This window comes from Juglans microcarpa x Juglans regia, chromosome 2S, assembly GCF_004785595.1.
Source record: "Juglans microcarpa x Juglans regia isolate MS1-56 chromosome 2S, Jm3101_v1.0, whole genome shotgun sequence".
NCBI lineage: Eukaryota > Viridiplantae > Streptophyta > Magnoliopsida > Fagales > Juglandaceae > Juglans > Juglans microcarpa x Juglans regia.
The window spans coordinates 17407748-17479836 of record NC_054597.1 but is presented as its reverse complement, the minus strand read 5'-3'; the positions used below and the strand labels follow the sequence as shown (position 1 = coordinate 17479836).

General features: G+C 38.5%; 3 protein-coding genes across 3 annotated transcripts; 2 read left to right on the top strand and 1 right to left on the bottom strand.

Moving 5' to 3' along the window:
- The first annotated feature begins 22023 nt into the window (after positions 1-22023).
- Positions 22024-23539, top strand: LOC121253440 (uncharacterized mitochondrial protein AtMg00860-like). Its single transcript, XM_041153452.1, has 2 exons — positions 22024-22243; positions 23136-23539. Exons 1-2 carry the CDS (start codon positions 22024-22026, stop codon positions 23537-23539), a joined length of 624 nt encoding a protein of 207 aa, XP_041009386.1.
- Positions 23540-35230: 11691 nt separating this feature from the next.
- On the bottom strand, positions 35231-36235 carry LOC121253439. Its single transcript, XM_041153451.1, has one exon. The coding sequence runs from the start codon at positions 36233-36235 to the stop codon at positions 35231-35233; it is 1005 nt and encodes a 334-aa protein (XP_041009385.1).
- Positions 36236-50846: 14611 nt separating this feature from the next.
- On the top strand, positions 50847-53901 carry LOC121253438. The gene is made up of 5 exons (XM_041153450.1): positions 50847-50948; positions 51738-51867; positions 52201-52611; positions 52969-53219; positions 53734-53901. The coding sequence occupies exons 1-5, from the start codon at positions 50847-50849 to the stop codon at positions 53899-53901; spliced, it is 1062 nt and encodes a 353-aa protein (XP_041009384.1).
- The last annotated feature ends 18188 nt before the right edge of the window (positions 53902-72089 follow it).

Below are 72089 nucleotides of genomic sequence, written 5' to 3'. Positions count from 1 at the left end.
ATCTTATTCAATAGACTTAATTAATAAAACCAACCATACAGGTGCTACAGATGTCCCCTTGAGTCGCATGTCACTACTGATTACCGCATCACAACACACATGTTTATACCAGTTGTGAGTGCGTTAATACGGACTCCACAATTGTTGTGGCCCCACCTATTCTACGTGTCACAATCATTGTGTCTCATGTAGTGCATGCTTCACAGTCGTTGTGGCCCCATACTTCATGCTCCACAATTGTTATGGCCCCAAGAATTGTTTCTGCAACACTCGCTGTGGGCACACGTAAAATAAAGTGTGACTCCATCGACATTGGTGTCTGGCGCACTCTGGTGACTAGCTAGTTAGGCCCCATTCACAACCTGTTGATTGTATTTCGTCAACCCAGAGAATTCACACCTATTTAGACATTACAGAGTAAATAAAGGAGTTCCACAAGGATATTGCCCTATCGTAGCGCTTAGGGTAATGATTGACATGAATAACTTAACAAGATTATTCTTGAGACACACAAACTATATTCGAGACGGGATGACATGAATATGAAATGACAAAAGTCCTGACATAGCGTAATGTGACGTGAACGTAAGACGACAGTCATGACATACTTTGGGACATAAATGGAACAGACAATATTTTGTAATATGGCATACATGTAACAGATAATATTTTATAACATGACATAATATGTAACAGACAATATTTTGTAACATGGCATACATATAACAGACAATATTTCATAACATGACATAAATATAACAGATGGCATACGTAATGTGACATACTTGAAACGTGTAGTAACATGAGACAGAATATATTGTATAACAAATAAGTATTTCGTGACAGAATAATTTGTGTAATAGATAAACATGTTATGACATGGCCTATATAACAACATACGAACATAAACTGTAGTTCCGTTACTCATTACACATACACGGTAAGCTGCTAATAAGTTAAGAGCTAACTTACCTCGATAGTCACGTTCTACGAGAATAAAGTGTGAAACACGAGGAACTGTAAGAGGGTATTCTAAAAGATAAAAATTTAATTACTAACAATTAGAAATGTGAAAAGGGACAACATAGAGTAAAATTACCATTTTACCCTTTACATATGGAAAAATGATCATTTTACCCCTAACTTAAGGATTCACATCCTAACTTCAAAAATTTCTCATGTAAATTTTTTTCTAGACTCAAATATTAATTCAGAAAAATTTAAAAGCATTCATAACTATGGAAAACTCACAATGGCTGAAACATTCATAGGCCATTTCTCTTGATTTTAATTACAATTTCTTCCATCATCAAAACCCATGATTAAACCAAAATTTTGTAATAAGGATCTTCCTATCCTAAGTTTAAAAACATAGTTAAAATATCCATTAAGAAAAGCTAATCATGAACACCAAACGTTTTGTAAAAAGACCCAAACTTTTTAACAAAAAAGTAAACTCTTAAATCACAAGTTTTAACCCTAAAAAAAATCTCCAAGAATTCCAAAAAAATCAAATCTTACTTTTAACATATTCATAACATCATCCTAAGATCAACCATGCTTTAAATCATCAAACAAAAGTTTCCAAGAATCACAAAACAACACTTGGAGTTTGTGGTTTTACACTTAGTCCAAAGCAAAAACTTTTCTCTCAACTAATTTTGATCAATCTCTTAATCCATGCCTTAAAGACATGTGATCTTCAAACTAAAACATCACATGGTTTAAAAATGTGTTCTAAAAAATATTCAACCATCAAACTTAAAATCACATGGATAAAATTCAATAAAACATGGATCTAACCCAAAAACATCAAATCTTAGGCCTAACCGAAATCCTCTTCCATAGAAAAATCATATCTTTAAAACTAATACTAAATATCTTAAAATAACATCATAACATGTATGTAAGAGGCTTGGGATCATCAAATAAAAATATTAAAGCCTTTAGAATAACATTAAACCATGAAATATTCAAACTTTCTCAAAACAAAAACTATTTTTCCACTTCCAGTTTTCAAGTTTCTAGATCTAAGGAAATCTATTATCAAAAGCATTAGTCATGCAATAAACATCAATGCACATTCATAAACACATGCTAACAACACTCTATAAAAGTTTTCGGACCAAGATATGTCCATTAGCTTGATAAAAAATTCCAAAACATAACATACTCTCTAGCTTCACGCCCAGAATGACCTTTCCATTGTTAAAAATACTTTTGACCTACCAAATGAGCATGGAATGAGACTCATAAGATATCCACAGAAACTAAACTGAAAGATGAATAACTTTTATGCAGGAGTTATCATGTAAAAATACATACAAAGGGTAGAAACGCTCCACGAAAAAGGACCCAAAAATCTGGCCGAGAGAGCTATTCTGAGTTTCTCTCTAAGAATGGGGTAAAGAACTTATAAAAGGGAGTGAAATGTGTATTACACTTTTGAAGACTTCTGGAGGAGGGCGTTATGGGCTTGAATGAACCTTGATTGATGGTGGCTAGGTGACATAAAGTGGAGAATAGTGAGGGGCAAGGATTGCCTGCAGTAGTTGTGAGATATGGAGGTTGATGGGATGAATTTCTTCTTCACATTAAGGCACTATTGGGTGCAGCCAATGACAGTGGATGGTTTGCCATGTGGGGGAGGAAACTTCTTCAAGAAGCTTTGCCAAGGTGGCCAAATTCATGGGCCTCAACCAAGGATTTGATTAAGTAATAGCAAGTGGAACTGATTTAATCAATTAATTAAACACAATGTTAGAAATCGAATTAGAAAGGGTTTACGAAACCGTTTAGGATTTCGGTTTCAATTGAATTCCAACCATTTAGGGTTTCGCTAGGATTGAAACCCCTTTTGGTCTAGCAAAATTTGGTTGATCAGATGAAACAAAGTTTTGCTTAGGTGCCATGATCTAACACCTTGATTTCCTTCACAAATCTATCTAATGGTTCCTCATGGTGCCATGTGTCTAATACTTTTCAATATGTGTAGCTAAGATCTTGCCAAGTGTCCAAATAAAACTTCTCCAACCTGATTTGGATATTCGACACTATGATTTTGAAAATATTGCACTGGGTGCACTTATCAAGGTTAATATTTACTCCAAAAAAATACATAATAAACTTAGTACTAAAAAATTCTAAATATTCACATTAACTTATAGTGAAAATCATTTACCGAAATTCAACCCAGAAGTGCCCCTAAAAATAATTTCACAATTTCGAACAGGCGTTACGTCCAAAATTATGAAATGGGTTCCTGCGCCATAAATTCCTAAATAATCAATTAAGTCTAATGACGTTGACCATAATGCATTCTGACACTTCTTACTATCTCAAATAATTAAAATCGTATTTTTGGCGCTATAGTGAGTGATAACATTGACTATGTTGATAGACTAAAACCAATACGATTGGTCGATTCATAAAAACTTATTGGGCTTTCACGAGGTTCCTAAAATCAATAGAAATTCCAACAATGAATTTCTAGCGGGCTGTTATAGGTGCGCACAGTTCTACATTCATTGTAGCTGCGTCCTAGTTAGCACTACTCACAACAGACCTCGCCGTGGTTGTTCTGTGGCTCTACGCACACGTTGTGCCGCTGCTTTCAACAACCAACACTGCCCCTTATGGTAGCAGGCAGCTTTGCCCCGTCAACATAGAACTGTGTCCCTACACCTATGGTGGTCGCCGCACTGAGGTTGTAAACACGGTACCCGTATGGCAACACCCAAGCTTGCAGTGCGCACTGCTGCCTCTTGTGATGATCATTGCACCCTCAAGCACATCTTGTTGCCTCATATGGCGCTGCGTCGAGATCTGGAGAGTCTCCACGTGTAGGGGTTTGCACTGCTTTACGAGAAAAGAATTGCATTGGGCCTCATTGAGGTGCTCCCAGCAACCCAGGTGTGCAGTGCATTGAGGTGAACGCAGCCACCTTCAAGTGTGTTGATCTGCTGCCTCGTGCGGCCCAACACTAAGGTCCAAACCCACCTCATTTAAGAGTCGTGCTGCCTCATGCACTTGGGAAAAAGAAATCAAACATATAATGCAAAGCATTTTAATCAGATTTGCTCACCAACAAAATTGCGGCCATTGGAAATAATCGATTTGCATCTAATACAATGTTAGAAATACTAGATCAGAATACGCTACGGAAGCGATATTACCTCGTTGGTAAATCGTAGATCTAGCACGGTTGTTCCACGAATTCTTCAGCATCATTGTTAGGTCCACAATCTTCACATGATTGTGTAGTGTGCTACATAGTAATACCAGAACAACACTCATATGTTCCACAACCTAGATATCGTGACTAGAGAGAACCATTTTAGAGAGAGATTGTTCTTGATGCAAGTAAATCATCCAAAGGGGAGAGGGGCTATGTAAATAGCCCCTCTAAGCATAACCTCCAGCTGGCCATTAAGGGCCAGCCATCAAGTCTCATGAAGTGGCTCTTAAGCCACTTCATAACCCCAAAGAGAAGGGGAAAGGGTGACCACTATGCGTGTCTATTTCTTACATCATCGTAAATAACTCGTCACAAATACTATTATTCTGTAGTAAATAGTAACTCATTACGGCATAGATATGCTCATTGTATCTTGAGCTTCATTTTAAATGCCAATAGGAATTTGCACAATTTCAACAATTACAATACCTTTAGAGCTAGCCTTCTCAACAAACAACATGCATCCCAAATTTGAAATCAACCGACGTGTATTAAAATCACCATATTCAAATTTGCTAAAGGAATTAAACTGTGAAGGTAAACGGAAATACATGAAGGAAGTTCTTCTCAGGTTCTTGCTCGAGTGTCTAACCCTCCTCAATGATTGATCCCATTTTTGTATGGAACATTAGGGGAGTTGGGACGTCTAAAGGTAGATTAAAAAAGTTGCTTGGTAAGTTGAAACTGAAAATCGTTGCCCTTTTGAAGCCTTTCCAGAATCTGGATGTTACTAGGAGGTTGGCACATACTCTTGTAACCCCCGCTCCTTTCTTCTTACGTAAGCTTCTCTATCTCTTACGTAAGGCTCCTCCTTTTTCACGTAAGCAAATTCCGATGACGGAATTATGCAACAATCTGCCATTCTTTCTGGCGACTGCGAGCATCGTCATGTGTGCCGAACCATGACGACGTGCCTCTCGAGATATTAGGTGACTTCTAAGGTACGCCCAGTGTTTAAAATGTACTGAAAATATTTATATGAGGTATTTCCAGTATCGTTGAGTTAAACTTGTTTTTAAATGAGACAATTATAATATTTTGAAGAGCTCCAAAATATTATAATTGCCAGAGATCATTTTAAAATTAATTATTAAAATGATTCCAGTTATTTAAAATATGAAGGGATTAAAATTATGTTGAAAGCTTTAATTAAATTAAATGGTTCATTCTTTTAAATATATTAAATAAGACTTCATCATTTTATTTATGATGAAGAAATATTATTTTATAAACTAAAGTTAGTTTAAAATAATATTTACCTTAATTCTTCTAAGTGCTTTTAATTAAGTTAACATTTACGCATTTTCAAATCAGTATTTTAATATCCCAATGTTAGATCGTTTTGAGGACCCGCATGATGAAGGGACTGGATTATATACCCAGACCCCTCTCTCTTTCTCCCCCACTTTTCCCCAGCTATCTCTCTCACCGTGCGTTGGCAGCTCTCACCGCCGGCACCGTTGGCTCCCCCTTCCTCCGGCGTGAACCGCCACCCACGGTGGGTAACCACCGTCATCAACCTCCTCAAGCCACCACCAAGCCAACTCAACCACCCACAGCCCCGATCTGTCACCCATGCACGCACACTCTCTCTCACTCTCCCACGGTCTTTCCTCCATCGTACGACCAGATCTACCACCGTGAGCCACCATGGCGCCACCTGGATGCCACCACGAGATCCACCTCATTTCCCTTAGCCAAGCCCTAGGTCCAAACCACCACTTTATGTGGTGGGTAATCACTGCATGTGATGGACAGTCACTGCGCGTGGCTGACCGCCACTGTACACGGCTAGAGCTGCCATGTTATGCCCCTCACCACCATCATGAGCCCTTCAATAGCCCTTCCAAGACCACACTTAGCTATACAAATGCCCAAATAGTCAACTTACGTGGGTTAGCCGCCACGTACAACCTCTCCGATGTCAATGGCTGTGACGATTGGTGAGCAACGCACGGGTTATCCCGTCGATGGTTTAACTCTCTATCCCTTTTAATTATGTTAGATATTGATTAGTTGATTAGGTTGTGGACTGTGCTGTTAGTATTAGGGGAATGACTGGGTTGTATTGAGATGCGCTGTGTAGTGCGCTGTGAAGTGTTGGGCATATCTATGTAGTGTGGTGATGTGATGTGCCGTGTATGTGAAGTGTTGGGCTTATTATGAAGTGCGCTCCGAAGTGTTGGGCTTTCTGTGTTGTGAAGTGTGCGGTGAAGTATGATTGTGGAGTTTGTATTGTAATGATGGCGTGGTTGTGCTGTGCAATGTAGTTGTGGGGCATGTGCTGTATGGATGGCTCCCGTTGTGCGGAGTGGGAACAGTACACGCTGAGTGTACTTTGTGTGTGGCGTAGTGTGAGATAAGGAGAATATATGTGAGATATACTCTCCTGGCGTATTGTGGATTGGGAAGAGTACACGTAGAGTGTATTCTGTATGGTGTGGTGTGTGAATGGAATACACGTGGAGTGTACTTTATGTGGTGGAGTGATGCATCGTATGGCGGGTGTGCCATATTGATGATAGGTTGTAGCGGGTATGAAGGGAGTACATGTGAAATGTACTCCATGTAATGGAATGACGCACCATATAGCGGGTATGCCATAATGGTGATGTGGCGTAAGGTGTGTAAATGGAGTACATGTGGAGTGTACTATATGTGGTAGAGTGATGTACCATATGGCGTGTACGCCATAATAGTGATGTGGCGTGGTGTGTATGAAGGGAGTACATGTGGAATGTACTCCATATGGTGGAATAATGAACCATGTGGCAGATATGCCATAATGGTGATGTGACCTGATGGGCATGAAGGGAGTACTTGTGGAATGTACCCAATATGGTAGATTGATGCACCATATGGCGAGTATGTCATAAGGGTGATGTGGCGTAGTGCATGTAAATAGAGTATGTGAAGGGAGTTGTACTCCATGTGGTAGAGTGATGCATCGTAAGGCGGGTATGCCATAGTGGTGATGTGGCATATGTGAAGTGATTACACGCGGAGTGTACTCTGTAGGGTAGAGTGATGCATCGTATGACGGGTATGCCATATTGATGATAGGTTGTAGCGTGTGAAAAGGGAATATACGTAGAGTGTACTCCACGAGGCAGCGACACTCCGTGTGACGTGTCGCAGAGATAAGGATGATTGTGCAGTTGATGGATGTAAAATGTGGTGAATGGTGTCAGGAAATGTGGAACAATGTCCCGAAGTAGTTATGGCGCAGCTTGTAGTATAAAGTGACAAGTGTCACTGTAATTGACTTATGGCTAAGAGTATGGGTGTAGTAGTAGAATAAATGTAAGAGTACGCAGCGGAAGCATGACTGGGCATTGTCACGAAGTGACGTGGTAACTGACAGTCGTGCTTACGATGGATAAGGAGTTAGCTTTGAAATGGCGTAACAGAAACGTGACGAGATGTCACGATGTGACGGGAGTACGTGAGGAACCGTACTCGTGATGAGTTAGAAGTTGGCATAGAAGTGACGTAACAGGATGTCGGATGACGTGACAAGGTCACGTTGTAGATTGAGAGTAGTCTCGAGCTATGTGATGTGACCTAAGGCGTAATGGTGAATGGAGCCTTTTCATGTTAAGTGTTGGGATGAACTGTCGAAGGGACAGCTAGCATGAAGTGTCGTGATAGCCGGGTTAAGAGAATGTTGGTATCAGAATATGGCCCTCATCCCTACAAGCAGGTGATCGACGTATTATATGTTGATCTTAGGTGATAAAGGGGTAAGGTACATGTGTAGTCTGGTGAGACACGTGTACCAGACGGATTCACTATATGTAATGGGTAATTTGTCCTGAGCACAGTTACACAGTGCTTAAGGCTCAGAGTTGGCTTAGAGCCGTGTAGCTTGTATGGATGGGAATGATAATTAGTCTGGGCTAAGATGCATGAAAATAGTGACAAGTGTACTATCTAAGGAAGGGATGCGTGACTTAGTTGGTTTGAGTCATGCGTCGGAATAAGACGACTGTCTTAGTGTCTTAATCCTAAGGTGAATTATGGGTTCACTTTAGTGAATGAGCACTCGAGGCAAGACCTGTGTTGGAAGATGCGGTGACCGCAATGGGTCCTCGAAGGTTTTAGTATAGTAAAGGGCACGTAAGTGCACGGGATAGAAGGAGAGTGTTTCAAGTATAGTGTAGTTCTATTTCTAGTTCAGTTGCTTATGCATTACATAGAGAATGACGTTAAGGTTATGTATGCATGTAGGTTGCCAGCTGACACGCGCATGAATGGACTGCACGGTATGAAAGTAGCATGGAGTCCATGTAAGTATTATGTTCATGCCCTTCTCGAGTTTTCTAGATATTACGAAATGAAAAGGAAAAGCTTTTATCTTTAAGAAAATGCTTACGAAGGAAGATGTTAAGCTTTCAAATGTATATGTACGTATGGCCCTTCCATGAAAGCCCATTTTTACCACCCAAAGTTATTAATTGTATGCATGCGAATGGATGGCTATAAGATGTATCTATTGTATGTATTTTCAAATAAACGTACTAATGAAAATGCACGAAAGATGAGCTTGAACCGACTCCTTCGTGGATCCTACGGACTGAAGCTGTCGCGAGCGCCGAGAGGTGATGCTCGCAGACGCCGCGAAGGCCGATGTTCAAGGTGATGCTTATGGATGCCGCGAAAGGCGAAGTTTGAGCCCGTGCTTTATGTTTTATGGACGGTATGAACTGATACTTTTGTGAATGTCGTCAGGTGATGCTCATGGACGTCATGAAAGAGGACGTTCAAGCCCATGCTCACGAAATGATATTTTCTCATGAAAAGAAATGTTTTCTCATGTTAAATGAAAGAAAGAACTGAATGAAAGCTCTAGCTCTTCAGAGCTGGCATGAATGAATGAATGAAAGAATGAATGAAAGCATGAAATGTATGAAGATACGTACAATGTCTACCGACCTATGAAAGTGAAAAGAAAGAATGTATATATGTACGTATGTACGCATGCACGAACGCACTTTAAGAAATGAAGGCACTGACGGGTGAAATGTTTTACGAAAAGAAAGGAAAAACCCATCCAGTGACGTTTTCAAATGAACGCACGCATGCACGCATGCATGTATGTATAGTATGTACGAATAATGAATGCATGAATGAAAACCTACGTTGTTATATTTTAACTGCATGAAGTAATGCTTACGAGTCTTCTACTCATTTTAGTTTTTATGCATGTCCCTCCCCCCACAGGGAAGGAAATGAAGAATGCGTCGGGACGGACTCAGCCCATGGGGAAGAGCACGGAAGTCTTGGCATAAGCATTTAAATGTAAGAGAGGCCTTTTTATTATTAAGAATGATGTTTTCCGCTGCAAACCTCTTTTATTGTAAAAAAACATTTTTATTTTATAAACGTAGAGTGTTGCACCCTGGGAAGAAGCAAAAAATTTTAAATCGGACAGTAATTCCTGTCATCCTTTCTCAAAATATTTTATAAAAAGACACACCACAAGGACAGGCGTTACATAGTGGTATCAGAGCAGAGCCCAGGTTATGCTAGACTCTATAGCTTCTTTTCAAAATAGAAGAGAGAAAATCATTTTTCTTAAGAGAAAACTTTTTCGAAAGAGAAAACTTTTTCTATGTAAAGAAAACTTTTGAAAAGAGAAACGGCAAATGATGGAAGAACCTAGACTGACGTCTTCCCAAGGCATGTCTCGTCCTGCAGTAAGTACAAGAAAGTATTTTTATTATTAATGCTATGATGTTTTCAATGTATGACTTAATGAATGCATGCATGTCAGACTGGGAACTAGAAAGCGGTAGTCATGCTAAGTGCATAGAATGTAAAGGGTATCAGAGACTGAGCATAGTTAGAGGGTAAGGAATGAATGGTGAAATGTTAGGGCATGCGACAATAGTTGCTTGCCAATTAAGAAACGGACTAGAAACGTTAGGAAGACTATAATAGTTAAAGAAAATACATGAACGACTATGAGCTAAGCTAGGACCGAAATGTAAAACGAGATGATGACTTCAAGTTTCGCCATCGAAAATGTTAGAGTGGAAGGTACGAACGCTACGTGATGAAGGAACTCAAGTACTTCAGACTGACGTTAAGCATGTCAATGGAGAAATGACAAGATGTGAGGACAAGTCTTGTACGAGGCGTGACAAAGATACCGAACGTACCCGGAGACGCATCCAAACAACGCGAGGACATGTACGAATGGATCCCTAATAAAGATGAACAAATCCTTCAAATGCTGCGCGGAATTTTTGGAATGCTAAGCGAAATCTTAGAGCGTTAAGCAAACTCCCTAGAACCTTAAGCAAATTTTGAGGACGAAATTTATATAAGGTGGGGAGAATGTAACCCCCGCTCCTTTCTTCTTACGTAAGCTTCTCTCTTTCTTACGTAAGGCTCCTCCTTTGTGACGTAAGCAAATTCCGATGACGGAATTATGCAACAGTTTGCCATTCTTTCTAGCGATTGCGAGCATCGTCATGTGTGCCGAACCATGACAACGTGCCTCTCGAGATATTAGGTAACTTCTAAGGTACGCCCTGTGTTTAAAATATACTGAAAATATTTATATGAGGTATTTCCAGTATTATTGAGTTAAACTTGTTTTTAAATGAGACAATTATAATATTTTGAAGAGCTCCAAAATATTATAATTGTCGGAGATCATTTTAATATTAATTATTAAAATGATTCCAGTTATTTAAAATATTAAGGGATTTAAATTATGTTGAAAGCTTTAATTAAATTAAATGGTTCATCCTTTCAAATATATGAAATAAGATTTCATCATTTTATTAATGATGAATAAATATTATTTTATAAACTAAAGTTAGTTTAAAATAATATTTACCTTAATTGCTCTAAGTGATTTTAATTAAGTTAACGTTTACGCATTTTCAAATCAGTATTTTAATATCTCAACGTTAGATCGTTTTGAAGACCCCCAAGACGAAGGGACTGGATTATATACCCAGACCCCTCTCTCTTTGTCCCTCCCTTTTCCCCAGCTATCTCTCTCTTCTCCCTCTCCTCTCAAGCGTACGCTGTACGCAATCCATCTCCACGCCGGACTGCTCCATGCCTCAGCCCGGCGCCACCCTGCGTCGACAGCTCTCACCGACGACACCATTGGCTCCCCCTTCCTCCGGTGAGCTCACCCCCTCCGATCTCCTCCTCTCACGCTCTCTCTTCCTCTCCCTTGGAAGTGTAATGCCGAAATGGGCATGATGCCCATTTCACCGCCGTACGCCGCCCAACGGTGCCACCACTCCCACGGCAGCTTCTCATCCTGCCAGCCATCATCCTCCACCGAAGCTAGCCCCTGTTGCACACCCTCCCTCTCCTTCCATAGCAAGAACCCGAAATGGGTCTCTAACCCATTTCCTCACCGTGCGCGGCACCCACGGCCACCAGTCACCACCATGGACCTCTCCTCCCCTTCCCCTTCCTCCTCCCTTGGACCCGAGGCCCATAACCTCTCCTCCATGCATGGCTTTCCCCCTCACGCACGCATGGCCTCCCTCACGCACGCATGGGGTTGCACGCCTTGCACCGCCACCCACGGTGGGTAACCACTGTCATCAGCCTCCTCAGGCCACCACCAAGCCAACTCAACCACCCACGGCCTCGATCTCTCACCCATGCACGCACACTCTCTCTCACTCTCCCACGGCCTTTCCTCCATCGTGCGGCCAGATCCGGCACCGTGAGCCACCGTGGCGCCACCTCGACGCCACCACGAGATCCACTGCATTTCCCTTAGCCAAGCCCTAGGTCCAAACCAGCACTTTATGTGGTGGGTAATCACTGCACGTGATGGATAGTCACTGCGCGTGGCTGACCACCAATGTACACAGCTAGAGCCGCCATGTTATGCCCCTCACCACCATCACGAGCCCTTCCAAGACCACACTTAGCTATCCAAATGTCCAAACAGTCAACGTACGTGGGTTAGCCGCCACGTACGAACTCTCCGATGTCATTGGTTGTGACGATCAGTGAGCAATGCACGGGTTATCCCATTGATGGTATAACTGTCTATCCGTTTTAATTATGTTAGATATTGATTAGTTGATTAAGTTGTGGACTGTGCTGTTAGTATTAGGGGAATGACTGGGTTGTATTGAGATGCGCTGTGTAGTGCGCTGTGAAGTGCTGGGCATATTTGTGTAGTGTGGCGATGTGATGTGCCGTGTATGTGAAGTGTTGGGCTTATTGTGTAGTGCGCTACGAAGTGTTGGGCTTTTTGTGTTGTGAAGTGTGCGGTGAAGTATGATTGTGGAGTTTGTGTTGTAATGATGGCGTGGTTTTGTTGTGCAGTGTAGTTGTAGGGCATGTGCTGCATGGATGGCGTGGCGTTGTGTGGAGTGGGAACAGTACACGTTGAGTGTACTTTGTGTGTGGCGTAGTGTGAGATAAGGAGAATATATGTGAGATATACTCTCCTAGCGTATTGTGGATTGGGAAGAGTACACGTAGAGTGTACTCTGTATGGTGTGGTGTGTGAATGGAATACACGTGGAGTGTACTCTATGTAGTGGAGTGATGCATCGTATGGCGGGTATGCCATATTGATGATAGGTTGTAGCGGGTATGAAGGGAGTACATGTGAAATGTACTCCATGTAATGGAATGACGCACCATATGGCGGGTATGCCGTAATGGTGATGTGGCGTAAAGTGTGTAAATAGAGTACATGTGGAGTGTACTCTATGTGATGGAGTGACGTACCATACGACGTGTACGCCATAATAGTGATGTGGCGTGGTGTGTATGAAGGGAGTATATGTGGAATGTACTCCATATGGTGGAGTAATGCACCATGTGGCGGATATGCCATAATGGTGATGTGGCGTGATGGGTATGAAGGGAGTACTTGTGGAATGTACTCAATATGGTGGATTGATGCACCATAAGGCGAGTATGTCATAAGGGTGATGTGGCATAGTGCATGTAAATGGAGTGTGTGAAGGGAGTTGTACTCCATGTGGTAGAGTGATGCATCGAAAGGCGGGTATGCCATAGTGGTGATGTGACCTATGTGAAGGGAGTACACGCGGAGTATACTCTATATGGTGGAGTGATGCATCGTATGGCGGGTATGCCATATTGATGATAGGTTGTAGCGTGTGAAAAGGGAGTATACGTAGAGTGTACTCCACGAGGTAGCGACACTCCGTGTGACGTATCGCAGAGATAAGGATGATTGTGTAGTTGATGGATGTAGAACATGGTGAATAGTATCGGGAATTGTGGAACAATATCCCGAAGTAGTTATGGCGCAGCTTGTAGTCTGAAGTGACAAGTGTCACTGTAATTTACTTACGGCTAGAAGTATGGCTGTAGTAGTAGAATATGTGTAAGAGTATGCAGCGGAAGCATGACTGGGCAACGTCACAAAGTGACGTGGTTACTGACAGTCGTGCTTACGATGGATAAGGAGTTAGCTTTAAAATGGCGTAACTGGAACGTGTGGAGATGTCACAATGTGACGGGAGTACGTGAGAAACCGTACTCGTGATGAGTTAGAAGTTGGCATAGAAGTGACGTAACAGGATGTCGGATGACGTGACAAGGTCACGGTGTAGCTTGAGGGTAGTCTCGAGCTATGTGACGTGACATAAGGCGTAATGGTGAATGGAGCCTTGTCATGTTAAGTGTTGGGATGAACTGTCGAAGGGACGGCTAGCATGAAGAGTCGTGCTGGCCGGGTTAAGAGAATGTTGGTATCAGAATATGGCCCTCATCCCTACGAGCAGGTGATCGACATGTTATATGTTGATCTTAAGTGATAAAGGGGTAAGGTACATGTGTAGTCTGGTGAGACACGTGTACCAGACGGATTCACTATATGTAATAGATAATTTGTCCTGAACACAGTTACACAGTGCTTAAACCTCAGAGTTGGCTTAGAGTCGTGTGGCTTGTATGGATGGGAATAAGGATTAGTATGGGCTAAGATGCATGAAGATAGTGACGAGTGTACTGTCTAAGAAAGGGATGCGTGACTTAGTTGGTCTGAGTCATGCGTCGGAACGTGGTTAATAAGGAGAATAAGACGACTGTCTTAGTGTCTTAATCCTAATGTGAATCATGGGTTCACTTTAGTGAATGAGCACTTGAGGCAAGACCTAAGTTGGAAGATGCTGTGACCGCAATGGGTCCCCGATGGTTTTAGCATAGTAAAAGGCACGTAAGTGCACGGGATAGAAGGAGAGTGTTTCAAGTATAGTGTAGTTCTATTTCTAGTTCAGTTGCTTATGCATTAGATAGAGAATGATGTTAAGGTTATGTATGCATGTAAGTTGCCAGCTGACACATGCATGAATGGACTGCATGGTATGAAAGTAGCATGGAGTCCAGGTAAGTATAACGTTCATGCCCTTCTCGAGTTTTCTGGAAATTACGGAACGAAAAGAAAAAGCTTTTATCATTAAGAAAATGCTTATGAAAGAAGATGTTAAGCTTTCAAATGTATATGTACGTACGACGCTTCCATGAAAGCCCACTTTTATGCACCCAAAGTTATTAATTGTACGCATGCAAATGGATGACTATAAGATGTATCTATTGTATGTATTTTCAAATAAACAAACTGATGAAAATGCATGAAAGACGAGCTTGAGCCAACGCCTTTGTGGATCTTACGGACCAACGTTGTCGCGAGCACCGCGAGGTGATTCTCCCGGACGCCGCGAAGGCCGTCGTTCAAGGTGATGCTTATGGATGCCGTGAAAGGCGATGTTTGAGCCCGTGCTTTATGTTTTATGGACGACGAACTGATACTTTTGTAAATGCCGCAAGGTCATGCTCGTGGATGTCATGAAAGAGGACGTTCGAGCCCATGCTCACGAAATGATGTTTTCTCATGAAAATAAATGTTCTCATGTTAAATGAAAGAAAGAACTGAATGAAAGCTCTAGCTCTTCAGAGCTGGCATGAAAGAATGAATGAAAGCATGAAATGTATGAAGATACGTAACAGCCACATGAATGAATGAAAGGGTACCAATAAATGGGCAGATTGCAATGCCGGGTAAGTAGTACTGGTAGTGCACCCAGTGCTGCCCCCTATGAAAAGGGATTCCCAACCTGTGGCCACGGGCGGAATCCAGGTCAAAGGGCCGCTAACCCTAACACACGGAGTGTAACAGTGTGTACCGGCCTATGAAAGTGAAAAGAAAGAATGTATGTATGTACGTATGTATGCATGCACGAACGCACTTTAAGAAATGAAGGCACTGACGGGTGAAACGTTTTACGAAAAGAAAGGAAAACCCCGTCCAGTGACGTTTTCAAATGAACGCACGTATGCACCCATGCATGTATGTATAGTACGTATGAATGATGAATGCATGAATGAAAACCTATGTTGTTATATTTTAACTGCATGAAGTAATGCTTACGAGTCTTCGACTCGTTTTAGTTTTAATGCATGTCCCTCCCCCCACAGGGAAGGAAATGAAGCACGCGTCGGGACGGACACGACCCATGGGGAAGAGCACCGAAGTCCAGGCAAGAGCATTTAAATGTAAGAGAGGCCTTTTTATTATTAAAAATGATGTTTTCCGCTGTAAACCTCTTTTATTGTAAAAGCACATTTTTATTTTGTAAACGTAGAGTCTTGCACCCTGGGAAGAAGCAAAAAATTTTAAATCGGACAGTAATTCCCGTCGTCCTTTCTCAAAATATTTTATAAAAAGACGCCCCACAAGGACGGGCATTACAACTCTGTATTTTGCTAACTTCATCTCAAATGAGATTAAGGGCGGGGGGGGGGGGGGGATTTGGATATTCTAGGATTGCTTAGTGGAGGTGAGTTTGGATCGTATGGGAGAGCAATATGTTTCGCTCAGAGTGGGTGAAGGTGTTGAGAATTTCTTATTAACAGTGATTTACGCTAAATGCACAAGGGTTGATCGGTGCATATTGTGGGATGAACTTAGTGCCCAAAACGTGGGCTTAGACCCTTGTATATTTGTTGGTGACTTTAACATAATTTGAGAGAGATGCAGGGGTAGGCCTCGTCCACTTGAAGCTATGGAGGATTTTAATAACTGGATTCAACAGAGGGGTTTGATTGAAATGGCTTCAAAGGGAAGTGTCTTCTCTTGGTATAATGGGCAACATGGTCTTGCTCGCTCTTGGGCACAATTGGACCACGTGTTGTTTGATGCCTCCTTTCTCTCGGTTTTTCCAAATGCTATTTGTTCCTACTTGTCACGATCTACTTTGGATCATGCACCTATGTTTATTGATTTCAAGAAAGACCTTTTCTCTTATGGCCCAACCCCTTTTCAGTTCCAACAAATGTGGATGAAACATCATAATTTTCTGGATTATGTTTGGCAAGCTTGGGCATCACGATCAGGTGGTTCAGCGATTCAAAATGTTATTATGAAGCTAAAACAGACTAAGGTTGCTTTGCGGGATTCTAATAAAAGGGTTTTCGAGCATTTGTTGGGCCGGATTGCTGCTCGTGAGAATAAGGTTTAGGAGCTTGAATTACGGCTTCAATTAAACTGGGAAGAAGATCTTGATCGACAGCTTTAGGGTCCATTTTGGATCTACCAATTTGGTGGCGTCGGGAAGAAATTAGATTGGCTCAAATGGCTAAGCTAAAATGGGCGGTGGATGGGATCGGAATTCCAAATTTTTTCATGCTTGCTTAGCCATTAAAAAGGCTTAACAGAGAGGGTACTTGAGATGCATTCGAATGATGTGGTTTATGCATCCTCGTAATCGATACACCAAGGTGCAGTTGATTATTTTTCATCCTTTCTTCAGGGTGATGCGCCGATTGAGAATCCGAATCTTGAGGAGCTTATAAACCCGGTTATCTGTGTGGAGGAGAATGTCTCCCTTGTTTCCTTGCCTTCCTTGGAAGAGAGGTATTTGATGTTTCGTCTTCAATTTCAGTTTATTGTGCTCCTGGTCCTGATGGTTTTGGCTCTGGTTTTATAAGAGTTGCTGGAAGGTGGTTAAAATCAATGTGTGGAATCCAGTGTTAGAGTTCTTTGCTTCCAAGTCTCTTCCAAAATTTTTTACAACTTCTTACTTGGTCCTAATTCTAAAGGTGGATTCTCCAACAAGTTTTGACAAGTTCCACCCCATTAGTCTTTGCTTGGTTATTTATAAACTTTGCTCCAACAAGTTTTTTATACCGGGTCGAAGTATCTATGAGAACATTAGCCTTAGCCAGGAAATGGTTCACTCTAGCAATAAAAGGAATCACAACAATAACATCATGTTGAAAGTTGACATGTGCATATGACCGAGTGGATTGATATTTCCTGATAATGGTCATTTTGAGCTTTGGTTTCTTGCCCCAATTCTGTGATCTAAATTTCTTTTGTATTTCTAGTCCCTGGTATTCGGTTCTGATGAATGGGACAATGAAAGGATTATTTATGGGAGGCCGTGGCCTTCGACAAGGTGATCCTGTATCTCCTTATTTGTTTATTATTCAACAGGAGATCCTTTCCAGGTTGATCCACCAAAGTGTGGTTGATAATAGATTTGGTCATTTCCATCAGGCTCGAGGTATGCCTATCATTTCTCATTTAATGTATGTTGATGATGTGGTTATTTTCTCTAATGGGAGTCAAAATCGGTTCAGGTGCTTCTAAGTATTTTAGACCAATATGAAAGATGGTCGGGCCAGGCGTTGACTTCTCTGTAGCACAAGTTTTGTGGAGGGGCACTTCCCTTTTCAATATCTTGGAGTCCCCATTATCCTGGGTCATCTAAAGTTTTTAGACCTTGAAGGCATGATGAATAAATTGAGACAAAAACTTAGTGGTTGCAAAATGTGACTCATGTCTTCTGGATGGAAATTGGTTTTATTACATCATGTCATTTCTAGTATGGCCCTTCACCTGTTTGTTGTTTTACAGGTCCCTCAAGCAATCATCAATAAGATACATCAGATGATGAGCTCTTTCTTTTGGGGTGAATCTAATGGGAAAGAAAAAAAGAAATGGGTGGCGTGGAAACAGATTTGTACGCCTGTGATTGAAAGAGGGCTCAGGTTGAGGCATCTCCAGGACACTCAGACATCTTTGCATATGAGATTAGCTTGGAATCTTTTACAAGGTAACTCTCTTTGGGCAAATTTTTTTAAGGCTAAATATGTGGGTTCGAAACCTTGGATCCTTATTGATGTTGATAATGGCTTGAGATTTTGGAGAATGGTTGCTCATTGTGTTCCTTTGATATTGAATAATTCTAAATGGAGAGTTAGAGACGAAGATTATTTTTTCTGGTATGACAAATGGAAAGACAATGGCCCTTTGAGTAATGATTTGCCTATTGTGGGTCCGCCTTTGTTGAAACTTAAAGAGTGTCGGCTGTCAGACAGTTGGGATGTGAATCTCCTTGAGAATTTGGTCAGCCTGGAGAATGTTCATGATATTTTAGCCTCTTTGTCTGAGCAAAACTTGAGTAAGGAGGTTCTTGTCTGGACCCCCTCAGAGACAGGTATGTTTTCTACTAAATCTACATGGCATTGTATTCGAGTCAGAGGCTCCTCATTGGATTGGCATTCTTGGATTTGGCATAAAAATCTTCCCCTAAAAATGTCTATTCAGTCTTAGCGTAGGGCTTTGAGTGTAGATGACGGATTGCACCTTGTTGGCATTCCGATTGTTTCCAAATCTGATTGTTGTACTGCTGGTCATTATGAAGACATTAATCATATTCTCATTGAGAGAGATTTTCCAAAAAAAAAGATGGTATTTTTTGGGTAACCTCTTTGGACTTCCGATTGGTAGCAATTGGAAGCTGCATGTCACCTCTTGGTTTCGGCGTGCTCAGTCCAATTCTTAGGTTGGTGTTATTATTGGCTTGCTACATGTCCTTATTACTTGGAGACTTTGGAGGAGACAATGTCTAGCTCGAATGGAGGATAAATTGAAATCTCATGATGCGATCGTCAAATGTATTTGTATTTTGCATTACGTTTTGTTGGTCGGTATTTGGGGGGATTTTTTGTAATCTATCAGATGCCTTGATTGTAATCACAGTATTCCTCTGCCACAAGTGAGGGCATATTAATAAACTTGAGACGGGATCGCTATATGTGTGCTACCGGCTCTTTCTAAAAAAATTAAAAAAAAAAAATATTGGGCCATATGAGTTGATTTTTTTCTATCTTTAATTCTCAACATTTATCATTTTTCCAATAATTAATATCATAATTAATTATAGTACTAATACCCCAATAAACATAGAATTATGGTATGCCCTAATTTGTCAAAGGCGGCCTTAATTAATTATTGAATTGAACGACATATTTAATAGTTGTTGCCAATGCTAATGTTGTTTACGTACGGGCCGGGCTGACATATTGTTGTTGTTAAGTTACAACTAGTAAGCTTGTTTTCTGATTGCACTGTTTATGGTTTGCTTACTGACTAAGATTAAGGTGCCGTTTAGATCGTGAGTTGAGATGACATGAGTTAAGATGAAACATGAAAGTTGAATAAAATAATAAAATATTGTTAGAATATTATTATTATTTTATGACTTAAAAAAATTGAATTGTTTATTATATTTTGTGTAGAAATTTGAAAAAATTGTAATGATAAGATGAGATGAGATAAAACACTTCTTATATCCAAACGGAGCGCCGTTTGCTCATTTGGATATTTTGAGTATTTCAAAATTTTGTGAATAGTAATAAAATAGTTTAAGTTTAGAAGTATTTTTGAATTTTGAGTAAAGAAAGAGAAAAAGTTGAATAAAAATATTATAAAGTTAAAAATTCATTTGAAAATAATTTTTTGATATTATTTTTGTTTTAAAATTCTAAAATTATTATTTTTTTATTTTTTATTTTTATTTTGAAGTTTACAAAAGTTAATAATGAGAGTTTTCCTTAAAATCGGATGCGGTATTCTTGATTGTTCAACACCCACCAATAGGCATACGTCACATCAGCACTCGTATTTTTTAAAGATAGGCCTTGCCGCATGGAATTGTTGACCAACTTCAACAATCTTCCTCCTCATCTTATTTCTCTTGAACTCGTCGCCACTATCATTTATCCTATATTGTCTTCATTTTGCCATAACCACCCAACATCCATAAACTCTCTTTAATCTATTCCTCCTGCCCTCTCTCTCTCTCTCTCTCATATTTTGGTCTTCTAAGATGTTCTTTCAAGTGTCGTCCGTCTCTCTAGTGCCGGTTAGATTTTCTTTTAGGTAGAAAAATGTTAGGTTGGTTTTAAGATCTCGTAGCATTCAATTAGAGGGTTTTTTTCATCTTGTTTTGCTTCTTTGTTTATTTATTTATTTATCTATTTTGTTCTAAAACCTGGAACTCTATGGATAAAGGCAAGTGGTTGACCTTTGTCATGATCAGTTCATACCAGGAAGAGGAGCTCGAGCTGAAGAAGGAACGAAATATGAGGAAGTCATCTGTTAGTTAATTGGTAGTTAGTCACATGCTCTGCATGTGTTTCTTAAGGGCTCAATATACCTTTATGTCGTCACTTACTTAATGAGGATTACCATAATGCCCTTTTGTAACAGTCATTAACAGTCATTAGACTTCTATAAATACTGAAGTCTTTTCCTTTGTATGGCATTGAACAAAGTTAATAAATAAGTTTTAGAGGTTTCTGATCCCTTGAAGATTAGCAAGTTACTTTTTTCTTATTAATCCAAGTCTATTGCTGCAATTGGCATCAGAGCCCTTCGCAATCCTGGGCACAAAAAATGTTTTAAAATGGTAGAAGGCACACGGTTCAAAGAGTTTGAGAAGATAGTTCTTGGGTTGAAGCAAAATCAAGAACTGCAAGAGAAGAGAGTTGCAGATCATCAGAGTGCTCTGGATGATCTAAGTTCAAAGATGGACCTTTTGTTGGAAGCCATGAATGGAAGAAGAAATGCTCGAAATGGGAATGGCACGAATGGTGATGGGGTTCACCATGAAAACTCGACTCTGACTTCTGGAATGCAGTTTTGAAGCATTAAGTTGGATTTTTCCCGATTTGATGGTGACAATCCAACTGGATGGATCTATAAGGCAAACCATTATTTTGCTTTACATCCCATGCTGGATGGACAAAATATATTGATGGCCTCATTTTATATTTATGGGAATGCATTAGTTTGGTTTCAAGATGCTGAGGAAGCTGATTCTTTCACTTCTTGGAATTCCTTTATTGAAGCAGTTCAGTTAAGGTTTGGAAGTTCTTCTTATGATGACCCTGTGGAGGCCATTACAAAGTTGAGGCAGACTTCTACAGTTGGTGCATATATGACTCAGTTTGAGGTCCTTCCAAATAGATTAAAAGGGTTGTCTGAAAACTATAAGCTCTCTTGTTTCTTGAGTGGCCTTAGGGATGCAATACGACTGCCTGTGAGAATGTTACACCCACAAACTTTGAATACTGCTTTTGGATTAGCCAAGATCCAAGAGGAATATATCACAAGCACTTGGGGAAACAATAAATTCCAGTCCACCTTTGTTTCTATTCCTGGCTAGGGCAGCAATTCAATTCTTGCTAATTCTGTAAGGAAAGAAGAGTTTTCTGGTCCAAGGACTAATGGCTCCAAACCCTTAGCTCCATTTCAGAGATTGACACCAGCAGAGATGAAATCAATAAGAGACAGAGGGGTTTGTTACTTCTGTGAGGACAAATGGCAGCTTGGTCCTAAGTGTACTAAGGCCAAGCTATTTGAAATGTCAGGATTGGAATGGCTACAAGATGTGGAGAGGGAAGAGGATAAGCAACAAGACTCATAGGGAAATAATGAAGCAGTTGGGGAAGATACTGAGATGCCTGAAATTTCACTCCATGCAATTGCAAGTTCTCTAAGCCCAAAAACTATGAGAGTTAATGGCAAGGTTAAGGATTGCTCAGTAATAGTCCTTGTGGACACTGGCAGCACACATAACTTCCTCGATCCTATGATAGTAAGGAAGGTGGGATTAGATGTCGAGCAAAGTGGAATGATTGAAGTGAGGGTCGCAAATGGGGAAAGGATTAATGGTGAAGGTCTGGTCCAGAATTTATAGTTTCGGATGCAAGGTTGCAAACCTTAGGTCCTGTCTTGTGAGATTTTACTAATCTTACAATGACATTTACCAATACCAAGAGTTCTGTCACACTTAGAGGCTTCAGTTCCAGCAAGACTGAGTTTGTTGATGATGTTCAAATTTGCCAACTCACTATTATGGAGATGAAAGGCATGCTACTTCAAATTGTTGCCAAGGAATTAAACCAAGAGGTGGGCACACATGATGCTGATATTGAGGCAGTGTTGGCTAGATATGAAAGTGTCTTTGCTGAGCCAAAGGGCTTGCCTCCAAGATGAGCTAAAGATCACCAGATAACTCTTAAGGAGGGAACCATGCCAATCTCTACTCGACCTTACAGGTATCCATTCTTCCAAAAATCTGAAATAGAAAAAATAGTTAAGGAATTATTGGATGCTGGAGTGATAAGGAGTCGTCAATCTCCCTTTTCTTCACCTGTCCTTTCAGTGAGAAAATCTGATGGCTCATGGCGTATGTGTATAGATTATAGGGGATTAAATGGAGAAATAGTTAAACATAAATTCCCTGTTCCTGTCATTGATGAACTCTTGGATGAATTACATGGAGCCTCCATATTCTCCTAGTTAGATCTTAGATCTGGGTACCACCAGATTCATGTGAAGGAGGAGGATATTGGAGAAACTGCATTTAGAACACACCAAGGGCAGTATGAATTTCTAGTTATGCCCTTTGGCTTAACCAATGCCCCAACCACCTTCCAGTCCTTGATGAATGAGGTCGTCCAGCCCTTTTTCAGGAAGTTTGTTATTGTTTTTTTTTATGATATTCTAATATATAGTAAATAAAAAAAAAACATATAGAACATCTTTTTGTGGTATTGGATACATTAGCAAAGAATACTCTTTTTGCCAAAAAGAGTAAGTGTACGTTTGCATGTGGGAAGATTGAATATCTGGGACATTTGGTCTCTGCAAAGGGTGTCAAAGCAGATCTAGCAAAGATCAAGGCAATGCTCGAGTGGCCCTTACCAAAATCCCTCAAGTCATTAAGAGGATTTTTGAGTCTCACAGGTAACTACAGGAGGTTTGTCAAAGGGTATGGCTCCATTGCTGGCCCATTCACTAATTTGTTGAAGAAAGATGCATTTAATTGGAGGGATGAAGCTTCTAAAGCCTTTGAAAACCTGAAAAAGGCTGTGACAAACCCACCTATCTTGGCTTTGCCAGATTTCTCAAAGCCATTCTTGTTGGAATGTGATGCTTCTGGTAGAGGGATTAGTGTTGTCATAAGTTAGGAAGGGAGGCCCTTGGCATTCTTGAGTCAAGCTTTGAAGGGAAAACCATTGGACCTCTCTACAAATGAAAAATAATTCCTTACAATTGTATTGGCTGTGAAGAAATGGAGGCCATACCTGTTCGGAGCTGAGTTTGTAATAAAAACAAATCAACAAAGTCTGAAATTTTTGTTGGAACAGAAGATAGGAACTTCATCTCAACAAAAATGGATTACTAAGTTTCTTGGTTATGATTTTACAATTGAATATAAGCATGGTAAAGACAATGTGGTAGCAAATAGTCTTTCGAGAAGAGAGAAAGTGGAGGAAAGAGTTGTTGAAATGTTGGCTATCACAGTCCTTGATCCCCTATGCCTAGAGCAGTTGAGACAATCCTACTTGAATGATGAAGAAATTTTAGCTATTTGTAACAAGTTACAAGATGGACAGATTTCTAATAAGAAGTTTGAGGTAAGAAATGGGTTGTTATTTAAGAAAGGCTGGCTGTTTTTTTCATCTTCATCCAGTATGAAGGAGCAAGTGCTGCAGTTTATACACAGCAACACCTTTGGGGGCCATTCTGGTTATAAGAAAGCAATGCATAGAGCAAGGGTAGATTTTATACGGAGTGGTATGAGAAGGGACATAAAGCAATTTATAAAGGAATGTCAAGTCTGCCTAAGATGCAAGACAGAAAACTTATAATACTGGGTTATTGTAGCCGTTGCCTCTGCCTAGCAGATCTTGGAGTGACATCTCCATGGATTTTATTGATTCCTTACCATGTTCACAAGGGTATTCTGTTATATTGGTGGTAGTTGATAGACTCACAAAGTATGCACATTATTTTCCTCTATCTCACCCATATACAACTGTATCCGTGGTTCCTGTATTCATATCTCAGGTATTTAAGTTACATGGCTTGCCATCCACCATTATAACTGATAGGGATGTAATTTTCACAAGTAATTTATGGAAAGAGTTGTTTAAATTGCAAGGAACTAAACTACACTTCACATCTGCTTATCATCCACAATCAGATGGGCAAACTGAAGTGGTTAATAAATGTGTGCAACAATATTTGAGGTGTTTTGTCAGTGAGAGGCCAAAACATTGGGTGCATTGCTTCCTTGGGCTGAATGGTGGTATAATACCTCAGTTCACTCATCGACTAAAATGACACCATTCGAGGCATTATATGGGGTCCCTCCTCCAACCTTAATTCAATATGTTGATGGCACTACTCAAAATAAAGTTGTGGGCAGAGAATTAAAGTCAAGGGATGAGATACTACGGTTGTTGAAAAAGAACTTGATGGCTGCACAGGTTGCTATGAAATAGCAATATGATAAACATCACATTCAAAGGAAGTTTCAGGTAGGTGATTTAGTTTATTTGAAGATGCATAAATATAAACAATAGACAGTTAGTCAAGCCAGCAGATCCAAGCTAGTTGCTTGATACTGTTGTCCATTCAGAAGTTTGGAATGCATTGGAGAGGTAGCTTACAGACTTGAGTTCCCACCAAGTTCATCAGTTCATCCAGTGTTTCATATCTCGAGGTTGAAGAAATATATTGGCCCTGATTCCCAGATCTCTCCTGTGTTACCATTGGTTGATTCCCATGGGAATTTCAATTTGGAACGAAAAGCTATTCTTGGCAAACATATGACTGATGTGGATCATAAACCTTTTATCGACCTATTGGTGAAATGGCGTGGTATGGATGAGGAGAATTCCACTTGGGAACCTATAGAACAGTTGAGGACACATTATCCTGACCTTGTGGGCAAGGTCTTTTGAAGAGGAGGGCAGTTGTCATGATCAGTTCATACCAGGAAGAGGAGCTCGAGCTAAAGAAGGAAGGAAACATGAGGAAGTCATCTGTTAGTTAATTGTTAGTTGGTCACGTGCTCCGCATGTGTTTCTTAAGGGCTCAATATACCTTTATGTCTTCACTTTCTTATGAGGATTACCATAATGCCCTTTTGTAACGGTCATTGACAGTCATTAGACTTCTATAAATACTGAAGTCTTTTCCTTTGTATGGCATTGAACAAAGTTAATAAATAAGTTTTGGAGGTTTCTGATCCCACGAAGATCAGCCAGTTACTTTTTTCTTATTAATCCAAGTCTGTTGCTACAGCCATTGATATGGATCAATTCTAGATCTTTTTCACATGAAGTTTCAATGACATCAAAAGGAAGCTAGATTCAACTATAGATGCACCTTCTTTCTTTTTAATCTAAAAGGAACCTCTTTTGTATTTGTGCCACAATTGTTACAAATTTTTGTGAAGGAAAAATCTTGAGTTTAATTTGGGGCAATTAATGTGGAATACGTGTGGAGGGGAACATGAACAAAGTGCACTAGTCACCAAATTCAAGGAACACTGCGGTGGAGCAAGTGGATGGCGGTACCAACAAACGCTGATTGACGATTAGCTTCCATGGATAGAAATAAGATGCTCGGTGTGGAGGGAGTTATGTTTTAAGATTTGATTAAAACTTCCATGTGGCAAAGCTTATTTGGAAACCAATGTGAAGCTGACATGCAAGACTCCCATTGGGGGGTGTAAAGTCCTACACATTGAATTGGTTAGAAGGTGCTTCTCTTAAATAATGATTTGATAAAAAGTTGTAAAAATCAAAATATTTTAAATAATATTTAAGAAATTTTTCATCAAATGTCATTAAAAACGTATGTAATAGAAAAGAGCATGCAACAACGAGATATTCTGGTAAAGATTTGATGTTTCCAGTTGACCATTTCAGACAAAACTTTAATGTAAAACAATCCCTTTAATTCGATCGAGCGTTGTTTTTTAGTTTTTCTTTTATTTTGAAATCCTTACTCATTCACATTCACTTCAATAAAATAGTCAATTACCTTTCCTTACTCATTCACATTCACTTCAATAAAATAGTCAATTCAACAGAATCAATATCAGTCGGTGCCTCTTCCAACCATATAGCTTCCCTTGTCATCTGTAAAGCCTTCCTTGATAGGGAATGAGCTGCAACATTTCCTTCACGATATGTAAATACAAGATTCCAGTCAGATCTCATTGAGAAAAAGATATATATCTTCCACAATTTCCCCCAACCATGAACAATCATTCTTGCAATATTTAACATCCTGTATCACATTCTTCGCATCTCCTTCAAAAATAACATCTTTTACATTAAGCTTTTGACAAAGTTCAACAGCCCTCCATAATGCATTACATTCTACTAGGAAAGGTACCCTAGTAAATGATTTTCTAGCACACAGTGAGAATAGAACTTCCCCTATAGTTTCTTGATATTAAGCCAATCCCCAATTTTTGATTCTCCACATTTAAGGCTACATCAAAATTTACTTTTGTAATTTCTTCTACTGGTTTTTGCCATCTGGTTAGCATTCTGCTTTCTCCCGTTATTACAACTGCTTCTGTTTTTGACATTTGATCATCTCTGAAATCAGCCAAGTTCACTAAAGAATAATTAATGACTTTATTTGGGCTATAAAAAATATCCACAAAAATGAAAATATTTCTTCTAGTCCACACCCCTTTAAGAATGACAACAATCTCTTCAAGTTTTGCTATCTGAAACTGCTGCAGCATCGTTTCCCATATTGTGTAAAAATCTTCATCACTACAACTCCATTTTTGAACAATACTTTGCTTTTATACCCATACATCACTAGCTGTAGGACAAGTCCATAATGCATGCTGACATATAGTTTCTGCTTCCCTGCAACAGTTTACTAGTTTGGACATAAGTCATCATTTACTATCTATCGATGAAATAACTTTTGCTTCGTTGGAAGAATGGCTGTTAGGGCTCTCCAGAGAAATTGTTTTGTTGTTCTTGGGATGTTAATCTTCCAAACCTTCTCCCATACTGGCTTCTGTGCAGAAATGTTTGAAGATTCTCCTCTCTTTTTCTTCTCTAAACTCATCCCCAAATGATAAGCACTCCTTACAAAAAATTTTTTGTCCTTATTAAAGCCTCATATTACTTTATCTTCTGCCCCTCTTCTACTCAAGGGTATACTACATATTTTAAGTGCTTCATCTTTCATGAAAATTTCATATATGAGCTTGTCATTCCAACTGTCTAACTCCTCAATTACCAGTAGCCTGACCTTTGCATCCTTTACCAATATCTTAACTGATGATTTAACTTGAAAAGAGAGAGAGACCTTGGAATCCATTTTCGACCCCATATTGAAATATTTTTTTCATTCCCCCCCAAACAACCCCAGCTTTTAACAAATCCTTGAAGACCACACACTCCTTCATATATATGATGGATTATGACCAAGTTTAGCTTCCATAAACTAACAATTCTTATACTATTTTTCTTTAAAAATTCGAGCAACCAAAGATTGTGGTTCTTGCATTAGCTTTCATCCTTGTTTTGCTAACATTCTCTCATTAAAATGCTCTATATCTCGTAACCCCAATCCTCCAAAACATTTTGGTTCCCCTGTTTTTCTTATTTCTTCCAATGAATACCCTTTCCTTCACTTTTTCTATTCCACCAAAACTTTTCAAATAAAGAATTTATCTCCTTTCATAGAGTCCTTGGCAACATAAAAATATTCCTTGTGTAGGTAGGGGTTGCCTGGAGAACAACCTTTATCATAATCTCCTTACCAATAGCAGAAACAAAAATATTCTGCCTAAAATCATTTACAGAACTTGGAAAGTTTTTTTTGGGTATCAAAGCAATGAAAGTACGATTAAGAAGACTAGGCATGCTACCTCCGTTAAGGAATTCAAGCACGGCCATATACATACCTCGGTCCCAACACTACTCCAATGGTCTTGAAAGAATCTAGTTCCAAATCCATCTAGGCCCAGGAGATTTAGACGGCCTCATTTGCTTGAAAGCCTTATAAATCTCCTCAGTAAAAAAAGGCTCTTCAAGTTTGAAGTTCATTTATTGAGTCACCTTTTTGTCCATGTGTTGTAAACACCATTCTATTTCCTCAGCACCAGAGATAGTAGTGGAATATATTGATTCAAAATGCATCCTGAAAGCCTCAGCTATGTCCTTCTCCTCTGTAACATTTCTTTCATCAATACCTTTAATCTACTTTATATAATTTTGTTTTCTTCTTTGTGTGGCACTAACATGGAAATAATGAGTGTGCTTATCTCCATGTTGATACCAATGTTGTTTAGCATGTTCCCTCCATTTCAAATCTTCATGTTATAGCAAAAGATCAAGCTCCTTTTGGTGTTTCTGTATTTCTGCAATAGTACTATGATCTTCTGTATCCTGAAGATGTTTTAACAAAATAGATTTTGTTCGAATTTCCTATTCAAAATCCAAGCCTTTTTGTCGACTCCACTTACTTAAAGTTGTATTGCAATAAAAACAGACACTCTTGAACCCTTTTAAGCTTATTTCTAGTAAGAGGCCTTTTCTTCCATTCTTCTTCAACATTTTACATTCATCTTCACAACTCCACCAACACTCATATTTGAAAGACCCAGTAGAAGTTGTTCCTACATTAATCTCTCTATTAGATGATAATAGTAAAGGTCTGTGGTTAGAGCTTCCTACGGCTAGAGTATGCACTCTTACTGAGTTAAACATGGTACACCAGGTTGACTTTGCAACCCCCTATCCAACCTCTCCCTATTATAGGACCATCTTTATGTCTGTTACTCTAGGTAAACTTAGAACCCTGCCAACCCAAATCATACAAACCGCCACTGTCCAATGTCTTTCAAAAGTTTTCCATCAAATTTTCATCATGCGGTCAACTCCCAATCTTTTCATACTGAGACACTATTTCATTAAAATCACCACAAATCAACCAATCCATTTGATTATTAGGTCTAAGAGATCCTAACAAATCCAACACTTGTCTTTCACATGCCTCTAGATGCCCATATAGTCCAGTGAATTTCTATTCTATAGTCCCTTCACCCAATTTTATTTGAGCATTAATATGGTATCGAGAATAGGATGAAATCAAGACATCCAATTCCTCTTTCCACAGTAAAGCCAATCCCCCACTTCTCCCTCTAGGTTCCACCACAAAACACCCTTGGTACTTGAGCTTCCTTTTAATAAAATCCCATTTACACTTTTCAGTTTTGGTTTCCATAAGGAACACATCATGTTTCTTCTCCTTCACTAACCTGTGAAGGTTGAGAATTGTTCGAGGGTTCCCAAGCTCCCGACAGTTCCAACTTAAGGTTTTTGTGGCTCTTGGCGATGGGGTCAATTGATCAATTTTAAAAGAAATTTCCACTTCATCATCCTCTACATTCTCTTAAAGAAATCACCCACCACCTCATCTTCTACTTCATCAATAAAAAACATTTTCTTTGGTAATGGACCAGTTTCAATTTTTACTAACATACCCTTTCCTCTTGCTAATTTCTTCCACTTCCCTCTAATCAAAGTTTGTTGTCTTTCATCTAAGAGCACACTGCGAGCTTTGTCTATATCGGCATTCTAACCTTCCCTAAAGTCATTTTTGCTTCCTTGCAATTGACTTTGACCCATGATGAAGTATTAGACACGAGACCACACTGATGGGCTTTTTAGTTAAACCATTCTAGCCCAACCCATCCTTCTGTTCAAAACACTTAGTAATCTCACCAACCTTATCCCTCTTTCAGTGGGTTTCTAAAAATTGTAATAATCAGGTAATGATTAAATAGAAAATTAAAAAATTAAAAAATATTTATATTTGAGTAGTGTTTTAAAAGAATATTATGAAAAATTTTGAGATCATATAAGATGAGATGAGATAGTTATGTTTTCCAAACGAACCATACTTTCCTAATTAGTTACTTGTCTAATCTGTCACTGTTCTTTTGTCGTTTTCTTGGGTATTTTCTGCTGAGCATTTGAGGTAAGGGTTGTGCTACTACACCCACCGACACTCTTCACAGAGAGAGTGACCGAGAAGGCCAAACATTTTCTTAACTATTAAGTAATAATAATAATAAGAAGAAGAAGAAGAAGAAGAAGAAGAAGAAGAATAAATAAATAAATAAGAAAAAGGAAAAAGAAATTGATTCAGATCCTTGGTAAGCCAGCATTTTCCTTGAGGTAAACTTTTACCTGCTTCATATTTTTCTATCAATTGTTTTATAACCCATTCACAATCTAATGCTTCCTTTGATTACTTATCAAAACTTTATATATATAGCGATAAAATATTACTTTTTTTTTTTTGATGAAGAGCCGAGAATCACCTGTCCACGAGTGATCCCGTCCCGATTATATTAATAAACCCTCACTTATGGCGGAGGAAAACCGTGGTTACATACCAATACCCGGCGTTACAATATAAAAATCCGAAACCAGATATTAAAAAAACCTAGTATATCTAGAGAAAATTACAAAAACAACCTCCTCACCTGCAAAAAAACCATTAGTACAACAAACATATACAATAAAATCTAACCAAACCAACACAACAACTAAATAGAATCAGATTCTTAATTCTGACAGCACCTCAAAGAAGGTAACCCAAGTTTATCCAACCGAAGTAAACCTCAAGGGACCCTAGGCAATTCTCTAGCTATATTCCAATCCATATTAAGACCAGCTGCCCCACTCCGAGCCAACCAGTCAGCAACTTTATTACCTTCCCTATAAACATGCCTAACTGTGCAAACCATCGAAACCATAAGAGCAAGAGTATCCTCCTAGAAATCTTCCAAATACCATATGCCACATCTTCGCCTATTCCACCAAGAGATTACCACTTGAGAGTCTAATTCTATTTCCACAAAAATAATCCCTAGAATTTTACAAGCTTTAAGACCCTGCAGTAATGCTAACAATTCAGCTCTATTATTGGAACCAAAACCAATATAAGAATTAAAAGCATGAACCAAGTGACCCTGATCATTTCTAATAATACCACCCACCCCCGAAGGTCCTAGATTTCCTAGACTACTACCATCTGTATTCAATTTAAACCACCCTGGAGCAGGTTTTTGCCAAGTCACAATTTTAATAAACTGTCTCACGAGGGCTTTAGAAGGAATATGCAAAGCATGTAAAATCTGAAGATCATACATAGAACATTTTTTTACCTTTTTCATATCATGGCTATAAGAGCTCATCCAATTTTTGATCATTTGCCAAACCATACTAACAGATTGAATTCGCCCCTCCATACGGGCAGTGCATCTTCTACGCCAAAGATGCCAACTAATAATCGATGGAAGTAACCCCACAAGAATCCCCACTTGAGAATCAGTTGACGCACGTCTTAACCAAGCCGTCACTGTCTCCATCCAAGTATGACCAAGAGGTAAACCAAAAATATTAGCACAATAACACCATATATTAAATGCAAACTCTCCTCCAAACAAAACATGATTTTGGTCCTCATATTTACCTTCTTCACAGCAATCACAACGAGAGACAATCGGGACCCCAATCCTTCTATGACTATCATCAACACTCAAAACTATGTTCCATGCCCTCCACATAAAAACCAAAATTTTAAGAGGCAACAACCTAGGCCATATCCAAGGATGCGAATCCAAAGTAGAACCTCTAATTCTAATACAATCCCATGCTGATTTAGTAGAAAAATTTCCACTCTCATGTTTAGTCCAGATTAACACGTCCGAACCCTCCTTACAACTGGCTAAAGCTTCAACAATATCGTCAACATTCTCTTGACCAACTAAAGAAATCAAAAGGTCCATATCCCAACTATTATTCAGCATACACTCCTTCACTGTATTCCGCGGATTCCCCACCATCTGGACCTCCTCCAATAAAGGACCCCTATCTTTCCATTTATCATACCAGAAAAAAATATTCCCCTCCCTCACTTTCCATCTTGAATTATTAAGCACATCGGGAATACTCTTCATAATCATTTTCCAAAATCTAGAACCTTTTCTAGTATCAATGAGAGACCAAGGAGAAGATCCCACATATTTTCCTTTAAAAAAATTTGCCCATAAGGATTTACCCTGAATTAAATTCCATGCAAGCCGCATATGCAATGCTTTTTGCATGTCCTCTAATTTACGCAATCCTAGGCCCCCTTCCTTTTCTGGCTTACAAATATTTTCCCACGACACCCACTTTTTTTTACTTTTACCATTAACCTCCCCCCAGAAAAATGTACTCATCATACGATTTAGAGCTTTAACAATTGATTGAGGAACCTGCAAAACATCAAATAAATGTAAAGCCATACTAGAAAGCACGTGCCGAAGAAGTATTAGACGGCCACCTGATGAAAGTATCTTCATTTTCCAACCACTAATTTTTTTCCAAACTTTGTTAACCATTTCCTCCAAATGCACATGCTTTAGACGCCCCAATACAATCGGAACCCCTAGATATTTAAAGGGAAAGGAACCTTCTGAGAACCCTGTCAGTCTTTTTAGGGCTCTCTTACGAGCAACAGAAATTTTTGAAGAAAAATATATGTCTGTTTTCTCTTTATTAATCATTTGACCCGGCCATGCTTCATACTTTTCAAAAACCAACAAAAGTTCCTTAACAGATTTTTTTCCCCCATTAAAAAAAATCACAATATCATCTGCGTACATAAGGTGTGAGATCTGAGGAGTACCTCTAGGTTGGGAGAAATTACCAATCTTATGTGATGACACACTCTGCTTCAAAAGACGAGAAAGGACTTCCTGAATAATAATAAAAAGATAAGGTGATAATGGGTCCCCCTGACGTAACCCACGACCACCTTGGAAGAAACCTCTCATCGTTCCATTAAGTAAAACAGAATACCAAATATTCGAAATGCAAGCACGGATTAAATCACAAAAAGAGGGAGAGAATCCAAAACAGCGAAAAACCTTCAACAAAAAATTCCAATCTACTCGATCGTATGCTTTAGCCATATCAACTTTAATCATAATATTTCCTCCATGAGTGTCCTTATTCAAGGAATGAACCATTTCCTGAGTAATACTAATATTCTCAAAAATATTCCTCCCAGGTATAAAGGCTCCTTGTTCAAGGGATATTAATTTGGGAAGATAATTTGCTAGACGATTTACTATAATTTTTGAACAAATTTTATAAAAAACCGAACACAGACTTATAGGCCTAAATTTGTCAAAACCAGTAGGCACATCTGTCTTCGGAATTAGCACAATAAAAGAAGCCAAAAAGAACCTCGGAAGCTTTTTGAAAATAAAAAATTCAGAAACGGCTGCGAAGACATCCATCTTAATCACCTCCCAACAAATTTTAAAAAAACCTGCTCCAAAATCATCTGGCCCAGGAGAACTGTTTATAGGAATCGAAGAAAGAGCCTCCTTTACTTCATCCAATGAAGGGGTACGACAAAGACAAGTACAATCCTCAACATCAATAACTGGTGAAATCAAATCTGATAAATCCGGAAGTACTCGTGACTGGTTAGTATTTTTAAGAAAATCCGCAAAATACTCAACAGCTCCATTATGAATTTCTTCTGGCGAGTTAAACTCTACCCCATCCGGAGTTCTCATCCCTTTGATTCTTTTACGTCGTTTATTAGCTAACCATACATGAAAAAATTTTGAATTACGATCACCTTCCATATTCCATTTTATTTTAGCCATTTGAGCTAATCTGATATCTTCCCAACATCTCCAAGAATTTAATTAATCCGAAGCCAGCACAAGCTCCCTCTCGGCATCAATATCCCACTTTCTTTGCAGACAACCTTCCAGACCCTCAACCTTCGCTTCCAAAGATTCAATATGGGTATTAGTCCTACCAAACACTCGCTTATTCCATTCACGAGAGCCACTTTCACCTTTTTAAGCTTACAAGCAAGAATGACAAGCCCCGTCCCAATCAGCGGCACATCCCACACCTGCTTTATAAAACCAATAAATTCTGGATGCTCAAGCCACATTTGCTGAAATATAAATGGAGGAGGACCATAGGAATAAGTATCCTTAAAAAATTCAACCAACATAGGGCAATGGTCCGAAGTCGCCCTTGATAAGTACGAACAAGACGCCGTAGGGAGCAAAGACAATAAATTTGCATCCAATAAAACACGATCCAGCTTCGCCCAAGCTCTAGCTAAACCACTTTGGCCATTACACCAAGAAAAATTACTACCTTGAGCACTTAAATCAATTAAACCACCCTCATGGATCCATTGGTTAAAATCATCCATCGCCGCTATTGGCCTAGGACGACCACCCCGTCTTTCCAAATTCGTACAAATAATATTAAAATCGCCAGCAAACAAACAAGGATCATTATTCATACTATTCCACCTCAAATCCTCCCATAGAACCCGCCTATCCATCATATTACACTTTGCATAAATAAAATTACCCAAAAATTGAAATTGACCCTCAACTATCCTTAGAGACAAAAACTGTGAGGTCATCCGCATAATCTGTACATTTAAATCATTCATCCACAAGACCCATATTTTCCCACCAACTTCTTCATTAGAAATTACATTATCAAAATGAAGAGTCCGCATGTATGATTGAGCTTTAACAAAATTTTGGAAAGGCTCCATTAAAACAATCATGTTGCAATTCAACTTTCTTTGTAGTATTTTTAAACGACCTATAGAGGAACCTAGTCCCCTAATATTCCACACCAAAATAGAACCTATCATAGGGACAATTTTTTGGCTCGAGTAATCACTCGATTAGAACTCCTAATTTTCTGAAAAATTTTTTTCCTATATTTCCTCTTCCCAGTTTCTTCCTCTATGTCCGAATGATACTCCTTATCCTACGAAAAAACTTCCGCAAGAATATCAGGTTCTGGATCTGATAAAGACCCTTCTTCCAAACAAAAAGCATCATCAATCCGCTGGGCCTCTTCCGTAATCACTGTTTCTTCCTCCGCCAAATGCTTTGTTTCGGTAACCTGCTCTGTCTCTCGCGTGACTGCCTCTGATTGCAAACTAGCATCCGTTTGCCTCACCTCAGCAAGACTCTCCGTATTTACTGCCTCTCCAATTTTTGTGTCCACTACTAATTCCTCTATCATCAAAGTAGAATCAGGGGCCCCTAAAACCAAATTAACATCCACGTATTCTGCATCAACTTGTTCTGCATGATTTCTTGGAAAGGCTAAAACCGAAGACCCAAGAACCAACTTAGATTGATCTTCCACCCCAGGTTCCTCCGTAACTAGTTCTTTAGGCTCTTCCAATACTATTACTCTAGGCTCTTCCCTATCTGGTTCTTGATCACCATCTGTTGGTTGTTGCCGAACCCACATTTTTTTTTCTAGTTTCTGTTTTCCAGCCCAACATGTACGCACATTGTGCCCCTGAATTTTACAAATGGAACAGAAAGCAGGCAGTGTTTCATACACAATCTCCTGCTTTTGACTAGAACCCAACCCCGGCATGCCAATCCAAAAATGTGAAATAGGCTCAATGGCCACATCCATCTCCACACAGAGACGCGCACCATTAGTGCGAGTCGCAAAACGTGTGGGGTTATCACGCCTAATAAATCTACCGATTGGAGCTGTCAAGATTTTAAGCAATGATTCATGATAAAAATTAGGAGGCAAACCTGGTAAAGCAATCCAAACCGGCACTATTGATGGTTCTTCCTCCTCCTTAAACTCTGGTGTCCAGTGAAAGGCACGATAAGGAATACCGTCCATATCGCATGCCTCCCTTGATAAAGCTTTCATGCAGTCCTCCTCCGAAACCATACGAATGAAAACATTTCTCGGACGCCTCATGGTTGAAACAACTGGATACCTTCCAAGCCCCATCGATTCCGAATGAAGTTTCGGATAGCATCCAAAGATGGCCGGTTACGGAGAAACTTCAAAACTATTGAGAACCTGAATGGTTCTGCCGAACGGAATATCTCCTCCTTGGAGAACTGAAACAAAAATTCTCCATCCTTGATTTTTGGCGCACGGTGAGACACGGCCAACTCAGGAAGAGGATGAGGAACCACCGAAACTAAATCTACAAATCATCTACCAACTTCATTAGCGGCTGCCATGCAGCCTTACGTAAATCTGGGAACAAAACTATGCAGAAAAAGAAAACTCAAGGAGAGTTTTCAAGAAGCCACATCATTTCTTGAAGCATTTCTTGGAGCTAAGAGAATGAGAGTTACAGGAATACAACTGTTAGAATAAAGAAATTTGTCACGTATAAAATATTACTTATTTTTAGCTTTTATCTTAAAATACTATTATACTTAAAAAACATTTCCTTAAGTATTTTCTTATTATATCTTACAAATCTATTGATTATATTTTATTTTTAATCAAGTAAAATATATTTTATTTTAATTATCATAATATATAAAACATATTTTTTCGATAATTTGTTTTTTGAAACATAATAGTTGTATAATCCATTCTAATTAAATTGTTGACTTTTTAGTTATACTAGACTTTTATTATCCATTGAATGGATATATAATTTAATGGATTCCACTAACATTTAGGTAAGCAATGCAGGTGCTCAATTATCAACTTTGCAAGGGTAAATCACCCCATTTCCCATTGGAAGATGGAGTGTGGATGCCGGTTGGTTTTACCTCTGTTTTATATAGAGATTGATACTCTCTTTCGAGAGTTTTTTGAAGTTCAGACAATGCCCGTCGCAAAGATATTTGTGTACAGGGAAAGCTTACAACAGAAGTTAGTTTAGCTTATGACTTCAGTCACAGATGTAACTTCCTTATGAAATGAAATTATCTCTAACATCTTTACCTTACTTTCATGCAATTATTATCTCTTTGATCGACTTTTTTTTTTCCTTCCTTTCACAACCTTCATCTGCAATCCATTTTAATATTGCTAAATTAGCTTTAAAAACAACAATATTATTTAAATAATAATAATTTTGAACTCAACTTAAAGCATGAGTTTACAAAGATCCACGATCATAGGCCATATAGTTGAATGGTAGCTGGATTCTCAACCTCATTTTTAGTCTAGCTTGCCGCTTTACTAGTTTACCCTTGTCATCTTGAAGTACCACACTCACCCCAACCTTTTTCAGCTCTGAAAACTTAGCTCTATCGACATTCAACTTTAGAAAACCTCTTGGCGGAGGATTCTAACAGCATATTCTTTTAGTTTCTTGGGTTGATGAGCTTCTTAGATCAGTAAAAGTTTGATACTAAGAGAGAGAGAGAGTGGTTTATAACCTGCTCGGATTGAAGCAATTTACGTTTTATTCCTTTCGCTTTTGCAATAGGCATTAATACCTGTTTGGCAATTAGGAAAATTAAGAGAACATTGAAAGGAATCAATGATGTTAAGTTAATTAAGTAGTTGAGGATTTCTCTAAAATAAATAAACTACGCACAAGAATTACTTCACGAAGACGATATCATTAGATGAAGATGAAAAAATATCCATAATTAATAACAGATCTTTGGTTTGCAAAGCTTGAATCCGTATTTTTTTGAACACTTATGCTTAAGAATATTAAAACAATAATTAAATGATTAAATCATATTTTTTCATTACAAGTTTAAATCTTCGAGATAATTGATGATTTAGTATGTTATAAGAGTAGATATTTTGTTCGTTTGAATTCTGACTTCATGCTATCTTCATTTCAATTCAATATTCTGCCGGTTGAAAGGCTCATAAAAAATAAATCCTCTATTTTTAAATTCTAATTTAAAAAATTCAAAATATAAATTTTAAAAATAGGGTCTACATTTTCATGAAAACCAATAAAACTTTCATGTCTGCTCCAAATCTTTAAGGGATGTTTGGAAATAATTTTCATATCATATCATCTCATCATATAATCCCATCCCATTTTCTTCTCAAACTAACATTGCAATATTTTCAAACTAATAATTACAACTTTTTCAAATTGCTAAACAAAAAATGAAAAATTATTAAATTATTTTCAAATTTCAAAATAAAAATAGTATTAAAAAATTATAATCTAATAATATTTTAACCTTATAATATTTTTATTTAAATTTTTCATTCTCATCTCCCAAAACTCAATAAATACTTAACTCAAACTATCTGTAAGGTTCAACTTGCTACACTTCCGGAACAAGTAACCTAAAGCTCGTAATGCCAAAACTCAAAAACTCTCAACACAAGAACTGACTGAACAAGATTTCATTAGTAAAGCTTGTAGAGAATTTTTGAGGAATTCTCAACGTCCAAAAATAGACTTCCAAGATCATTCACACTAAAACCATTATTCCTCCCTCTACTTTTATAGAAGCAGATGGCCAACTAACTTTCTAAAACAATTGTATGTAGTAAAATGCAAGAATACAAAATGTAAAACGCAGCTATCTATTTACATCATGAAATGCAACGTTTCATTAAAGCCTCTAAACTTAGCCTCTAAGAAAATAAAACGCAAATCCATTCTGTGAAGATAAAACGATTCGCTTCATTAAAGCCTTTCCTTCCTTTGATTCCTCTCGACGGTTAAAACTATTGCAACTGACTTCCAAACAAACTCATAACAGACTTCTCCCATGGCTTCTCTGGACTACACCACTTCAAGGCCTATGTCAGGCACCCATGACAATCTCCACCACTTCCGGGCTTGCCTACAAGGCACCTGTGAGAATCATTGCAAGACTGTTCCCACTAAGTGAGGATATAGAGATCTGAGTTTCCACAACAGCTCCCAAGAGCTATCTTCAATAGGTGCCCCAACCCACTTAATCAATACCTCGATTGACGCATGATTCCCCACTTTTCTCATTCTTCTTTCTAAAATACGTTATGGTTCAGGTTGCACATTTCCTTCATTGTCAGCAGGAGGCAAAGTAGATAATGGAGAAATTTGTTCTCCAAGTTTCTTTTTCAACAAAGATACATGGAAAACAGGATGTATCCTTGCTGGAGATGGTAAATTCAATTTATATGCCACTTGACCAATCTTTTCAACAATTTGGAAGGGACCATAAAATTAAGGGGCCAATTTCATATTTCTTCTCAGTGCTACTGATTTCTGTCGATAAGGCTACAGTTTAAGGAACACCCAACCACCAACTTCAAAGACTCTTTCAGTTCTCTTCTGATCAGCATATAGCTTCATTCTACTTTGTGCCTTTTCCAAATTCTCCTTTAAAAGAGAAAGTATTTCATCACGAGAGTTAGGCCTCGTGTGCTTTCAGAAAACATTTCATCTCATCTCATCTAATCATTACAACTTTCCCAACTTCCAATACAAAATAAAATAAACAATTCAACTTTTTCAAATCCCAAAAAAAAAATAATACTAAAAAATATATTCTAACAATATTTTATTCAACTTTTTAAATTTAATCTCTTCTCATTTCCGAAAACAAACAAGCCTAAGCTGCTGATCTACGACAGCATTAGCAGTAGTACATGGAACATATGTCAACAGCTTAGGAGGGCAGATGCCGTAAAGTGCTTGAAATGGTGTCATACCAATAGATGAATGCAAGGTAGTGTTGTAACACCACTCTACCATTGGTAACCAAGCACTCCAATTCTTTGGCTTGGTGCCAATGCGTGATCTCAAATAGCCTTTAACACACTTATTCAAAGCTTCGGCTTGGCACTCAAATTGGGGGTGATATGCTGAAGTGAAGGCTAAATTAGTTCCTTGCATCTCAAATAATTGCCTCCAAAATTTGCTAGTAAAGACCACATCACAATCAGATACTATGGTTTTAGGCAACCCATGAAGCTTAAAAACTCTAGCAAAAAACACCTCAGCTACCTTGCTAGCTGTATAAGGGTGTGCCATAGGAAAGAAGTGACCAAACTTGGTCAATTTGTCAACTACAGTGAGAATAACAATCATTCCATTAGAACATGGAAGGCCTTTAATAAAATCCATTACAATATCCAGCCAAGGAGTCTGAGGAATAGGTAATGGCTGCAATAGACCTGCTGGGTGTGTTGTTTCATGCTTATTCATTTGGCAAGTCAGACACTCCTTGACTAATCTTCTGATATCCCTTCTCATACCAGACCAATAAAAATCCATCCATGCCTTCTATAGTGTTTTTTCATACCCCACATGACCTGCTTCTGGGTTATGATGGATATATTGTAAAATCTTTCATTGAAATGAGGAAGAAGGTACTATAACCAGCTTACCTTTCCCCAACAAAAGGCCTTGTTGTATAGAGTAATCTTTAGAAACTGGACTGCCTTGCTGCAAAGCAGTGATAATACTACAGAGATCATCAGAAAAAAACATAATTTTGTTTAAGCTCATCCACCCAAATGGGAGTAGGAAAAGATATGAGAGCTAATGTAGCTGTCTCCTCTATCATTTTCCTTGAAAGAGCATCTGCTGCTTTGTTGTCCCTACTCTTCTTATATTCAATCCTGAAATCATATCCCATAAGCTTGGAAATCCACTTCTGTTGAGCTTCAGTTGCTGCCTTCTATTCCAACAAGTGTTTTAATGCCTGTTGGTCAGTTTTGATTTTAAAAGCTTGACCAAGGAGGTATAGTCTCCACCTTGCCACTGCACAAACCAATGCCAAAAGTTCTTTCTCATATGTTGAAAGTAAAAAAGCCTTACCTTTTAAAGCTTTGCTGAAGAAAGCGATTGGCTGGCTTTCTTGCATAAAGACAGCACCCAGTCCCACCCCTGAGGCATCACACTCAATGGTGAACTCCTTTGAAAAATCTGGAAGCCTTAATACAGGAGGCTTGGACACTGTATTCTTCAACTAGATAAAAGTTGCCTCAGCTTCTTTATTAGAAGAAAAAGAGTTTTTCTTCAACAACTCAGTAAGTGGTGAAGCTATTGAGCCATAGTGTTTGATGAATTTCCTATAGTAACCAGTAAGGCCCAAAAATCCCCTCAATGCCTTCACTATTTTTGGAATTAGCCAATCAATCATTGGGGAAATCTTGGCTGGATCTGCTTTAACTCCATCTCCCGAGATAATATGGCCCAAATAGTCAATTTTAGGCATTACGAATCTATACTTACATTTCTGAGCAAAAAAAGTGTGTTACTGTAAAATAGTCAAAACTGCCTCTAGGTGTTCCAGATGCTAAGAAAAATCTTGGTTGTAAACCAAGATATCATCAAAAAATACCAAAACAAACCTTCTAAGAAAAGGCTTGAAGATATGGTTCATTAATTCCTAAAATGTAGCAAGTGCATTGGTAAGCCCAAATGGCATTACCAAGAACTCATAATGGCTCTCATGAGTTCTAAATGCAGTTTTTGAAATATCACATTCTTTCACCCATATTTGATGATAACCTGAACTTAAGTCAAGTTTGGAGAAAATCTTAGCTCCAAGAGGCTCATCAATGACAGGTATGGAAAACTTATCTTTGATGGTTTCATTGTTAAGGGCTCGGTAGTCAATGCACATTCTCCAACTACCATCAACTTTTTTCACCAACAACACAGTTGAAGAAAATGGACTTTGGCTAGGCCTTATAACTCCATTACTGAGCAAATTTTTCACTATCTTCTCAATCTCAGATTTTTTATTATCAGCATAATGATAAGACCTCACTGAAACTGGCTTAGCACCTTCCTTCAACAGAATTTGATGATCAAATTTCCTAGGTGCGGGTAAACCCACTGGTTCTTCCAATACAGCTTTAAACTGGCCCAGTAACTCCTCAACTTCAGTCTGCAACTACTCCTCAACTATACATGTTTCCAAAGTCATTATTTGCAGCAACCCCCCTTGCTGCCTCACAAAAGAGGATTTCAACAAATTCAGTCCAGGTTGTACTGCTACTAAATCAGAAACTAAGCCTTGCAAGGAAAGCTTTTTACTATTCACCACAAACTACATGGTCATATTGGTAAAATCCCAATGAATAGCCCCTAATGTCTTCAACCATTGGACACCCAATACAATATCACAACCCCCCAGATTCAATACATGAAAAGGAACCAAAAACTTGGTACCTTGAATGCTGATATTTTCTTCACATCTGCCTTGGCTAAGTATTTTAGCACCATTAGCCACCTTCACTTGAAGACCCGCATCTTTGATTACCTTCAACTTTGATGCCTCTACGACCAATAGAACCAAGAAGTTATGAGTACTTGTTGAATCCACCAAGATTTCAACAGAAAATGAACCAATTTTGCCCAACAACTTCATTGCATTACTGTTAGTACAACCAGAAATAGCATTAATAGAAACCTCAAGCTCTTCAGACTCGTTTTCAAGAACTGAATTCACTTCTAGTACCAACTCCCCATCCACTTGTTTTTCTTCATGCTCTACACTGCTATTCACATGCAGCAAACAAACCTTTGGATTTTTACAAATATGATTGGGGTTCCATTTCTCATCATAGTGATAACAAAGTCCCTTTTTCTTTTTTCATCCATTTGTAAAGAAGTAACTCTCTTAGCTAGAACTTGATTCCTTGGCCCTCTATTAGAAATTTCTACTGCATTATCAACAACCCCTTTCTCACCAAGAATTAGATTATACTTCCAAGGCCTTCTCAAGGATAAAACATACTCTTGGATCTTTGCCAATCCAAAGCAGCCCCAAGGTTGACAAGATTAAACATTTTAACTGGTAATCTAACTTCATCTTTTAACCCACTCAGAAAACAACTAAGTTTATGTTTTTCAGATAGCCCTTTTAATCAATTAGACAAAGCTTCAAACTGTGACTTTTACAAAGTGACAAAAGAAGTCTACTTCAATTTCATCAAAGCCTCCATTGGGTCATCATATGTTGATGGCCCAAACCTCACTTGTAAAGCCAAAATCAAGGACTCCCATGAATTAAATTGGCCAGAATCCAACCCTTCTTGGTACCATATCAACGTCTCCCCTTCCATATGATAAGAAGCCACTAACAACTTTTGATGAAATGGTGTTTGATGGTAATCAAAATATTGAGTGGCTTTAAAAACCCACCCATTAGGATCAGTGCCATTAAAACATGGAAAATCCAAATGCAACCCTTTACAAATTGCACTTCTATCCTCACAATTGCCCCCACAAGCTTCATGAGAATTAACATGATTAGATTCGACAACAGAACGTAACATGCCAGTAGGTTGATCTAACCTTTCTGAAATACCATTGATTGCCTGCTGATGCTTCTCCAGTTGCTTGTAAACCATTTCTTGCTACTTTTGCAAACCTCTCGTACCTTCTGCCATTGTATGACTGACCACTACTGATACCATTTGTAAGGTTCAACTTGTTGCACTTCCAGAACAAGTAACCTAAAGCTCATAATGCCAAAACTTAGAATCTCTCAACAAAAGAACTGACTGAACAAGATTTCATTAGTAAACCTTGTAGAGAATTTTCAAGGAATTCTCAACCTCCAAAAACAGACTTCCAAGATCATTCACATTGAAACCATTATTCCTACCTCTGCTTTTATAGATGGAGATGGCCAACTAACTTTCTAAAACAATCGTATGTAGTAAAATGCAAGAATACAAAATGTAAAATGCAGCTATCCATTTCCATCATGAAACGCAATGTTTCATTAAAGCCTCTAAACACAACTTCGAAGAAAATAAAACGCAAACCCTTTTTGTGAAGATTAAAACGATTCGTTTCGTTAAAGCTTTTCCTTCCCTTGATTCCTCTCGAAGGTTAAAACTGTTGCAACTGACTTCCTATCAAATTCATAACAGACTTCTCCAATGACTTATTTAGACTGCACCACTTCAAGGCCTCTACCAGACTCCCATGACACTATCTTACTATTATTCACAATCTTACTGTTATTCACAAAATTATCATATCATTCCATTCTCTAAAAATCTTCTTACTACTCATTCAAAAAAAAAAACTCAAACTTTCTACCTCCAATCGTACCAAGTTTGATTCTTTTTCTAAAAAACGTGCTTTAATCCATGGCAATTTATTTCCGAATCTAGGAGATTCATGGTCACGCCTCTTTTAAGAAATAGCTGATCTACTTCCACAATTCATAAACATATATATCAAGAGGAAAAAACAAATTAACGAACAAGGAATCCTAGAATTAGTTGAATCCAACAATTGGTGGATAAAGATGGCTATAAAGCTGCAAAAAAGACAATAAATAAACGTCGTGGATGGACATAAATTATTAACTAATTGAATAATTGATATATAACTATTCCTAACAAATCCCAAGAAAGATATTACCCCATCCCATAAAAATAAAAACAAGGAAAAATATATGTATAATTCAAACAAAGTGGATTGAGAAGAACGTACTCATATTTGTCTTAAATGAGAGACCGACTCCATCTTAACTTTTTAAGGTTGTATTTCATAAGAGAAAATTATTTTATTATTATTATTCATAAATCATTTAAAATTATCTCAGCATCCAAACATTGCCAAACTTGTTAAAACATGAAGAGAAACTCGAAATGCATGAGTAGCGTAGAGAAAAATCTCATTCTCATTGATCTGATTTTAATGAGGGGTCTAAGGTCTTTGATTTTGAATTTGCTATGGAGGTAAGCTTTGAGTGAGTTAACTTCATCTTGAGAATTACTTCCCACTATGATGTCATCCACATACACTAGGAGTGCTATAAACCCTTTTGACTAATTTTGGTGAATAAAGAATAGTCAGATTTAGATTGAAAAAATCCAATAAAAGTGAGGGAGTTAGCAAATTTTGAGAACGATTGCCTTGATGCTTGTTTAAGTCCATAGATGGACTTATTCAGTTTGCATACTAATTTATCCTCCTCAATCTGCTCTCTGTGGATGTGGTAACCTGGTGGCATCTCCATATAAATTTCCTCATTAAGATCCCCATGTAAAAAGGCATTATGAACATTCATTTGAGATAAAAACTAGTTGTGAATAGAGGCTAAGGCAAGGAAGACACGAATTGTGGTGAGTTTAGCCTTTGGACTGAATGTTTCTTGGAAGTTAAAACCTTCTCTTTGAGTATATCCATTGGCAACAAATCTAGCTTTGTGTCTTTCAAGAGAGCGATTAGATTTGAGCTTTATTTTGTAGACATATTTATAGCCAATGACATTTTTGTTGGGGGGAAGGGCAGTAATAGTCCAAGTGTTATTGTCCTCTAAAGCACTGAGTTCAACTTGCATGGCATCTTGCCAATGTTTTATTTTCACAGCTTCACTATAGGAGTTAGGTTTAGAGAATAGGGAGAGGGAAACAGAAAAAGGATTGGTGAGATTGGGAGAAGTGTTTGTATGCGAGGTGATGATCTAGTGGATGAAGTGTGGAGGATGAAGAGGATGCATTGAGAGGTATAGATTCTGCTTTTTGGCAATGGTATTGGTGGAGATAGGCAGGTTGATGTCTATCTCTGGTAGATCTTCGAAGAGGTATTGATGGAGGTGAAAAGGGAGGTGAAGCAGAAGAAATAGTAGGCTGAGATGGTTCAAGATGAGGTGGTTCAGATTGAAGAGTAGGGTGCACTGGTTCAAGATGAGGTGGTTCAAGATGAGGTAGTTCAGAAGAGGGCGAAACTACATTTTGAGAAGGCGAAAAAAGTCATCTGGCAGTGGTGGACGTAAAACCATATTTTGAGGAAAAGAGGAATGAATGTCTATAGAGGAATGAGAAGTGGTAGTGGAGGAGTGAAATGGAAAGGTAGACTCATGGAAGATCACACTCCTAGAAATGAAGGTGGAATGATTCTCTATGTCATAGAGCTTGTAGCCTTTGATGTTTGCAGGATATCCAAAGAAAATGCAAGGCCTAGCCTGGGGTTCAAACTTTGTTTTGTGGTGCTTAGGAGTGCTAGCATAACTTAGGCAACCAAAAACTCAAAGATGATCTTAGGAGGGTGGTGATGAAAAGAGCTTTTCATAGGGTGATTTATTAGAAATGAGGGGTGTAAGGATCCTATTGATGATTTAGGCTGCTGTCAAGATGGCATCTCCCCAAAAAGGAGTAGGTAGACCAAATTGAAAGAGGAGTGCCCTGGCTACATTCAAAAAGTGTTGGTGTTGGGGTATACACACATGATTTTTGGTGAATGATGCCATTGCTTTTATAAAAATCAGCCATGTCGAAGTCAAGGCCATTGTCAATTCTGATTTTCTTGATTTTGCTATTGAAATTGAGTGTGTATTAGTTGGAAGAATGATTACACGATAGGTCTTGCGTCTGATTTCAATTTCATTAAGAAAACCCAAGTGATTCTTGAATAATCATCGACAATGGTTAAAAAATAATGAAAATCTTGAATTGATGCTTAAGAATATGGGGCCCATATATCATAATGGATTAAGTCAAAAGGAAATGAACTAGTTGATACACTTGAAAGAGAAGGAAGATGTTTCTACTTGGCCAAAGGACAAATTCTACAATGAGGTAGGTCAATGGACTTTACATTAGGAAGAAGAGAATGGATTAAACCCATTCTTTGTGAAGATAAATGTCCTAATCTAAAGTGCCATAGATCAAAATTCTGTTGAACAATTGCTTGGTTGACTCGAGCTTGATTGGGAAGTTTTAAAGAAGGTTTGACGTTGTTGTCATGAGAGGTAAGCAGAAGATAATAGAGGCCAGCATGAACCTTAGTAATTCCAATCGTCATCCACAAAGAGAGGACCTGAATGAAGCAAAGATCTTTTAAGAAAAACAGACATGTATTTGGTTTTTGAGTGAGCTTGCTAACTGAGATGAGATTGAAGGTGAATGGGGGTACACATAGGACATTAGTCAGTAACAAAGAACCTGATGTGATGGCCCAAGTTTTTGTCTAGGCTTGGCCCTTAGAATTGTTCAAGGTTGCCATGGTATTTTAGGAGTTTTAGAAGCCTTGATGTAGTGACTTAAGCCCAAGAGAAGAGTGGCTTTAGTTACCTATGAATTTTGGCCTTATTGAGAATTTAGGTTCAAAGGATTAGGCCCATGATCCAGTTCTATTTGCTAGGGTTATGTGACCCAAGAATGTTTTGCATTGAACCGAGTCTTCAATGTGGGCTATGGGAGAAAGAGAGAAGTATAAGAAATGCCAAGGGTTGGCTTACACGCCTATCTTGGAAAAGTTGCTACTTGTCATTCTGTAAGAAACTTTCTAGATGATTCAAAGGACAAAAGGAACCAAGAGGAGACCAAAGGATTTTTAGCCAGATTCAAATTTCCACATGTTTAGACCCTTTGTCTTGTCCAATTCGAGTTCCAAGGGAGTTATCTTGGAAAGAGAAGCTTAGGGAAGTGAAATGGAGCTTTTTCTAGGAGTTTTGCATGGGAAACCGAATGGAGGCACATGGGATTTCAAATTTAGTCAGATAATGCCAAGTGTCCAGCGTGCATGGAGCTTCTAGAATATGTAAAGAGACTTTGGACTGAAGGACAAGAATGCCCTTGAAATTTCAGCTAGCACACTTCCAAGTACTATGTCTCTTTGCCATTTGTCACCTAGACAAAAATTAGACCAATAGAACATGAAAGGTCACCTAGGGAAGGAGAGTTGGAAGATGAAACATCACCTTGGGAAAGGAAGAAGGAGGTGGATGGCAAGACCATGGCATGTGTCTTTTGCCACCTGTTATCCATGCAAAAGGTTACTTGCTTGGAAAAAGGAAGAGTCACATGATGTTTTACCATGTTACCCTTAGAAGAAACACCCAATTGTTTGATGAAAGGAAGGGCATAAAGGGGAGAGAAGAAGAATTCGGCCAAGGGAAGGGAGCCTACACGCCAACCCTAAAGAAAATTGCACCTTCCCAGTGCAATCCATCTAGGAAATTCCAAGAGGTGGTTTCGGCCAAAGTGAAAAGAGGAAGGAAATCTTTGCCACTTGTCTTACATGCATCAGTTTTCAATCACTAATGAGGGAATGAGGAGTTTTCTAAAAACAGGGAGGAAGACCACATTCCCAAGGCTTATTCCTTTGCAAAATCGGAAATTTTCCTTCTCTTTCCCTCTCCATACAACTCCCTCATATTTTCTTGAAGAATCTCTCACTTTCTTATACTTTCTCCTCAACCAAACAAGAAGATTTTTTTTGTCTCAAGATGGTTTAAGGTTCTTAAGAAACCTTAGAAGCTGAATGGAGGGAAGAGTTTATGCTCCATGTTTTTCAGCCACTACCCATGTCTTTAGTTATTTTAGGGTTTGCTTTAGCTTAAGAATGAATTTAAGAAGTTTTTACCCCAAAAACCCTAGAAGCCGAATAGATATAGACAAGTTTGGCTCTAGAACTCTGCACATACACTCAAGAACAGTGAGGTGAGGTTTTTAGTTGTTTTTCTAATGAGGAATGTTCGGATTTACAGCTTGCTAATACTATTATACGTGAATTTTTTTTGTAAGTATATACTCAACTACTCTTGGTTAACACTTGTATATGATTATGTAAATATTTTCATTGCCATGTTTATCTTGGTTGCTATTTCTTGATTGTTTGTTGATTATGTTACTATGATCTTATATCAATCTATGGAAGGAATTATATGCTTTGAAATTGTGATGAATATGCCATGAATTCTTGTATATGTTTCGGTTTTCACATGTTTATGAATGATGGAAAATGTATCATGATGTTTCGGCTATACCATGTCTTGAATGATTCGGATCTTGGTCAAGTGTTACGATTTCATGCTTTGTTTTATGAAACTATGATTTTTATGTTATTTGCTTAAAGTTTGGAACATGTTTATGTGATGATTTTTCATTTTTTTATGCCAATGAGTTTCGGCCTTAACATGATTTTATGGTTCTATGCACATGTTTTTATATCTATTATGTTTATGTGATTATGCTATGAAATGAAGAAGTTATGCTTGTTGTTCTATGCACGACATCTCATATGTCATATGTCATGCATAAGTAAGCATGTTTAAATCATATGTTACATGCACTTTGGGGAAGAAATGTTTCAAAGAATATGTTTTCAAAGAAGTATTTTCAAAAAGTGTTTTTCAAAAGGAAAAAGAAAGTTTAAAAGTTTCATCACAACCCCAAGTGCTAGGGCGGGGGAATGTCCTAGTGGAACTACTCTGTCCACTCTAGAGTGTATGAGAATGGAGTGGTTACCCCTAGATCAACGAAGAATAGTCGACGAACCTCGAATGGATTCGTTTTAAAGAATGCTAGTGCGAGGAAGCACCTAATGCTACTAGGTGCTTCCTCGAACTGGAAGGATGGTGGTAGAGTCTCGCCTACAATTTCCACCTACAGTAAGAACACGCGGTGCAAGAAGGGAAGCCTTGTTTCATCCACCGTCTAAACAAGTATAAGACTTCATATGATAAGGATCACTCGATGAAAATCTTGTGACAAGTTTTGAATAAGATCATGTGAATAAGAAAAAACTAAGAAGTTTTTCTGGAAAGTTTAAGTCTGTTAAAATCTTTTGCAAAAGCTCAAGTGCATAAGTTAAATTCTGGTTAAGGCATAAGTCAAGTACATGTCTATGCACGCATATCATGATATACTTTTGTATGCTTGTATTAACTGTGGTATGTTGTGTGTTTACTTGCTGAGATTTCTCGAAATCTTATTGTAGTAGTTTCCATACCATTCCCCATCCGGAATGTTAGAAGTGGTAACAGGTTTGGTTAGAAGCCACGATAAGCAAGAGGAAGAGAACGACACCTCCTCCTTCGGAGAGGATTATGCCAAAAATGGCCTTGAAGGGGCCTGTGTCCTCCATTTGGGAGTGTCTCGAGGCCATCGACCAAGAGATCACAGGAATACTAGAATTCATCGCTGAGTTCAAGTGGCTTAACAATCGAGAAAGGGATAAGGCTTAAGGAAATGCGTTAAGCCTAAGTCTTCTTGAAGAGTAGGGGAGTTTAAATATTTTGTGGAAAAAAAAAGAGGACATCAATGTTTATGGCCATCTTTTGTGGATTCACGTTTCTTTTGTGGGAATTCTGTGTTTTGGAAAACTTAAAATTATGCTTCATGCTTTTGGGATATTTTCCCTTTAAGGCCTATGTTTATGTTTCGGGACAATGTTTTGAGTTATGATATTTTAGTTTATGATGCCATGTGCTTTGCAATTGCTTATCACATTGCCTAGTTATTTGACTTTTAAAATTTTTCCACTACATAGTTATTGCATATTGCTAGTGTACTTGGGTCCATAGCATTTTATCTGTCATGTACGAGGGGTGTGCAACCTTTCATTACATGTCCCTGCATCTCAGTCACCGTCCAATGCCAAGCGAGGGCTGGGGGTGCCACAGAGCATGGTATCAGAGCAATTACGTCTCTGGGTAAACCCACACGTTGTCCTAGGAATGCATGGTACCTTTAACTAGGCTTGAGATCTGTACTCTTAGGCTTGGATCTTATAGTTTAGGCTTGAATGCGGACAAAGAAGGAGTTGTGTCGTAAGATCGCCAGTCCAAGTGAAGAAAGGTTACTCTCCTTAAGGAAAGGACTAACCCACGTTGGTTATGTGCATTTTCAGGAAGAAGGAAATTATGGTCCGAAATTGGCATGAGAATACATCTTCGAGAGGCAAGGATCAAGAGATATGGAATCCTCCCATGGAAGGGGACAGGCCATAGCTAAAGCTATTCGCCAAATGACTGAAGTGCTACGTACTCAGGTGGAACAAGGACATAATGTCAGACAAGTACCTCCTAGAGAACAAGGATGTACCTACTAGAAGTTTGTGGTATATTGACACCTGAATTTCTTTGGAACGGAAGGACCTTTGAAGGCCAACGAGTGGCTTATGGATTTAGAAAGGACTTACGAAATTAGTGGATGTACTAAGGAGCAGAAGATTCAGTACGCGGGACATATGCTTCAGGGAAAAGCTGAAATTTGGTGGCAAACTAAACCGCAACTTTTGGTCCAAGAATTGAGAAGTCTGACCGTACACACTTGGGAACAATTCAAGACTGAGTTTGACAACCGTTTCTTTATGGAGACAGCTAAGCAGTAGAAAGCTTTGGAATTTGCAAGTTTAACTCAAGGGAATAAGACGGTCGATCAGTATACCACTCATTTTATGGAAATTGGGAGGTTCGCACCTTATCTGATTAGTATTGAGAAGATGCAAGCAAGGAGGTTCCAAGATGGTTCGCAACCTTGCATCCGAAACCAAGTAGCATGTCTATTGATAGGAAATTTCCAAGAACTAGTCAATTTGGCTTCGATAGCAGAGGCGGAGCAACGGAGATTAGTCGCATAGGCCTAAGTGGATAGGAAAAGGGGATTTCCTTACTCATCCGGAAGTAATATAGGGAAGCGAAAGGTCCCGGTAACCCCAAGCAAGGGAGGCGTGGTAGTTGGGAAGGCAGCACCCATTACTCCACCACCTTGTTGCCAATGCGGGTAGAGGCACAACGGAGAATGTCGAAGAGCCTCAGAAGTGTGTTTTAGATGTGGTCAAACTGGCCATATGATTTGCCTGTAGATTATGCCTAGAAGAGTGTTGACGCCAAATGCTAAACCCAAGACTACAGCAAAGGCCAAGGTTTATGCTATTACACCAGAAGAAGTAGACCAAGAAGCTTATGAGATGGCAAACACGAGATTGATTACCGGTACCATTTTTAACTTTGCCTTAATTGTAGATAACTTGTGTTTGGGAAATCTTGAGTATTCATAGTTATCTCTTTAGGTAAAGTTAGATTGAAGCGGTACGTGGTTTGTGCTTTGTTTGATTCTGGAGCATCGCGGTCTTTTATCTCTAATAGATGCGTACGACGATGTGAGCTCAAGGTTGAGCCAATGTCTTAGAAGGTTTTGGTAGCTATTCCTGACGGGAAGGTAATCGGTTGTACGAGTATAGTTGCGATTTGCCCGTTGGAAATTGTGAACTTGATCCTAACCGCAGATTTGATTGTTTTTCACGTGATGGAATTTGAAAATCTTAGGAATGGATTGGTTATATAGGTATTATGCCCAGATAGACCATCAGAGGCAGGAAGTAGTGTTAAGGTTACCTGTACGTGAAAGGATTTGCTATATGAGCAAGTTTGTTCGGCTTGATCTGTTTACGATAACGACTGTACAAGTTAAGAAGAGTTTGGTGAACAGGGATAACATCTATCTAGTGATTATAAGGGACGTAAAGGAAGGACCTGAAGGAATCGAAGGAATCGCTGTGATTGAGGATTTTCCTAAGGTTTTGGCCGACGAACTACTTGTATTTCCTCCAAAACGAGAGACAGAATTTGTAATTGAGCTTGAACCGGCCACAGCTCCCGTGCATAAGGCACCCTATCGGATGGCCCCAACAGAATTAAAAGAGCTTAAAGTGCAGATTGAAGAACTTTTAGCAAAGGGTTTTATTTAACCTAGCTCATCGCCATGGGGAGCACCAGTCTTGTTCGTTAAGAAGAAGTATGGGACTTTATGGATGTGCATCGATTATAGGGATTTGAATAAAGTAACTGTTAAGACTAAATATCCTTTGCCAATGATAGACGATCTATGGGATCAATTGTAAGGAGCTGCTATTTTCTCGAAGATTGATTTACAATACGGATATCATCAACATAGAATCAAGGAGCAAGATGTCTCTAAGACTGCTTTTCGAACTTGTTATGGACATTTCGACTTTCTAGTCATGCCTTTTGGGCTGACGAATGCCCCTGCTGCATTTATGGAATTGATGAATTGGATTTTTTGACAATATTTAGATAGCTTTGTAGTGGTATTCTTAGACGACATATTGGTTTACTCTCATGATGAGGAAGAGCATAAGAAGCACTTGAGGATTGTACTGGAAACATTGCAAGAACATCAGTTGTATGCCAAACTTAGTAAGTGCAACTTCTGGCTTCGTGGAGTGAAATTTTTGGGACATGTGATTTCTTGCAAAGGAGTGGTAGTGGATCCTGCTAAGATTGATGTTGTAACGAAATGGCAAAGGCCAACTAATGCTCATGAAGTACGTAGTTTCCTCGGTTTGGCAGGATATTGTTGAAGGTTTGTGGAAGGATTTTCCAAACTTTCTAGTCCTTTAATAACATTGACAAGAAAGAATGCTAGATATGTATGGACTGACTAGTGCGAGAGAGGAGTTTTCAGGAATTCAAGAAGAAGTTGACTTCAGCCCCAGTGTTGGCATTACCAGAACCTCATAAGCCCTACGTAGTCTACAGTGATGCATCTAAGATGGGATTGGGATGCATTCTAATGCAAGAGGGAAGGGTCGTCGCATATGCTTCGCAATAGCTTAAAGACCATGAATGAAATTATCCTATCCATGACTTGGAATTAGCAGTGGTAGTCTTTGTATTAAAATTTGGAGGCACTATTTGTATGGGGAGAAATGCGAAGTGTACACGGATCACAAAAGTCTGAAGTATCTGTTTAGTCAGAAGAACCTAAATATGAGGCAACGAAGATGGGTGGAGACCATTAGTGATTATCAATGTGAGATTAAATATCACCTCAATAAGGCTAACATTGTAGCTAATGCAATTAGTCGCAAGGCTCAGACAGACTTACCATTGGTTTTAGCAAGATTGAGAAACCTAATGATTGGAGATCCGCCACGAGATGTCATGTATGAAATTGCGCAAGAGTTCATAGCTGTGACTGAAGAAGAAATCCTAGAAGGACAGTGAAAGGACGAGAAACTGGAGAAGCTTCGATAGAAGATTTTGAAATTAGAAAGACCGCAACATTTCTCTATTGGAAGGAATGAGACGTTCTTTTATAAGGAGAGGAAAGTAATTCCTAATCTCGCTGAACTTAAGGAAAAGTTGTTAAGGGAGGCTCATTGCATCCTTTACACGACGCACCATTGCAGTACAAAGATGTATCGAGATTTAAAAGGCCAGTTTTGGTAGGATGGAATCAAGAAGGATGTATCAGAGTTTGTGGCAAAATGTTCGATTTGCCAGATGGTAAAAACTAAACATTAGAAACCAGAAGGTGAATTATAGTCATTGCCTATTACGGAGTGGAAGTGGGATGATGTGTCTATGGACTTTGTAATTGGTCTACCAAAGACGTCATCAGGAAAGAACTTGATATGGGTTATAGTCAATTGATTGACTAAGAGGGCAAATTTTCTACCCATAGCTAACACAGATTCTAGGGAAAAGCTATCCCGACTTTATGTAAAGGAAATTGTCCGGTTGCACGGAGTACATAAGACTATAGTATCGGACCGAGATACCTGTTTTACCTCACAATTTTGGCAAAGTTTGCAAAAGATGTTAGGCACTCGTTTAAACTTTAGCAGTGCTTATCATCCTCAAATGGACGGACAAACAGAATGTACAATTCAGACCCTGGAAGATATGCTGCAAGCATGTGTTATGGAACTAGGTGCTGATTGGGAAAGTCAGCTACCTTTGGTAGAATTCGCCTACAATAATAGTTTTCAAGCTACCATTCATATGGCACCTTACGAGGCTTTGTACGGAAGGAAATGTAGATCCCCGTTATATTGGGATGAAGTGGGGGAAAGGAAAATCCTAGGACCCGAATATCTACAAGAAGTACAGAGATAAGTAACTATGATCCAAGAAAGAATGAAAGCAACTCAGAACAGACAAAAGCTATGGTGATAACAGACGTAGGAAATTGGAGTTTGCAGTAGAAAATTGGGTATACCTCAAACTATCGCCCATGAAAGGAGTCGTATGATTCAGCAAGAAGGAAAAGTTAAATCTCCAATACGTAGGACCCTACGAGATAGTCGAAAGAGTTGGCCTAGTAGCTTACAGATTGAATTTGCCAGTAGAGATGCAAGGAATACATAATGTGTTTCATGTATCAACTTTGAAGAAGAGTTTCGGAGAAAAACAGCCAATAGTTATGAAGTCTGATGAGATTCGGCTTCAACCCAATTTGTCTTATACAGAATGGCCAGTACAGATTGTGGATCATAAGGAATAGGAGTTAGGGAATAGGAAGATACCTCTAGTGAAAGTACTTTCGAACAACCAAGAATTCGAAGAAGCAACTTGGGAACAGGAAGATGCAATGAGCAATGAATACCCCCATTTGTTTGTAGCTTAAAAAAAAAAAAATTCGATGTATGTATGAATTGTATGTTGTGGATGAATTGGATGTCTATGTATGGCATGAATGTTTGTTCTGAGAGAAATCGTCTGTTTCGTGTTTGCTAGTTTAAGTATGGTAATCATGTGTGCATCTATCAAACCCTTGAAATAGGAAATGGCATGAACTAGAAGGACCCACGCATGTCTGTTTCTTCAATGGCTTGATTGTGGCAACAAAGAGAACATTGTATTAGAGAGCACCTTAGAAGAAAACAACAGGCGTTAGCAGAGCAAGCAAGACAGATGGAGATATTTGAGCATCATCGCACTCATGTGATGGATGTGGACAGTCGAAGAAGGCAAAAAGGAATAAATCTGCGTAATTTTGATCCAGAAGCATAATCAAGTTGCACAGTGGAAGAGCACGCAAGTCGGCTTGTACCTTTTGAAACTTTGGATACGTCTGCGTATCGTATTCATTTTCGTGAAGAAGGTTAACCAATTGAGGACATCGACCTTGAGATAGAACATAGGTTGAATGAGATGCGGGTTAATATGTATTTTGATTACGATTTGGAAGCTATATTTTACTTTTCTCAGGACTCTATGACCATGGAGATGAATGATATGCCCTCATCCTCAACGTCGTCTGAAAATTCTACAGCCGCTTGTGGAGGAGGTAGTAGTTTGGTATCTTCTTATAAGTATTTTGATTAATGATTGTGGTGTCGATTTCGAGGATGAAATCTTTTCTTTTAGGAGGGGAGGATTTGATGGACCAAGTTTTCATCTAGGCTTGACCCTTAGAATCCTTCTAGATTGCCATGGTATTTTAAAAGTTTTAGAAACCTTGATGTAGTGACTTATGCCCAAGAGAAGAGTGGCTTTAGTTACCTGGGAATTTTGGCCCTATTGGGAATTTAGGTCTAAAGGTTTAGGCCTATGATGCAGTTCTATTTGCTAGGGTTATGTGACCCAAGAATATTTTGCTTTGAACCGAGTCTTGAATGTGGGCTAAGGGAAAAAGAGAGAAGTATAAGAAATGCCAAGGGTTGGCTTACACACCGATCTTGGCAAAGTTGCCACTTGTTATTGTGTAAGAAACTTTCTAGATGATTCAAAGGACAAAAGGAACCTAGAGGAGACCAAATGATTTTCGGCCAGATTTAAATCTCCACATGTTTAGACCCTTTGTCTTGCCCAATTTGAGTTCCAAGGGAGTTATCTTGGAAAGAGAAGCTTAGGGAAGTGAAATGGAGCTTTTTCTAGGAGTTTTGCATGGGAAACCGAATGAAGGCTTATGGGATTTCAAAATTTAGTCAGATAATGCCAAGTGTCAAGCATGCCTGGAGCTTCTAGAAGGATATGTGAATAGACTTTTGGACTGAAGGACAAGAATGCCCTTAAAAGTTCGGCTAGCACACTTCCAACTACTATTTATCTTTAACATTTGTCACCTAGACAAAAATTAGACCAATAGAACATGAAAGGTCACCTTGGAAAGGAGAGTTGAAAGATGAAACATCACCTTGGGAAAGGAAGAAGGAGGTGGATAGCAAGACCATGGCAAATGTCTATTGCCACTTGTCATCCTTGCAAAATGTTACTTGCTTGGGAAAAGGAAGAGTCACTTGATGTTTTACCAAGTTACCCTTAGAAGAAACACCCAATTGTTTGATGAAAGGGCATAAAGGGGAGAGAAGAAGAATTCGGCCATGGGAAGGGAGCCTACATGCCAATCCCACAAAAAATTGCACATTCCCAATGCAATCCATCTAGGGAATTCCAAGAGGTGGTTTCGGCCAAAGTGAAAAGAGGAAGGAAATCACCAATGAGGGAATGAGGAGTTTTCTATAAAAGGGGAGGAAGACCACATGCCCAAAGGCTTCTTCCTTTGCAAAATCCAAAATTTTCATGCTCTTACCCTCTCTATACAACTCTTTCATATTTTCTTAAAGAATCTCTCACTTTCTTATACTCAACCTACTCTTGGTTAACACTTGTATATGATTATGTAAATCTTTTCATTACCATGTTTATCTTGGTTGCTATTTCTTGATTGCTTGTTGATTATGTTACTATGATCTTATATCAATCTATGGAAGGAATTATATGCTTTGAAATTGTGATGAATATGCCACGAAATTCTTGTATATGTTTCGGTTTTCACATGTTTATGAATTATGGAAAATGTATCATGATGTGTCGGCTATACCATGTTTTGAATGATTCAGATCTTGGTCAAATGTTATGATTTCATGCTTTGTTTTACTAAACTATGATTTCTATGTTATTTGCTTAAAGTTTGGAACATGTTTATGTGATGATTTTTCATTTTTTTATGCCAATGAGTTTCGGCCTTAGCAAGATTTTATGGTTCTATGCACATGATTTTATATCTATCATGGTTTATGTGATTATGCTATGAAATGAAGATGTTATGTGTGGTTGTTCTATGCACGACATCTCATACGTCATATGTCATGCATAAGTAAGCATCTTTAAGTCACATGTCACATGCATTTTGGGGAAGAAATGTTTCAAAGAATATGTTTTCAAAGAAGTATTTTCAAAAAGTGTTTTTCAAAAGAACAAAAAAAGTTTAAAAGTTTTATCACGACCACAAGTACTAGGGCTGGGAAATGTCCTAGTGGAATTGCTCTGTCCACTTTTAAGTGTGTAAGAATGAGATGGTAACCCCTGAGTTGACGAACCTCGAATTGATTCTTTTTAAAGAATGGCGGAGTGAGGAAGCACCTAATGCTAGTAGGTGTATAAGGCATGTAATTGAACGAAGTAAGGTCGAGTTATTATGATTCTCTATGTATCGTGAACTGTAGGGATGGTGGTAAGCAAGGATGGTGAAAGAGTCCCGCCTGCAATTTCCGCCTACAGATCGTTAATAATTCGATGACTAGCAGGAATACGAGGTGCAAGGAGGAGAGTCGTGTTGTATCCACCCTCTGAACAAGTATAAGAGCACATATGATAAGGATCACTCGATGAAAATCTTGTGATATGTTCTGATAAGACATGTTCTGAATAAGATAACGTGAATAAGAAGAAGCTAAGAAGTTTTTCTAAAAATTTTAAGCCTCTATTATAAGTCTTTTGCAAATGGTCAAGTGCATAAGTTAAGTTCTGATTAAGGCATAAGTCAAGTACATGTCCATACATGCATATCATGATATACTTTTTGTATGCTTGTATTAACTGTGGTATGTTATGTATTTACTTGCTGAGATTTCTCGAAATATCATTGTAGTAGTTTCCACTACCATTACTCAACCGGAATGGTAGAAGTTGTAATAGGTTTGGTTAGAAGCCACGATGACCAAGAGGAAAAGAATGACACCTCTTCCTCCGGATAGGATAATGCCTAAAATAGCCATGAAGTGGTCTGAGTCCTCCATTTGGGTGTGTCTCGAGGCTATCGACCGAGAGATCACAAGAATACTAGAATTCATTATCTAGTTCAAGTGGCATAACAATCGAGACAATGATAAAGCTTAGAGAAATGCGTGAAGCCCGAGTTTTCTTGAAGAGTAGGGGAGTTTAAATATTTTGTGGATTCACGTTTCTTTTGTGGGAATTCTGAGTTTTGGGAACCTTGAAATTATGCTTCATGCTTTTGGGATATTTTGCCTTTAAGGCCCTATGTTTATGTTTTGGGACAATGCTTTGGGTTATGATATTAGTTTATGGTGCCATGTGCTTTGTAATTGTTTATCGCATTGCCTAGTTATTCGACTTTTATAATTTTTCCGCTGCATCGTTATTGCATATTGCTAGTGTAATTAGGTGCGTAGCATTTTATCTATCATGTACGAGGGGTGTGTAGCCTTGTGTTACATGTCTCGTCGTCTCAGTCACTATCCAATCCCAAGCATTAAGGGCACCACAAGGCTTGGGAGTTGTACCATTTGGAAGTTGTACAAATGCTTGTATGCATGGAGAAAATTTATCAAGAAAAGAGGTAGAGCATACCATGTGATCAGTGGCCCCTGTGTCCATGATCCATGGTGTGACATAAACATCAGAGTGTTTAGAGTGAGTTGTGTTTGCAGGGATTCATATCATTGAAATGAGAGTAATTACTACGTATGGAAAGAGAGGAGAGACAGTGGTGGTTACCTGCTTGGTTTGAGTAGGATGTGTTTGAGGAATTTGGTTCTAAAACTGTTGGTTTGATAGGAGTAGGAGTAGGTAGTATAGGTTGGTTCCGTCCTGAGTTTAGCTGAGGAAATCAAGCATTGACAAGATCCATAAGATGTTGTGCTTCTGCTTGAGAGATGTTCAATTGAGAGACACTTGGAACAGGTGCTTCATGGCTAGGGGCAATAATTTGAGCAGCAACCTGATTTGCAGAATAATGTGCAGCAGAGGTGTTTCCAATTCTTGGTTTGGTGAATTTGAAGTTTGGTGGGAATCCCACCAACTTGTAGCATTTCTCCTTTATATGTCCAACCTTGACAGAATGATGGCAAACCAGGTCTAACCTGACCTTTTTCTTTGTAAATTTTTGGTAGGCAAGTAAGGCAAAAGTTTCTGACATGGGCAAGGTTGTATTCCTTGCTTGCCTTTGCCTTTCCTCCTGTAAAATTAGTGAAAACATTTTATCCAATGAAGGCAAGGAACTTAACAAAATGTGTTATCCCCACACAGCATCATAGCTATCATTTAACCCTATTAAAAATTTAAACACATAATCTCCATGTTGAACTTCACCAACATCTTTCAAGGCATCACAGGTACACTTCCCACATGAGCAACATGGAAGAGGTCTATAGTTATGCAACTCTTCCCAAATAGCATTAAGTTGGGTGAAACAATCACTTATAGAGAGGTGTCCTTGTACAATGCCACTTAGCTTGTGTTGGAGGTGATAGATTCTAACCTCATCAGGTTGTGCAAAATGCTCCTAAAGCTTGTCCCATATCTGTCTGGCTGAAGTCATGAAAAAGACATTAGATGCAATATCTTTTGAGACAAAGTTTAGGATCCATGCAAGAGGGATGTTGTTGCATCGTACCCATGAAACATAGGAAGAATCTGATAAATCAGGAGTGCTGATTGTGCCGTCCAGGAAACCAGATTTGTTCTTGATGAAAATAGAAAGCAGAAATGATCTGCTCTAAGAAATGTAATTTGAACCAGTTAATGGGGGTGAGACAATGACAGTGTTAGCATTGTCACTGTGATGCAGAAAGAAGCGACTATTTTGATCCTCAAGGGAAGAAGGAGAGGGGGATGTCATGATTATTGAGATGAAGTTTGTTTGCAAGTCTAGGAAACACTGCAGGAGAGATGTCTTGCTCTTTTACCATGTTAAAACATGAAGAGAAACTCGAAATGCATAAGCAGTGTAGAGAAAAATCTCATTCTCATTGATCTAATTTTAATGCTGCATAATCTACTGCTATTTATATATTACAAAAGCTGAAAGAAAAAGCTTTAAAAACTAACTTTAAATCTTCTATACAATTACAAGTAATAATCTGCAACTTTTATGGGCGGCATGGTTTAGACAGTACTTTATATGAAGTTCTTGACACTTCATGTGCGTAGCCATGTTTTTCACAAATCTTTTCAGACCCAAAGCTTTCTTCCTTTTCGTTGTTGCCTTCTGCTTCTTGTGTGCTGCCGTATGCTTTATTAGCTTTTGCTGCTGCATGTATTTCTTGAGTATTGCAGTGTACTTCCTATTTGCTTTTGTTGCTGCCTGTGTTGCTTTGTGTGTTGCAGCTTTGATGCTCAGTGTCCTCATGTCCTTCTTGCTTCCAATCCTTCTCATTACATTTTATTTTGTGAGATAATTAACTAAAGACAAAGGAGAGCCAATTGGTTTCATCTCTATTAATAGTTATCTTGTCATCATCATTATGTTAGTGATTACTTAGTATTTAGTCAAATGTTAGTTAATATGTTATCATCTTGTTTCGATAAGTTTCCTGATTGATGATGTCTTTAATATACTCTATAAACTACACTCTAAAGTTCTTGGAAAGTTGAAAAGTGTTTATTTAGGAAAGTATTTAATAATCTTCTTTAAGAAGTGAAAGAGAAAAAGAGATAGGGATTGTAGAACCAATTAACCTAAAATGAGAAGTAAGAAAAACTTGAAGAAATATTGATCAATGGCATGAGTACCCAAAAAGCATTTCAGTTAAAGGGGACAAAGGAACTCTCTTAACTCATTTAGATTCATCCTAAAATAGATAGAATTGAATGCCATTTAGGTGGATTGTGTTTTCTCATGCAATAAAGACGAGTGAGATATTTGAATAATTAATTAACATTTTTGGCTCTATTGTTTTCTTTGAACAATAGGTTGAGGAGCAGAAACTCTCCTTTTCAAGGTAAGAGGTCAACTTAGAGCAAAGCATGCTTGCGAAGCAACCAAGGCAAGAGCATGAAGCAACTTTTTCTGAACCAAAGGATCGAGGTTCTCTAGAAACAAAATATCCAAATCCCTCAGCGTCACGTAATGTCTCAGTATCATCTGCATCCAAACCAGAATTTGACTCCGAAAAGGGACAACTCACTATTAATCATCTATTTTCTCATCATCCTCCTATCATCTCATGATGTGGCATTAGATGATTGGAGACTATTTATTATATTTCACTTGTAAATCTATCATCTAATGTCACATCATGGGATTATAAAAGGATGATGAGAAAATGGATGATTAATAGATTTTTTACATAATCAAATATGGCTAACAAATTTCATATGCAATAACAAATTATAGTAGTAGGTGACATGAGATACATTAAGTGGAGTAAGTTCAATAGTTCTAAGTTAGGTCAAACATGATATATTTGTTGCATTTATGGATGCAAAACATGGTGTGGAGTTTCTTGATTTTATGTTTTGTGAGAAAATAGATCAACTCGCCTAAGTTCTGAAAGTATTATCCTAACCTATATTTGTTATATTAATAGAAGGCTTAAAATTATGTTCGGCTAAGATTTCGTCTCTATTTCTAATAGTGTTGATAGCCATCCATCAAGTAATGTAACAATTAATACATAATTAATAGATAGAACCGGTTGACAACACTCAAGGTTCTAATTGGGAATAGGCTTGCGATGTTCAAATGGAAGTGCATGTGTAAGTACAAAGACTTCTAACTCGCAACAGAATAAGTACAGGTTTAGTCAGGGACAAAAATACTATTTGTACCAGACATATCAACCATAAATAGGTTGACTTCACAAACATCCATACGTCACATCATTTCCCAAATAACATTATACAATACCACTCATTTCATTTCCTATATCCAGGTATGACAAGCCGCACATGATTTGTACCTTGGCTAAACAATATATTTCCAAAATGTTACAAAAGCTATCAACGTAGACAAGCCTTTGTGGCCATTCCTCGGCCGGGTTTGGTCCTTCTTCCTCGGGTAGTTCTCATAGGGCTAACTCTACATCAAACTCTACAGTTTTGGATAAACGAAACATTATGTACGTTAAACAACTATGAAAAGACTTCTAATGAGAGACAATGCATGTGAAGATGTACTACACAATTTCATGTCAAAACATGTGAACACGTGTATTGTGCATGGCGATGAATCACCATCTGAGTAAAACACAAGTACATAAGCATGACGATGAATCACCCTTCTTGCAAAACTAGAGTATATGTATGTGTATGTGTGTATACGTATCATCGAGGTGAGAAATCACCCTTTCCTCAAGTCCAATGGAAATGAAGATGCAGTTTATAGATGCAAAGAAAACTAAATCATGCTTATCGAGTTATAGGTTTTCAAGCAACATACTAAGAATCCACATAAAAATTTACCAAGTAACAATGCTCAAAACACTTACCACTAGCTCAGGGGCCCCAGTCGTTCTGAGCAACTTTGAAACAGGCTAAAAAATCCAATTTAAAACACTTGGTTTATTAATGTGTGTACCATGGTCTCTCCTAAGTGGGGCATCCATACACCCTAGCTCCCTTCACTACACCACGGATAACAACTGTATGTGTGACTTCATTACAAGTGACAACGGGCTTCCCACCCCGTTCTTGACCATGACATCCTCTAGCCTCCACTATTAGAGAGGGCAAACATTAACCTGAGAGCGTTATAGTGTCACTCGAGCATGTTGTTGCCCAACAACTAAGGGTGTAAAAAAAAAAAGAAAACGGGTTGAGTCGAACCGGTGGGTTTGGTTCTGGTTTGTAAGCAGTTTTGTGCGATACAGGTTCTTAAGAACCAAAACTGGTCCTAAACGGGTGCTGTACCGGTTTTCATATTTTAAACTGGACCGGTATATATATTTATAAGCTTTTTATATTATATTATATATTATATACTAAATTGCTAATTAATATAAAATGAAATTGTAATCTTATTATTCAAGTTTATTAATCTTATAACAATTGATATAACATATAAATTTTAACCTTATAATATAAATTAATATAACATAAAATTTTAATCTTATATATTAACATTAATGTTAAGTTATTAATATATATTCTTTTTGCAAATACATTTGTACACATTCAATCAGATATACTCATATAAAAAAGTTTAGAACTTATAAAGACTATAGATAAATTCAATATTATACTAGTATGTGTTAATTATTAAAAAATAATGTACTTATACTATAATATAAATAGACTAATAATTTAGTATATGTAAACATCATATTATTACTAACATAGATAATTCGTAAAACTAGAAAAACTAGACTGAAAACGGGGAAGCCGAAAGTTTTGATTTCGGTAGTGAATTGGTCCGGTATTGGCTCTTCAATTTTCAAAACTGGTGTATACGGTTTGGTTCTAAAAAATGTACAAAACCAAACCAAACCGAACCGGTTACACCCCTACCAATGACAACACAAGGGAAGTCACTATGTTTTTATGCGCTCTCGAGTGACTAGTGAAGCTCCACCAGGATAATGCCTCATCCTGACTTGGAGTCGTGATACCCAAACCCACAAGTTTCTCTATCATTAAAAAGCAGCAAGCATTCATATAACAAATGTCACCTTATCAATAGAAAACTATAAGTAGAATTCCACAGTCATACTCGTGGAAGCACAAGTTTACTCAAGTGTGTGTTTTTTCTTTAGTGAAGTGGAGCCCAACATATTTAAATGGATTTTATTGTGTGTGGGTGTGAGAGACCGGGCCCAACTTGTGTGTGTGTGTGTGTGGTGCACTAGCCTAGCCCCTCCACCCCTCTATGTGACATCGTTTTGGCCTAAGGGATGAAACCCAAGGGAATTTTCTTTCTCCCTTTCTTCTTCTCCCTGCTCTGCACAACCCCTCTTCCTTTTTCCTTTTTTTCTCTTTTCTTCTTCTTCCCTCCTCTTTCCGCAACCCATGATTTGTAGCATCTCCCTCGACCACCACCACCTCAGCTCCACTTGTCCCTCTTTTCATTTGCCACCACCATTCCATTCACTGCACCTAACCTGCGTCCCTCCCCTCTGTCAACACTTGAAGCTTCGGCCATGGTAGCTACTCATCACCGCTACATGCCAACCATCGCATGCCATGCTTGTAATGCTCGACTTCCTCCCACCATCCTGCACCACCAATCTCAGCCATGATTGTGTTCCTCAAGCCCCAACCTTTGACCTATAATTAGGCCGGACCTCCCCCTCTTGAAAATCATCCCAAGCCTCTTCACTTTCTCTCAAATTTAATTTCATCTTCTTCCTCTCCCTCGATTTGCCTTCTTGTAGGTTTCAGGCAACTTTTTCCCCTAGCACCACTGCGGACCACCCCCTTCCAGCAGGTTCGTTGTGGTTGTACGACCCCTCCCCCTCTACTTGGCCTTTTTCCCCCACCAAATCCATGCCAACCCAAGTCCAGAATTCCCCTTTGGGATCTGCTCCGCCACCAATCGCCACCCTCCACCATGAACAATTCCCTTTTTCACCTTCCACCACATCATATCTGCCACCCCCTTGAAAGGAATCTAGTTGTCAGCGCGATACCTTGCCAAGATTTGAGAAACTCTTGAAACAATAAAGAAACTCTCAATAAAATAAATTCGAAACTCCCCAAAGACTCGAAAATATCCTTAACCCAGCACATCAAAATAACCAAAAATAATCAATTTACTAGTTATGACTCTCGAATAAGTACTTGTACCCTCAAGTACTTATTTCTATACGATAATCACACCTTGCTAAAACTTCTTACTCTTGTTCTCTAGCTGAACCATCAAAATCATTTGAAAGATATTTGAAAATAATGGGTGAGTTATCAACAACTCAATAAGTAGAGAACATATATTGGGATGCAAACAAGAGCATTTACAAAATTCATAATGATGAACAAAAGAACTTTTTATTTTCAAAATGCAGAGTCAGAACATGTTATCAAAAATATCAGAGCGAAAGTTCAGAAAAATATTCTATTCAAAATTCATTTGGCATAGCATAGCTGAACACATCATATCAGAACATAATTCCATGTTTAACCCCCGTGATAGGGTTGTGCAAACCCCGGTGGCCAACCGAGCAGAAACAGAATGTGAATCTTCCCTTTATTATTCTTGGAGCCCCGAGTGTGCATACAGGAAAGACCAGGCAGAAAACCACTTTACTTCCAAAGTGGGTGCACCAGAACAAAAACAGAAACACCTGTGGTGAGGTCAAATCAGAACAGAAATAGAATGTCATGACAGAGGTTTTCAGAAAACACATCATATCATATCAGAATATAGAACATCTTTAGAATAGAATAGAAGCTGATCACAAAAAATATAATTTTATGCATCAAATTTCATATTCACTCTCTTTTCCACAGTTTAGAAATAAAATACAAAAATAGCTTATGTCTGCACCAGTCATGCCAGAAAATACTTTATTCTTATACAAAATTTCATAAGTAATGCAAAACAAATAACTTAGGTTATTTCAAATTTCTTTTTATAACAAAACATGAATATTTTTCATAAAATAACCCCAGATCATTTCTTTTTAAACAAAGTCTAGCATAGGAACCTTGCTTACCTAAACCTTTTAACTTCTCTGAATTTTCTCACAACAGTGCCAAACGAAAAATCAATCGTCACCTATAAGATAGTCACGTAACTTTCGTAAATTTATAATCAAGCACGTACTCCGATATTCCAACTTCAAATACTAAATTACACTATTGTAATTCCTCAAAACCTAAACTTCTCATAACTCTAAAATTTCAACAATTCTCATCTCTGACTAAAACAAAAAATTGAAATTGTTAAAACATTAATACCATCTAATATAATTTTTGAAAACGACGGTGGCCCATGCCCTACTTGATTCACCCGTTCAAGATACATTTGGACTAAAAGGGTAAACCTATAATTAATTCTCCCATCTTTAGTATTCGTAAGTTTTTGGAGACAACTAAAATGTTATTACTATACAAGAAACAAGGTAGCTACATTGTGGGTGGAGGGTAGCAGAGGACTTACCGAAAGAAACTTCGAATGGGGGCAAGTGGTAGGGGCGGTTACGCCAGCATGATAGGCGGCTAAGAAATGAGAAAGAGAGACCAGATATAGGAGACACGATGAGAGGGATATCGTGCGAGATACTCACCAAGGCAGCAAGAGACAACGACAGGGTTGTTGGGGTGGCAGCAGATCATCGAGTGGTTGGAGGACTGCGTCGCTGGACCTCCCATGTCGTGGCTAGTGGCACCGATTGGGTTGAGTGGTACTCTGTTTTGAGATGCAAAAATAGGGGTGTTTGGGTGAGGTTGAGGCTGGTGTTTTTCGATGTGGGTTCACGACTGACTATGGTAGTGCGGTCTAGGCAGAGGTTTACGAAAAGGTCAAGGTGGTTGTGATTTGTTTAATGTGGGGCTAGGCAATGGCCAGTGGCTTCCGTCGTGCAGGGGGGAAACTCTCACGGGGGTGGTTTCCCTTCTGTTGAGCACACACGGGCGTGGGGTTTCGTGATGGTGAGGTCATGCAACTAGGTTGCATGCGAGGTCTAACACCGTGGGTGTGGAGGTGCAGAGATGGTGACGGTGACTGCATGGAGGGTGCGGAGGGTGCAGAGGGTACAGAGGGTGGCGGTTTGTGGTGGACAATGGTTTGTGGATGGAGCTACTTCTGTGCGTGGGTGGAGACTGCTGTGGGAGGTTTGCGACAACTATAGGCTTGGTCAACTATCACATGCAGGTACATATGTATTTACTTTTAGGTGATGGAAAAACCCTAGAGAAATGAGGGAGACGTGTGTGCATGGGAGTGGATAAATACATTAGAGACGTCTAAGCTTATGACTAACCAAAAGAGACGTGGAAAGGTGGGGAGTTTTTTAAAACAAACTGTCGTTGGGTCTCCCAATTTAACAAAAAGGGGCATGGGCCATGCGGTAATCAAGTAGAGTCTATTTCAAAAATTTTACTACGATGGCAAGTCCATTAGAAAAATTTGATAACTGTTAAAAACCAATTGGGCCCATAAAATAGTACTCAAAAAAAATTTTCAACTAGGCTTTTCATATACTTAACCCAAAAAAATATAAAAAAAAGGCTTGGCGCTAGGCCCAGGTGTTACAACTCTGCTACCGCATACAGCCACTATCATCGACGTTCTCTGCCCCTCCAGACGCCACTACAATAAGTTCGTTTGCCACTCATCTCGTATATTATTTTAGGCCACGTTCAAATTTAACTAACTATTTTCCATCTCGCAGTGACACACGCACTCACACACTCACAGGATATCTTAGCGCGCTTGATCATCTAAAAAATTTGCCACCCAGCGTTGTACGTAAAACCTTAGACTAACCCTTGGAATACTGACATCGAAAAATATTTAAACTATGTTTTACTGCAGTCTAGTTGTGATTGGTTAAGTGGACGAGGGCCGTGTGTAGCATTGGGATATAATACTGTAATTGGTGTGGAATTGTTGGTCGAAGGCAAGATGAAACATTGGGAATCACGTGTAGTTGTGACTTGTGAATATGTGAATCTATGTTGTTTTGTCATTAGTTGATGTATTCATTACCATTTCATCCAATAATTGTCTATTCACGCATCTACATTTGTAATTTTCATTATCTCTCTTTATTGTATTAATTGTGCTCTACTCTATGTTTGTGCTATAAAATTTAGAAATTTTATTTTGGTGTCAAAAGATTAATGAGATTTTGTAGGTGTGTGCATATCATGAACCTAAGCTGAGATGGGACATTATCTCGATAGAGCTCGTTTGGTCACTCGGGAGCATGTAAAACTGAGTGACGTCCCTTGGGTTGTTACCGGGCGACAATGGGCTAGGACAAGATGGTAATGCTCTCATGCTGACTCTGTGGCCTCTTTGCTGTGGAGGCTAGAGGATGTCTGGTCATGTACACATCGGGCGTCGAGCTGGACATTGGTCATTATGAAGTCACTCACACGATTGTTACTCGTAGTGTGACAAAGGGAGATAGGGTGTGCGCATGGTCCATAGTGGAGACCATGGTGCATGCATAGTCAAAATGATTGTATGGATTTTATGTGGATCACGACTCATGTCGAGATAGGGTATTATCTAGGCGGAGTTCCATTGGTCACTCAGGAGTGTGTAAAACTGATTGGCATCCCTTAGGTTGTCGTTGGGCGACAACAGGCTCGGACGAGATGGAAACACTCTCGTGTCGACTTCGTGGCCTCTTTGCTAGCAGAGGCTAAAGGATGCCTAGTCACGTACTTGTCGGGCGCCGAGCAGGGCATTGCTCGTTATGAAGTCACACGTATGGTCTTTACCCGTGGTGTGACGAAGGGAGCCAGGGTGTACGCATGGTCCATAGGGGAGACTATGGTGCATGCGTAATTAAATGAATGCTTTAAAAATGGAAACATGGATTTTTGAGAGCGTGGTTTTTTGGAATTATTGAGAAGGAAATTGGTTTAGTACAATTTTGGTAATTCTGAAAGATCTCAATTTTCCCCTTTATTGTGAAATGTTTATATTTTCTTATGTTTGTGTTATTGGGTGTCATTCTATTAGCTTTACTTACTGAGATTACGAAGTCTCACTATGGTGTCCCCACCTGCGATTGCACTTTACAGAACCATAGACTTTGATGCAAATGATAGTTATGAGCTTGGAGGTTCAGATCCGCCTAAGGAGTAAAGACTTGGGTACCTTTCCCCTTTGTAGCATTGATTTGGTGTATTCTTTCTTTTCAGTCAAATGACTATAAATTTTATGTCGAGGATTGGGAGACTGGTGGCTTAGAGATATTGTGCATGGTGATGTAATCTTATATTTTTTTGGTACTGTTAGAATTAATTGACTGGCCTTTATTTTTTTTCGTAATTTTACACATTTATTGAGCATGCTAGTGCACACTTTGTTTTCATGTTATGCAAGAGGTGTTTGACCCAAGTGGCCAACATCTCAATGTTGCAACTCCTACCAGAACACAAGTGGGGGTCGAGGGTGCCACAATACTTATTAAAACAGCATCTCTTTTAGTCAAGCCCTTCTGTATGAAAATAACAAACACAACTCGACAATCATATCAAAAGAAAAATCTCTTGAAATTAAAATTGTATGCACACTCTTCAGAAAATAATAGCATCTCCTATTTAACAAATCCCCCAACCATCTTGAAACATTTACATACACTCACTCACTGCCCAACCACATAAAGACCCTTCTTAACAATTAAAACAACATATTTTAATCACAATAATGGTAGGACTTTTATATAGGTAAAATTCTCAAAATTTATTATAAGCTTGGTGAAGTTTTTACCCACTGCCGCGTAAGGCACAACAAGAAGGGCGATGAAGATTAAAAAGTCTACCTTCACTTCTAAACAACTAAAACTACAATGATAAAAATAAGAATTACTCAAATCACTAATAGCAAAATATCAGGAATTTCTTGCTCAAATCAGGTATTTTTGTTCATTCTTGATTCATTGAATTACCCAATTGAGAATTTAACTCCAAAGTCTCCAATTGGAAGATATAGAACTACAAAGCACACTAATCCATAGATAACTCTTTGAGAAATCATTCACCACCTTTTAAATTCTGTGAATTATCACCCTTATTGACAAAACCCAACGATGAAAGTATACCCAGTGTGTCAATATTGCAGCAGAGAATTAAATCAATAAAGACAATAAACTAATCCAAATATAATCATGGGTCTTAACCATTTTATAAAAAAAGTATGACTGAATCTATAAAGGAAATCAATTCTAAGATTATTTAGAGATGAGAAAATACTATCGATAATTAGTGAATGATAAACAAGAGTTTGCATCAATAAAGATTTAGCTGTTCATTTGAGCAGGAACAACAAAAAACTCTCCAAACACAACAGCAAAAAAAAACCCCCAAAATTCAAAACTATCGTGTACATGCCGTCAATTTTTTTTTTTTTTATATATATATCTTTGAAATTGGACACCACATATTGAAGTGTCCCTTCCCGTTGGAAGTCTTGTGAACCTTTGAATTTGAATTTAATTCTACTGTTCACGTGTTGTAGTCCACCTACCAACCGGTCAACATTTCCCATTTGAATTTCACCCAAATCCTCACCAATCCATCCATATCACAATATCTTTGAAACTTCCGTTGAAAGTGGAGTCTTGGCTGGAGCTAAATTGATCATTCTCACATTCAAAACTCAAGTTGAAAAGTCCTGTACGTGTCTCGCCTAGCCCTTCCAGTAAGTCCCTTGTACGTCTCCACCAACCAACAATATCATCATATTTGAAAATTGATTATTTTATTATTTTGAATGGTCTTGCTGTGTTGAAAGTCTTCTTAACATGGTCCTTTGGCTCTGATTTGAATACGGCCTCCTCTTTTATGCATTCTGAAATTAAATGTAAAATATGTTTATACATAAAATATATTTAGAATATACTTTTGTACACTCATCACACCCCAACTTATTTATTGCTAGTTCCTAACAATTTCTAGACAAAAGAAATGAAAGAGGTTAAAAAAAATCACTAAAACAGGCTACCAATTCACACTTTCTAGATTCACATATCAAAACAATCTAAGGAATCTAATAACCCATCAAGATCAATCCACTTCTAGCAATTCACAGAGTATGTGTGTGTTTCCCATCTCCATCTTACCACTAACCTCAACACATGTGACATCAAGAATGTCTCAAGCAAAATGTTCAACTCCATAACTCACAGGTATAATAATGTTTCATGTAAGGGCTCTCTCTATAGAGTTGACAAGTGGTGTACACACATTCACATGTTGATTTAGGTGATTATGAACATGCAACAAGTAATCATCAATCTTATGATAGGAATACTAACAAATGAGAATTCAGTCATTCTTTCCACAGGCTTACTTAGGGTCAAAATGAAAGGTTGTAATGTGGCTTAGGTTAGGCTATATGACAAGAAAAGGAAAAAGATTCAAGTACATACCTAAGGAATCTTATTAAACATCTCAATAAACCACATTTCTCACTTGATGTACTCTTCAATCTTTCAAATATCCGAATAACGCTTTTTTTGTATTTGTTACTTTTTTTTTCAGCTCAACAATTTGGTGAACAAGTATATGTCACCTTGATATTCTATTATTTCTTTTAAGCTTAGTATTTCTGCATTTGAAGCTAACTCACTTGAACAACAGTAACTCGTGTTCTTGCCTTTTTTTTTTCTCTCTCTCTCTCTCTTTTCTTTTTATTCGCATGAAAAAGAATTTCACATCTAATACACATTTGGAAGTAACAATGGTAGGAAAAATCAGTAGATAGGTTATACTCCGATGAGGAGAGGTATGGATAATGTAGGTATATAAAGAAAAAAAGTTATATG

What these genes read in the sequence shown, in the direction of transcription:
- LOC121253439 (XM_041153451.1), bottom strand. Translation starts at nt 36,235, where the DNA reads ATGGGGCTTGGAAGGTATCCAGTTGTTTCAACCATGAGGCGTCCGAGA.
- LOC121253440 (XM_041153452.1), top strand. Translation starts at nt 22,024, where the DNA reads ATGCCTGAAATTTCACTCCATGCAATTGCAAGTTCTCTAAGCCCAAAA. An exon ending in GGAAAGGATTAATGGTGAAG is followed by an intron (nt 22,244 to 23,135) that starts GTCTGGTCCAGA and finishes TGGATACATTAG; the next exon opens with CAAAGAATACTCTTTTTGCC.
- LOC121253438 (XM_041153450.1), top strand. Translation starts at nt 50,847, where the DNA reads ATGGAATCCTCCCATGGAAGGGGACAGGCCATAGCTAAAGCTATTCGC. An exon ending in TGAAGAACTTTTAGCAAAGG is followed by an intron (nt 52,612 to 52,968) that starts GTTTTATTTAAC and finishes GACAATATTTAG; the next exon opens with ATAGCTTTGTAGTGGTATTC. An exon ending in GGCCAACTAATGCTCATGAA is followed by an intron (nt 53,220 to 53,733) that starts GTACGTAGTTTC and finishes CACCTCAATAAG; the next exon opens with GCTAACATTGTAGCTAATGC.